Here is a 72,089-nt window from a genome sequence, read left to right as displayed (position 1 = left end):
GGCCCAATCCTCGGTGTTCCGACCCCGTTGAGAGCACGCGAGCTCAGTCGAGCCCGCGTCTCGCAGAGTGGAACCCTCTATGAGTCGACTCAATTCACCTATGGACGCGGGATGCCAAATCCCGTCTAATCGAGCCGAGGCAGTCCGAAACCCGTTTTGGCCTGACCAGCCAGACGTTGAGCCTATCAGAGCTTGCGAACTAACCCTGCTCGAGGTCCGGTACAACCATGACGAAATTGCTTTGTAACATCGGACCGTGAGAAGGGTCGCGTCAGATGTCGATCTATGGTCGCTTCAACAAGGGGGCTAAGAGTAGCTGAGGACCTTCATGACTAGATTCAAAGGTATCATGTCGAAAATCAGTGGCGTTAGTGGCGCGGGAGCAATTGCGGCCTTGAAGAATGCGCTTTGGCACGAATCGCGGTTCTGCGGGGAACTAATCGTGAACCAACCCGCCATAATAGAGGATGCTATGCATGTTGTCAATGGTGCCCACAAGAAGAGTTGTAGTCTTTATTTTGTACATTTGATGTAATAAAGTCTCACGAAGACTCTTGCCGGTAATTGCTTATTCATTAATAAAAATTTGAAACGTTCATTCATTCTTCCTCGTCTGTTTGAAGCTTTATTATAAAACATTAGTCTTTAGTCCATAAACAAACTTAACAACTTACGAAGAGACAAATTTAGATTTGCATGAACAAACTCTTCGTAGTTTGCTTAAAACGATATATTCGCAATCTAAGGGTCAAAGGACTATTGACCTCAGTACGATTATTAGGAGAATCTATGATGTCTGGTTATGGGGCATTGAGAGTTGGAGACTCTATAGTTCTTCTAAGTATCTTCCGAAGGTACTGAATTGACCAGTGCACTTCTAGAGACAAAATAAGAACAAACCATTTAACCTCTTATGTCTCGAAGTCACTACGTTTGAATTGCATCATGCTTACCTTAATCCTGAAATGAGACATGCCATTTCACAGCTTACGTATTCTCATTTGAGAAAGTCAGAGTTCGGACTCACTATGTGATTCCGAACAGGACCTATTGGTGAAGTACTAAGTTGTGAAGATGTCATGAGTAACTTTGTGAAGTTCTCATAGATACGGAATTCATGTACAAGATTGCTGAAATGCAATGTATATCACCTCATGCTTTGTTCCTTGGAGTGTGAATAAATGAGCTGGCCAGTGTCCAAATTGAGTCTTGACTCTTTTGGATGAAACAATGTGACTTGTTAGCTCCTCCTCAATACATTGTTTCTAACTTATTCACAAGCGACAAAGGAGTTGAGGAAATAACAACTACAAAGGAAAAATAGTAATTTCGTAAATCCCGACTAGCTGATGATATTAATGAAGGGTAAACATAGATAATATTCAGTGGATTCGCTCATCATAATTTGGTTGAATTCTTGAGTAGAAAATAAATTCATTTGAACCGAGAGATTTTCAGTGTCAGCTCTTTAGTGGAGTCATTTGACATTAAGCTAAACTTGGAAAAGGTTTGTGAACTTTTGAGCCTAAGTGTTTAGCTCAAGCTTTGTTCATTTGGGTCCATGAGGTCACTGTCACGAATCACATCGAGTAGGAATAGTTAGACTAGAAGCTAAGTGAAAACAAGAACGAGACAAGTTTTACGAAAGTTGTCAAAAGGGTATTTTTTGTCTTTTGAGACATAGGATGAAATGAAGGTCAATAAATTTTTTGATATGGTCATTTGATGACATGTATCACTCGGCCAAAATTAGATTTATTGGGCCTTGTTGATTAATTTCATTTCATAAGAATTTTATTGAAAATTCTTAATGGGCCTTTTACATATTGTCATGAACAAATGGAAAAGCTTCTAGAAGCCTTTTCTAGATGGTTTAGGCGCCCACTACCCAAGAGAAAGAGAGAATATTTTGTGCATAAATGTATCAAGATACTTGCCAAAAGAAAAAGAGGAAACAAATTTCCTATGCATGGCATAAGGGAAATTCGGCCATAAGGGTAAAGGGAGAAGCAAATAAAAGAGGAAACAAATCCAAGGACTTGCTTGGCAAGTCTTGGCCGTGTGACTCTATGAAGGAAAAGGGAAATTGGCTCGTGAATATGTGATATTCTATAGAAGAGGAAACTACCTTATTGAAGGTTAGACCTCTCCTATAAATATGAACCTCATTCCACACATTTCATTCATCCAAGTTTTAGAGATTTGAGAGCTTCTCTCTCTAGACTTGGCCGACTCCTCTCTCTCTCTCTCTTTCTATTCAATTTCGTTTTTGGTTTTGGCACCTAGGTCCTCATTTGACCTAGTGTTTAGCTCTTCGACTTCAAGACTCGTTCTTAAGTCGTAGTGTTTAAAAGTGCCCACACACTAATTCATTTTTCTCTCGAGTGATTTAGTGATAGAAACTTTCGTGGTTGCTCGAGTTGCCGAGGAAGGAAGAGAGACGTGCTGCAAAGGGAGACGAACGTTGCAACCTTTTCGAAAAGCTTCTCAACGTTCAAGCTTCTAAAAAGGTTAGTAATATTTAATGCTCATAATAGTTTTATTTACATGTGCTTGCTCTTTGTCTAGGTTAGTAAAAACGTTTTACTAGTTAAAAGAAAATTTTTAAAATTCCGCCGCTTACCGAAGCGTTAAACTTTTTCTTAAACCCTAGATCAATTCCAACAAATGGTATCAGAGCTATGGTCAAAGATATGCATGTACATGTTTTTAAAATTATGAGCTTGAAAATCGTTTTCAAAAGTTTACTAATTTTGTGACAAGTTAGAATTGTTTTCTTAGATTTTTTTTAATTTATTGCTCATGCCTTTAAATTAAAAATCATGTTGATTTTCTATGAGTTTGGGATGTTATTAAAACACATTAGAATCAGTTCTAAAATTTTTTATATTAAAAAACGTGTTTTTAAGTTTGAGAAAATTTCGAGTAAATTTTGTGACTAGTTATATTGTCTTGCTACTTTCTTTTATTTACTTGAATCGTTTTATGCTTATTGTTATTTATTTTATACCATGTTATTACCTTGCTAATAAAACACAAATAAAAGCTTTAACAACTTCCTAAAACGTTCCGTTGCACTCGATTCTTTTTCGCACCTAAAAAGATCGAACTTTAATTATTTCTTTTTCTTCGAGCTGGAGTAAAATCCGCAGTAAAAGTGGCATAACTCTCTGCTCAGAAATCTAAATTTAATGATTCTCAAATAAAATTAAAGGTCTGTCTGTCCTCTTTCCAATGCCACCGGTTTTGGGTCAAAAGGACATCGGAACCGCCAGTTATGGCGATTTTACTCCGAGGTGCGCGGCTGTTCCGAAAGTCCAGTTTTTAGAAATCCGGATTTTCAGCCCCACTACCATGAGTTATAGAACTCTAATGAGAAAATTTTCTTGAGAAAAAATGTTTTTTATAAGATTATAAACATGATGTGAAAGATTAAAATGTTTTGATTTTTGAGAATTTAATTGAAATTGAATTTTACAAAACTAGTTTGAATCTTGAATTCAAATCAAATAAGTTTTCAAAATGTTTTCAAAACTATATCTATATCACATATGTTCAAAATCTATATGCTCTTGAAAATTTGAGTGGGAGGTGTCCTTGTAGACAAGCCGAAAAATAAAAAAGATGTGTAATCCCAAACTTTCAAGTGTTCGAGTGAGTTGAAGTTCACACTTCCCTCATGCACTTTCCCGAAATAGAAAATAGGAAAAGATCCGAGTATGTCCCTTGTGCCTTTATGCACTAACACTGCTCTGAACATGAAGATCTAGGATTCTTTTCTAGTTGTCCGCTCTATCGCTCTATAACTAGGAAAACTGTTTCCGAACTTATAAGAGTCGATGTACCAACTCCAAAAACTAAGTGGGAGGGTTATACTTGTTGTTTGTAACCCACGATCCCCAACACTAATGAAAGAAGCAATTAACGTGAGACTAAGAGCCGCTCTTGCGACCCTCTCTTAAATGGGAGTACTCTAAGGCGTTTTTGCTTCGATCATTGCTCAATGAGCTACGTCCGAGAGTGAAACGATGATGACAAGGCCTCCCCTTGGGGGATTGTTTTTTAAAGTTGACCTTTGGACTAAGTGGTTGGTTGCACACTTAGGCTCAATCCCTAGTAATCCTCCCTTGAGGCTCTGCGAAAGGATGTGAGTGATCAAACCAATTTAAAAGGTGGCTAGTCAAAATTGGTGTATTGACATTTTGGCTAAGCATTAATGACGTGTCATTTACTTATAAATGGAGATTTTTTGCGGCCTTCTCTTGAGGGAGTAAATTATCGTTTGGTTTATAACACCTTTGGATTTTATCAAGTCTTAAACAAACTTAAATCCTAAACCAAAGACTAATCATAAACTTGTTTAAACTTTTATAGGCAAAATGTCTCTCAACCCTCTCTCAACAATTCTTTCCTCGAATAAACTCGAAGGCGACAATTATGTCAACTGGAAACGTAACCTCGACATAGTCCTTACTGTCGACAAGCACAAATGGGTTCTCACCACCCCCTTTCCTCAAACGAATGAAGATTCGACACAAGAGGAAAAAGACGCTCTGGCGGCCTAGCTCCGATCCGATGAGATTGCGAGGTGCTATATTTTGGCATCTATGAACAATGTGTTGCAACAACAACATCGTGACTACGAGACTGCCACCGATATGCTCTACAATCTCCATGAGATGTTTGGAGGGCAAGGACGTCAAGCTAGGCAACAAGCGGTCCGACAGTTTATGAACTGTTGCATGAAGGCTGGGACTCCCGTTAGAGATCATATGATGCTGATCATTAGCTATCTAAACGAAATGGAGATCCTTGGATCTGAGATTGATGGGGAGACTAAAATAGACATGATCTTGGAAACTCTCCCCGAGTCTTTTGATACCTTCAAGCTGAATTACTCCATGAACAAGCTAGTGTACACGTTACCGAGCTTATGAAGGCTGAGGGACTCACTATGAAAAAGAGGGCTCAAGGAGAGGTACATGCTACTGCCTCCACCTCTGGATCTAAGAAGAGACCTCGCAAGGCCGATAAGAAGAACCAACCTAAGGTTCAAATGAAGAAGAAGGCGCCAAAGGCTCCGAAGGTGGACAAGTCTAACGACAAGTGCCACCACTGCAATGAGCCTGGTCACTGACGTAGGAACTGTCCTGCCTACCTCAAAACCAAAGTAAAAGGTATTGTACTTATTACTGAAGCTTGTTTAGTGGCTGATAATGTATCATCGTGGATTATTGACTCCGCTGCTACTAACCATATTTGCTGCTCCTTAACTGGTTTTAGGAAAAGAAAAAGCTTAGAGGATGGGGACTTCTGCTTCAAGTGGGGTGATGGGAGCGTGGTGTCTGCGAAGGCTGTGGGATCCATGACGCTATCTTTTGAAGATCGCACTTTAAATTTGAATAATGTTTATTATGTTCCTTCCTTTGGGAAAAACTTAATATCTGTTGCTCAACTTTTAGAGCAAGATTATTATTTAAAGTTTATAAAGAATGGAATTCGTATTTCTTTTTCAAATTCTTTTGTCACTGATGCATGTATGAAGAATGGTCTTTTTTACATTTATCCCACGCAACCTTCTCTTTTAGACACCGAAAAAGATAACGATCTAATTAGGGAGCCAAAGAGGATCAAACTTTCTGAATCCTCCGATCTAACAAAATCAACATACCTCTGGCACTTGAGACTTGGTCATATCAGTCTAGATAGGATTAAGAGACTTGTGAGGGACGGTCCACTCCAAGCCTCTGCAATAGGTTCACTACCTACTTGTGAATCCTGCATAGAAGGAAAAATGACTAAGCGACCTTTCTCCGATAAGGGTCGAAGAGCCACTGAGTTTCTGGAACTAGTACATTCTGATGTATATGGTCCGCTCAGCCAACAAGCACGTGGAGGATACGAATACTTCGTTACCTTCACCGATGATTACTCGCGATATGGTTTTGTCTATTTGCTCAAACACAAATCCGAGACCTTTAACGTATTTAAGGTCTTTAGGGCTTTAGTGGAAAAGCAAACTGGCAAAGTGATCAAAACCCTTCGATCGGATCGAGGTGGTGAGTATATGTCTGGAGAGTTCGATGACTTTCTTAAAGAAGAAGGTATCGCTTCTCAGCTTACCGCACCTGGCACACCTCAACAAAACGGAGTGTCAGAGAGAAGAAACCGAACTCTTATGGAGATGGTTAGATCAATGATGAGTTACTCATCACTCCCTCTTTCCTTTTGGGGATTTGCCCTTGAAACAGCCGCTTATATTCTGAACCAAGTTCCGTCCAAGACGGTTCCTGGTACTCTTTATGAACGATGGACTGGCCGTAAAGTGAATCTTGGCCACATAAAAATTTGGGGTTGCCCTGCACACTTGCTGAGGCAAAAGACTAGCAAGTTGGCTAGTAGGTCAGAATTGTGTCTGTTCGTTGGATATCCAAAGGAAACCAATGGTTTTACTTTCTATAGTCCCGAGGACGATAAGACTTTTGTTAGCACGAATGCTCGTTTCCTCGAGGAGGACTTTATGAAGGATGCAAAACCTAGAAGCAAAATTGTGCTTGAAGAAAAGTTGGGTGAGGAAGCTTCTACCTCAACTGTAAGAACTGTTCTTACCCCAACCGAAACACAACCTAACTCTTAAGAATCTCGTCAAGTAGTACTTCGACGTAGTGGGAGGGCTACTCAAAAGCCTGACAGGTGCATGTCCTATGGAGACTCTCTCGTAGCTATCTCTGACATGGATGATCATGTTTCCTATAGCCAAGCAATGGCTTGTTCTGAATCAAACCTTTGGCTTGACGCCATGAAAGTTGAAATGCACTCGATGTATGTCAACAAAGTCTGGAAACTTGTAGACCTTCCTGAAGGGATTAAACCCGTAGGGTGTAAGTGGATATACATGAAGAAAAAGGGTCCGGATGGGAACGTCGAGACGTTCAAAGCACGACTTGTGGCTAAGGGTTATACCCAACAAGAAGGGATTGACTATGAAGAAACCTTCTCGCCAGTCGCAATGCTTAAATCCATCCGCATACTCCTATCCATAGCTGCAGCTCTCGACTATGAAATCTGGCAAATGGATGTCAAGACAGCCTTCCTGAATGGCAATCTTGACGAGCGCATTTACATGGCTCAACCAGACGGTTTCGTGGAAAAAAGTCAAGAGACCAAGGTTTGTGAGTTACTAAAGTCCATTTATGGACTCAAGCAAGCATCTAGGTCATGGAATATTAGATTCGATGAAACTGTGAAAAGCTTCGGCTTTGAACAGTCAATAGATGAGCCTTGTGTTTACAAGTTAATACACGAAGGCAAAGTTGTGTTTCTGGTACTATATGTCGATGATATATTACTCATAGGTAACGATGTGGGTAAATTATCTGAGGTTAAGGTCTGGCTAGCAAAGCAATTCGACATGAAGGATCTAGGAGAAGTTGCGTACATTCTGGGGATCCAAATCTTTCGAGATAGGAAAAACCGGACACTGTCGCTCTCTCAAGCGTCTTATATTGATAAGGTGATGGATCGCTTCTCGATGCAAGACTCCAAGAAGGGCCAAACACCCTTTAGGCATGGAGTTTCACTCTCTAAGGACCAGTCTCCCAAGACTGCACAAGAGATTGAAGATATGAGGAAAATTCCTTACGCCTCTGCCGTAGGAAGCCTCATGTATGCTATGCTCTGCACTAGACCTGATATATGTTTCGCTGTTGGCGTAGTTAGCCGTTTCCAATCCAACCCTGGACCTGAGCACTTGATTGCTGTTAAGCATGTTCTTAAGTATCTTCGAAGAACTAGGAACTTGATGCTTACATACTCAGGTACTGACCTGACTATGACGGGATATATCGACTCCGATTTTCAAGCGGATAAGGATTCCAGGAAATCCACTTCGGGATCTGTGTTCATCCTTAATGGGGGAGCTGTTGTATGGAGGAGTATTAAGCAATCTTGCATTGCTGACTCCACAATGGAAGCAGAATATGTGGCTGCTTGTGAAGCATCCAAAGAGGCTGTATGGCTTAGAAAATTCCTTAAGTATTTGGAAGTTGTTCCAAACGTCGACGAGCCCATGACCCTTTATTGTGATAATAGTGGGGCTGTCGCTAACTCAAAGGAACCTCGAAGCCATAAGCGCTCTAAACATATTGAGAGGAAATACCATTTGATTCGAGAGATCGTGCAGCGCAGAGACGTGGAAGTGAAGAAGATCTCAACGGTGGACAACCTAGCAGATCCATTCACCAAGGCCCTAGCGAACAAGGTCTTCAACCAACATCGAGAGGGATTAGGCATGACGGACTACACACATCTTCTTTGAGTCAAGTGGGAGTTTGTTGTCAATGGTGCCCACAAGAAGAGTTGTAGTCTTTATTTTGTACATTTGATGTAATAAAGTCTCACGAAGACTCTTGCTTGTAATTGCTTATTCATTAATAAAAAGTTGAAACGTTCATTCATTCTTTCTCGTCTGTTTGAAGCTTTATGATAAAACATTAGTCTTTAGTCCATAAACAAACTTAACAACTTACGAAGAGACAAATTTAGATTTGCATGAACAAACTCTTCGTAGTTTGCTTAAAACGATATATTCGCAATCTAAGGGTCAAAGGACTATTGACCTCAGTACGATTGTTAGGAGAATCTATGATGTCTGGTTATGGGGCATTGAGAGTTGGAGACTCTATAGTTCTTCTAAGTATCTTCCGAAGGTACTGAATTGACCAGTGCACTTCTAGAGACAAAATAAGAACAAACCATTTAACCTCTTATGTCTCGAAGTCACTACGTATGAATTGCACCATGCTTACCTTAATCCTGAAATGAGACATGCCATTTCACAGCTTACGCATTCTCATTTGAGAAAGTCAGAGTTCGGACTCACTATGTGATTCCAAACAAGACCTATTGGTGAAGTACTAAGTTGTGAAGATGTCATGAGTAACTTTGTGAAGTTCTCATAGATATGGAATTCATGTACAAGATTGCTGAAATGCAATGTATATCACCTCATGCTTTGTTCCTTGGAGTGTGAATAAATGAACTGGCTAGTGTCCAAATTGAGTCTTGACTCTTTTGGATGAAACAATGTGACTTGTTAGCTCCTCGTCAATACATTGTTTCTAACTTATTCACAAGCGACAAAGGAGTTGAGGAAATAACAACTAGAAGGGTAAAATGGTAATTTCGTAAATCCCGACTAGCTGATGATATTCATGAAGGTAAACATAGATAATATTCAGTGGATTCTCTCATCATAATTTGGTTGAATTCTTGAGTAGAAAATAAATTCATTTTAACCGAGATATTTTCAGTGTCAGCTCTTTAGTGGAGTCAGTTGACATTAAGCTAAACTTGGAAAAGGTTTGTGAAGTTTTGAGTCTAAGTGTTTAGCTCAAGCTTTGTTTATTTGGGTCAATCAGGTCACTGTCACGAATCACATCGAGTAGGAGTAGTTAGACTAGAAACTAAGTCAAAACAAGAACGAGACAAGTTTTACGAAAATTGTTAAAAGGGTATTTTTGTCTTTTGAGACATAGGATGAAATGAAGGTCAATAAATTTTTTGACATGGTCATTTGATGACATGTATCACTCGGCCAAAATTAGATTTATTGGGCCTTGTAGATTAATTTTATTTCATAAGAATTTTATTGAAAATTCTTAATGGGCCTTTTTCATGGTCATGAACAAATGGAAAAGCTTCTAGAAGCCTTTTCTAGATGGTTTAGGCGCCCACTACCCAAGAGAAAGAGAGAATATTTTGTGCATAAATGTATCAAGATACTTGCCAAAAGAAAAAGAGGAAACAAATTTCCTATGCATGGCATAAGGGAAATTCGGCCATAAGGGTCAAGGGAGAAGCAAATAAAAGAGGAAACAAATCCAAGGACTTGCTTGGCAAGTCTTGGCCGTGTGACTTTATGAAGGAAAAGGGAAATTGGCTCATGAATATGTGATATTCTATAGAAGAGGAAACTACCTTATTGAAGGTGAGACCACTCCTATAAATAGGAGCCTAATTCCACACATTTCATTCATCCAAGTTTTAGAGATTTGAGAGCTTCTCTCTCTAGACTTGGTCAACTCCTCTCTCTCTCTTTCTATTCAATTTCGTTTTTGGTTTTGGCACCTAGGTCATAATTTGACCTAGTGTTTAGCTCTTCAACTTCAAGACTCGTTCTTAAGTCGTAGTGTTTAAAAGTGCCCACACACTAATTCCTTTTTTCTCTCGAGTGATTTAGTGATAGAAACTTTCGTGGTTGCTCGAGTTGCCGAGGAAGGAAGAGAGACGTGCTGCGAGGGGAGACAAACGTTGCAACCTTTTCCAAAAGCTTCTCAACGTTCAAGCTTCTAAAAAGGTTAGTAATCTTTAATGCTAATAATAGTTTTATTTACATGTGCTTGCTCTTTGTCTAGGTTAGTAAAAACGTTTTAATAGTTAAAAGAAAATTTTTAAAATTCCGCCGCTTACCGAAGCGTTAAACTTTTTCTTAAACCCTAGATCAATTCCAACAATGCATTGGGAAAAAAAGTAGGCCATTGCCGAGGAGGAAAAGGTGGCCCTGGCAAGAAAGTTCACAGTCACGAAATCGACCCCGCACACAGCAAATCCTCCAAGCCAGAACCCCTGCCCATTGCGCCTAAAAAGCGTCACGATGGACCGGGACAACCACAAAGGGAACCACCCCAATAGCCAAGGGGGGAGGCCGAGGTTCCCTCAATAGTTCGCGTTTGCTATTGCTGGGGGAAAAAAAGGACCAGAATTCACCTCGAGGACCAACACATGGACATGAGATATGTCCGCCTACTGAAACCACCACAAGAATTTGGGGCACAAGACGGAAGATTGCAGAGCTGTACGACACTACCTCGCCGCCAAGTTCGCTCGCGGCGAGTTAGGAAACGTAAGCTTGCACCGAGGAAGGATCATCTCCTCCGGCAGAAGCCCCAAAGAAAAGAGTCGATTATATAATAGGACGATCCCAGTTCTGCAAAGAGTCAGTGAATTCCATAAAGGCTCACCAATGTCGGGCCATCGAAGGGACTACCGCCAAGTGTCCCATGAACAGGCCCGAAAATCTGATAGAGTTCAGGGAGAGCGAATCGTGGTCGTTAAACGGCCCTCACGACGCGCTCGTCCTGACCTTGGATGTGTCGAACTGCACAGTCTCTCGGATTCTCGTCGATAATGGAAGTTCCATCGACATCATCTATCTAAGCACCCTCCAAAAAATGGATATAAACGAATCCAAAGTCGAAAAAGGTTCGGTGGAACTTACCAGATTCCATGGGAAGTCAACTTCCACAATCGGGTCCATAAAGTTAGTCGTCTATGCGGGCGGCGAAAATAAGCTCGTGGAATTCATCGTGTTGAACTGCCCTTCCGCATTAAGTATGATATCGTGAAGGCCATGGATTCACTCCATGAGAGCCGTCACGTCGACGTACCACCAATGCATTCATTTCCAACTCCAAAAGGGATAAGGGAAATCAAAGGAAATCAATCGGCAGCGCGATCATGGCTACCTAAGCGAGTACAAATTAGGACATCGGCCCGATCAATAGAAATTAATGGATGTCAGCTAAACCAGCGCGCCGATCGAGCAACAAGATGAATGGGATGATGAGCCCAAAACTCAAGATCACTTACGTCTTGAGCTTGCTACTTTAATTCAAGTCGACGGGTCTGACCCAGAATGAGTAGTGGGGATAGGCTTGGAACTGAAGGGCGAAATAAGGCGTCAGCTCATTTGTTTCCATAAAGCAAATAAGTCGACCTTCGACTGGACCACCGAAGACATGGCAGAGACAGATGTCAGCATCACGTCTCACCAATTGAATGTCGATCCGAGTTTCAAACCGGTGAAACAGAAGAGACGCAAGCTTGATCTAAATAGGGCCAAAGCAGTCTACGATGAAGTAGAACAGCTCATGAAGGCAGGATCAATTCAGGAAATCAAATACCCGGATTGGTTAGCCACATAGTCGTTGTAAAGAAAAAGAACGGGAAGTGGATGGTGTGCGTAGATTTCACATATCTCAATAAAGCATGGCCAAAGGATAACTTTCCCCTTCCGCACATCGATCGGTTGGTCGATGCAACCGCTGGGCACAAGATGTTGTCATTCATGGACGTATTTTTCGGGTATAATCAGATCTTGATGCATCCCGAGGATCAAGATAAAACTGCCTTCATCACCAATAGAGGAATCTATTACTACAAAGTGATGCCATGTGGTCTGAAAAACGCGGGGACTGTGGGAGTGGATATCTCTCCCTTCCACCAGGTGAATTGGACCGATTAAGCCCAAGGAAAGTTCGGCCCAAAGGGGGACACGATAATCATTAGTTCGGCCCGAAGCCCAGTTCGGTCTAATAATCCTAGGCGTAACCAAGATCGGCCCCAGACAGTAACAAGGAATACTTCAACAAAGGTCGGATCCAAACTCGACCCGGGCCCACAAATGTTCCTGGACGATCCCGCCACTTATTCCGAATGATTGGTCTCCTAAGAAACGGTCAAATCGCCTAAAGATGAGGATGTACGCGAGAATAAAGGGTGAAAGACCGGTTCTGCTCATACACGTGTGCCGATCTGAAGAAACAGGAGGATCGGCGAGGTGGCTATAAAAGCTCAATCCATTTTCATTTTACCCCACTGATTTTTCTGGGGAAATTGTGATATATTCTTCTTTTCTCGAGTTTTCTGGCTTATTCTAAAATAATTTCCTATTCTTGTAAGGTCTACATTCGATAATCAATAAAAGGAATTTCTTTTCGTTCTTTTTGCATTCTAAATTATACTACCTAATAATTTCTTTCAGATTTCGGTTCAATCTTCATAATCGGATTCTGAGACCTTTAGTTCATATAAATAGATATACGGGATAATTCGAATAATCTGGTATAGATTGTTGGGACGAGAAATCGGCTCAACAATTTGGCGCCGTCTGTGGGAACGTTATCAGAAACCTAACACCGAAGAACGCAGATCGGATCTGAAAGAATGTCTTCTAACAGCGAGCACGAAATTCCGGTTTCTGGAGCCGATCCGGAAACACGGGCTCTTCTGCTGAAACTCGTTGAAACCACTGCTGAATTCCAGAGATCAACCCGATCCCAGCTCGATAGCTTGACAGCTGCGCAGTCTTCGCTTCAGGAGCAGCTCGACGTAGAGCGGGCTATTCTGCTGAGTTTGACTGGTCCGCCTACCGCAAACGGACGAAGGTTCGCCCCACCAAGGAGGCGGCTAAGCTTCCCCGGAATCCGCATGTCACCCGACACGGCCGGCCCTAGCAATACGGCCGGAATTGGCCAGTTCGATGGACAGGTCGAGGCCAGCGTCTGGCGAGCTCGACCGACTCAGGGCGACCTACCGCCCCCGCCTCCGGGAGGCCCTCCTCCTGGATATGTTCCTCAGGTCATCAATCTCCCCCGCGAGGAAGGAGTTCCTGAGGAACCGAGCTATTTCGATCCGATAGTTCGACCAGAAAGAAACCCTCAGAGAGGAGAAATCCGAACTGGGGAAGAACAGTTCGTCGTAGAAATCCCGAGGGATGATCACCCCGCGTTCAATGCCTTCCGTCAGATGGTGGAGGATAAGTTTCGGGCTGTAGACTCCCGAATGCACTACGCCACGAGCTCGGCCCCCGAGATCGACCGGCTGGTGGCTGATACTGGGCGAACCCCTTTTGCTCCATGTATTACCCAAGTTAAAGTTGGGGATACCGGGAAAATCAGGTTACCCAAGTACTCAGGTACTTCCAACCCGAAAACGTACGTAACGGCCTTTCGCATCGCGATGGGGCAAGCATGTCTACGAGATAACGAGCGAGAAGCAGGGTTTTGCCAGTTATTCGCCGAAAATCTGTCAGGAAACGCCTTAGATTGGTTTTCACGTCTCGAGGAAGGGTCGATAAGCTCTTTTCAATAGCTGTCGGCCGCGTTCCTCAAACACTACTCAATGCTAGTAGAAGATGAAGCGACCATGGCGGACCTATGGAATACCCAACAAACCCGAGACGAAACTCTGAAAAGCTTCATGACGAGGTTTAAAACTGTCATGTCAAAAATCCCTTATGTGGAGGGAGAATCGGCTCTGAACGCTCTAAAAAATGGACTGTGGCACGAGTCCAGATTTCGAGAGGAAATGACTGTAAATAGACCACCCACCATCGAGGATGCAATTCATCGCGCCTCGAACTACGCAAAAGCCGAATAGGAAAGGGCCCTCCTGTCAAAGAAACATAATCCAAGAAAAACCCCTTCCATGACGCCTGTTCCGGCCATGGCCAGGACACCCGGAGTGAGACCTTACCGAAACAATGAATGGAGGAAACCTTCGAATATCCCGGAACATGCCTTTAATGTAAACGATGAGGGAGTTTCCGAAGGGGGCACCCCGAAATGGCCGCGTGACAAGAAAAAGTACTGCGATTTCCACAAAAATTACGGACACGACACCCTGGATTGTATCGTAGCCTGAAAAGTACTTCTTGAAAAGTATAAAAATGGAGAGCTGAAGAATGTCGACCTGGGACCACCGCCCCAGAAAAGGAATTTAACAACAGAACCCGAGGAAATCCCTCCCCGAAAAGGGGAAGGGCAAAAGAGGACGATAACGACGTCCCCCAAGCAAAACCCCGAATCGACTATATCATGGGAGGTTCAAAATTTTGCAGGGATAGCGTAAATTCCATTAAAGCGCACCAGTGTCAACTCAAAGGTACACCGAGGTCAACTGGGTGCCGAATGGCAGAAGATGCCACAATCTCATTCAATGAGGACGATACCAAAAGGCTATACGGGTCCCATGACGACGCTTTGATCATCGAACTCGAAGTGGGTAACTGCGTAGTAGCCAGAATCTTGGTAGACGGAGGAAGCTCCGTAGATGTTATATTCAAAACCACTTTGGATAGAATGAACATCGAGGAGGCTGAAATCGAGCACAAACCCAACCAGCTATCTGGGTTCAATGAGGAAGTAACACCCTCTCTAGGAATTATTGAACTCCCTGTGCGGGCTGGAGACATAAACTGGATGGTCGAATTTACCGTTCTCGACTGCCCGTCTCCGTTCAACGCTATCCTAGGGAGACCTTGGATACATGGGATGAGGGCGGTACCGTCAACCTACCACCTGTGCGTACGATTTTCGACTCCCAGCGGGATACAAGAAATCAGGAGGAGCCAAGAGGCATCCCGAATTTGTTATATGAATAATCATAAAAAAATCATTGAAAAACACCAGCCAAAAGAAAACATTTCAGAGGACCCATCTAGCGAAGAAACCAGCGAAGGCCAATAGCAATTAATGGCCATCGGAAACGAGATCGTCCGTCCGCCTCCGATGGAAAGTTCAGAGGAAAAAGATGAGCCCGGCACGGAATCGATAACACAGATTCAGATAGACGGAACTGACCCCGAGAGATACGTAGGCATCGGGGCCAAGTTGAAAGGAAGCGTACGCCGGGAATTGATAATGTTCCTGAAGAAAAACAAAAAGACGTTTGCTTGGACAACAGAGGTCATGCCAGGCATAGACCTCGAGATCGCCGCGCACCAACTCAACGTCGATCCCAGTTACAAGCCCGTAAAACAAAAGCGTAGGAAACTCGGTCTAGAGAGGGCTAAAGTGGTCAACAAAGAAGTAGATCGCCTCTTACAATCCGGTTTAATACGCGAAGTAAAATACCCTGATTGGCTCGCCAATACCGTCGTCGTCAAGAAAAAGAACGGTAAGTGGCGCGTATGCGTCAACTATACCGATCTTAATAAAGCGTGTCCTAAAGACAGCTTTCCCCTACCACACATAGAGCGCTTGGTGGAAGCCACCGCCGGTCACAAAATCCTGTCATTCATGGATGCATTCTCAGGATACAATCAAATCATGATGCATCCCAATGATCAGGAAAAAACCGCTTTCACAACCGACATGGGTATCTATTGCTATAAGGTGATGCCCTTCAGGCTCAAAAACGCAGGAGCCACATATCAACGCCTAGTGAACATCGACGAGATACCCAGCAATGGAAAAATTAGCTCTGGCCGTCATCACAGCAGCCCGAAAGCTACGACCGTACTTCCAATCATACTCAATAGTAGTAATGACCACGCAACCTTTGCGTTCTTTCCTCCACAGCCCCAACCAATCGGGGAGATTAACCAAATGGGCCGTCGAATTAAGCGAATATGATATCGAATATCGTATTAGAACATGCGCAAAGTCACAAGTTCTAGCCGATTTCCTTATCGAGACATCCGTAAATGAAAGCGAGACCACAACAAGTGCTGGAAATTGGACCCTCAAAGTCGATGGTTCCTCCACAAAGCAAGGGGCCGGGATCGGGATACATCTGGTATCGCCACATAGAGAAGTTGAACAATCCTTCCGCCTGGATTTCACCGCCTCAAACAATGAAGCCGAGTACGAGGCACTAATCGCAGGATTACGCCTGGCAAAAGCTGTGGGAGCAAAATCCATATCCGCCTTTTGTGATTCGCAGCTCGTCGCAAATCAAATCAGCGGAGAATTCGAAACAAGAGACGAGCATATGGAGGCATACGCGCAATTAGTAAAAGAAATGACAAATCAATTCGAAAAATTCGAGTTAACCCGCATCCCTAGAGGAGAAAACACCACCGCTGACGCCGTCGCCGCCTTAGCTTCAACGTCAGATCCGACGATAAGCTGAATCATACCGGTCGAGGCAATCAAACAATCTTCTATCACAACCAAAAGCGCAAGCATAATGGTAATAATAGAAGAGGGGGACTGGAGAAGGAATATAATCAGATATATCTCTGAAGGCCATACCCAGACAGATAAGCAATTGCGTCGAAAGCTAATTAGCCAAAGCGCAAGATTCTCCATAATAGACGGAGTGCTTTTCAAAAGAAGTTTCTCCGGAATATACTTACGATGTATAGGAAAAAAGAATCCAAACGCATCCTTTCCGTAATACACGAAGGAGAATATGAGAACCACGCGGCCGGAAGAGCCCTAGCGGTTAAAATAAAAAATCAAGGGTATTTTTGGCCAACCATGTTCGCCGACTGTGAACAACACTCACGGAAATGTGACCAATGCCAAAAGCACGCCCCGAATATCAAGCAACCAGCCGAGGAACTATCTTCCATATATGCCCCATATCCCTTCCTGAAATGGTCCATGGATATCGTAGGCCCCCTAGCCAAAGCACCAGGAGGGCTGAAATTCCTCCTTATCACAACAGATTATTTTTCCAAATGGGTTGAAGCCGAAGCGTTCGTCGCAATAAGGGACGTGGACGTAAAAAATTTATTTGGAAAAATATAATCTGTCGACATGGAGCGCCACAAGAGATAATCACTGATAACGGCGCACAATTCATATCGAAAGAGTTCCGATGATTCTGTGCAGCAGAAGGAATCACTTTACGATTCTCGACGCCTCGATACCCACAAGGGAACGGACACGCTGAGGCTACCAACAAAACAATCGTTAGTAACCTGAAAAAGAAACTCCTAACCAAAAAAGGGCGATGGGCCGACGAACTCCCCGGAGTACTGTGGGCCTACCGCTCGAGTCCACGAAGGCCTACCGGGGAAACCCCATATTCTCTGGTCTACGGGGTCGAAGCAGTATTGCCCATTGAACACGAAATTCAAATAATTCGCACTATGTACGCGAACGATCACGAAGAAACTAACAATAAAATGCTATGCGACTCCCTCGACTTGACGGACGAAAGAAGAAACCAAGCCTTGACGCGCATGAATTTATACCAACGATCAATCGCCCGATACTACAATAAAGGAGTCAGCTTCCGAGAATTTAACACTGAAGATCTCGTGTTGAGAAAAGTGTATCAGAACAGGGCTGAAGAAAACACCGGAAAATTAGGAGCAAACTGGGAAGGACCATACCGAGTCTCGGGAATCCCACGAACAGGCGTCTACAAGCTTGAAACGCTCGACGGTATCCCAGTGCTCAGATATTGGAATATCATGAACCTAAAAAAATATTACTGTTAAAAGTAATGTCATAACAATCGAACTACGCAACGGCTTGATCCCAAACATGGGTACGTAGGCAGCCTTAAAGCAAGGTTCAGCCCCCACCTCACATAAACAAGAAAAATTTGGAACGAGCAAGTTCGATCCGATCAATTTGCCAAACACGGCGGATTCGACTTACACCCGCAATTGAACATGCCCAAGGCTTCGTTCATGCGTAGTATACGATAAATCACTATAAACCTAACTCAAGAGCAAAGAAAGACTCAGAGTTTTGGTTCAGAAAAACAAATCACGTATAAGGCATAACCTGGTGGCATGCTGTATACATAATCCTGACACGACTAGGGGTTCGACTGACGATGGCCGACACACATCATGCAAATAAGTTGTCAACAAATAAACGCCATAGTAAATCAGTGCGTTCGTTCAAATACAAGGTATCGATAAAAGATAATTATGCGTTGTCTATCGAGGCCATTATTGGAATAAAAACGCAAGCAAAATACGAAATAAACACCAATGACATTTAACAAAATTCATGAAATATGTTCGACACAAATAAAAATGAAAGAAAATACTGATAATGAAGTGAAAGGAGTTCGACAAACTTGCCCAAATGTCGGGCCCAAAATGAATAGGCCCACGCAGGGGCCAAAAAACAAATTGATTATTTAAAAGAGAACTTAGAAAAGAAAATGGGGGAGGCTAGGCGAGTCTAGGCCGACTTGTCCTTGGCGAGCTTAGCTTCCTTTGAGTTCTCCCCAGCCTCGTCGATCGACGCAAGCACGGCGTCCGAGCTGTCGAGCATTGAGCCGAACTGCTCTGCGACCTCAGAAGTTCCGGGCGCCGGCACGTCAGGGGGCGAGCGATTGTCATAAGGAGTGAACTCGAGATCTTCGGCCCCAGCAAGAGAAGGCAAGGGCACGTTGTCGAGCTCAGCTTGAAGCTTCACCAGCTCATCTTTGGCCTCTTGCAGCTCAGCAGGGGCGTCATCGATCTCCTTGTTGACGACCTCCTGGAAGATCGACGACGCCGCCTTGGCCTGGTCGAGATTCCGCATGATGGTCGCCTCTTCCTCCCGGCCGTGATGAACTGGCGGTAGGCCACCAGCGCCCCTTTGTACTTCGCCCCAGCGGCCTTCCTGCCCGAACGAATACCGTCGTCCTTAGCCGAACGGTAAGCTCGGTACAAGGAGCGATTTCCCGCCTTCTCCTTCGCCAGCTCGGCCTTCACCCGGTCCAGTTCGGACCCAAGGTTACGATGGGAGGCTTCGGCCAGGTCAAGCTCCTTCTTCAGATCGACCCGCGTCCTCTCAGAGTCTTGAAGGCGATCTTCAAGGTCCTTCACACGACGAGCATATCTCTCCGCCTCGGCGATGAGGTGGTCCATTTGACCGAGGGAACCTTGACATTTCGCGAGCTCGTCCTCAGAGGCCTTCAACTTAGCTCCCAACTCTTGGTGTGCGAGGGAGAGGCAGTCGTACATCACCTCGTAACCGAGGAAGCCCTTGTTTAGCTCGGCCATGAACTGCAAAAATTAAGAGTTAGCCTTGGGAAATAATGTGGAAGCCGAAACAAGGAAATCAAAACTTACCCGAGAACCCGCCGCGCTGACGGAACGATAGTAGCTCGCCTCGTGCATCCTCGAGACCATCGGAAGCCGATACTCGGGGAAGTTGAACTGGCGAATAAGATACGCTGCAGCCGCAGGGTCATCACAGACCGGCTTGTCGAGGTTCCAGTTGAACGCCAACTTGCAGGAGCCTGGCGGAGACCCCTGCGGTTGACAGGACCCCTTCACGTCCTTCCCGCGGTCATCGGCTCGTGCTTTCTTCGGGTTGCTCTCCTGAGCGCCTTCTACCTCCTTCCTCTTGCCCTGAGAGGACGGAGTCGAGGTGGACTTAACCGCGGCAGCCGAAGCCTTCGCGACCTCGGCGGTCGAAGCTTTGATGCCTTGGCAGAAGGGGTCTTGGCGGTCTTAGCGGTCTTGGCGATCTCAGGCTCGCCGTCGAGCTCGATGATCAGCGTGGCCGAAGGAACCACAACTGAGAGCTCCTGAAAGCCGGAAGTAAGGACCGGCACCGTCGGAGCAGAAGGGTTGGCCTTCTCGGCCGATCCGGACGAGGCCCCGGCCTCACTGGCCACCCTAAGGGCCTTCTTCTTGGCCCGCCAATCTACATCCTCATTGTTCATCTCGGACGAGGAAGAGAGGTCGTCTGAAGAGTCGTCTAAGGAAAGATAAAAAGAATTTTATGAGTAATAACGCAAAATAGGAGAAAAATATGAATCCGGAATGAAAGACCGACCTGAAGAAGCAACGGGCCAAAGACCGGCCGCCACAAATCGAGCTTCGGAAAAGGATTTCCAAGAAACCTCACAGGCGCGCAGCTTCTGAACTTTAAGATCGAACGTCTCCGACGGGAAAACAACGATCTTCTCTGCAAAAACAAAACGACAAAACATCAGTTTGCTCCAGGCATGCACTAGTCAATTCGCAGATCGCCAGAAAACCCCCTCCCTAATTACCACATTCCGTCTTCCACGGGACGGACAAACAATTCTTCACCACCTCGACCGTCTTTTCACTGACCTCGAAATAGAAGTATTTCGAGCCCCAGTTCTTGTCCTTGCCTGGAAGGTCGGTAACTATACCTTGACGAGGTCGGTTCGCCAAGTAATAGCACACCGGATGGTGCTTCGAGTTACGCTTCGCGACCAATAGACGGCCGAGATCATTAATGTCTAAAGAGACTCCAGCCTCTTTAGACAATAGCAATAGCGCCATCACTTGGCGTACGAAGTTCGGACACACTTGGGCGAACTGTAAGCCCAGACGGTCACAAAACTCGATGAGCAGTCGGGGAATAGGGAAGCGCAGCCCGCACTCTTCGAAAAATACCTGGTATGCACATACATACCCAGGGATGATTCGATCGGCGGACTGGCCTCCTATTTTCACCCTCACCCCATCAGGGAAGTTGTATCGCTCCCCCATATCGGCGAGGTCGCGCTTCGTCAGTGACGACGGCGACGAAAATTCGTTGTTGGGATCATCACTCTTCTTGTCGGACGACGACATTTCTTTTCACAGGGACTGGTTCCAAAGAAGGAAAGGCAAGAACCTGGGGTCAAATAAACCTAGAAAGCCCAATACCCGCTAATATAACAGAAGGGAGAAGAATCTCGAAAGTTTTCACAGTCGAAAATGGCGAAAGCAAAGAAATTCAAGAAACGCAGAAGAAGAAGAAGAAGAGGAAGAGAAAGTTGCGATTTTTTACCTCTGGGATGTGAATGAATTGATATTAATGAGAAGAATGGAAGGATCACAGCTTTATTTAAACGTCAAATCGACGGTTGAGAATCCCGAGAAGATTGCTATAATTAAAAAAATCTTTTGAGTTATCGAGGCACGGGCGTAGCGACACGTGTCTATGACGCATGCGCAAAAGTAACCGAGAGGTAGAAATACCCGAATATTTCGTCAAATTTCAACCAGATTCTGAAAAATCTCGGTTCGACAAAGTATATTATATATTATCTTATAATATAGAAGATACTGGGGGACTGATTGTGGGAGTGGATATCTCTCCCTTCCACCAGGCGAATTGGACCGATTAAGCCCAAGGAAAGTTCGGCCCAAAGGGGGACAAGATAATCATTAGTTTGGCCCGAAGCCCAGTTCGGTCTAATAATCCTAGGCGTAGACGAGATCGGCCCAAGACAGTAACAAGGAATACTTCAACAAAGGTCGGATCCAAACTCGACCCAGGCCCACAAATGTTCCTGGACGATCCCGCCACTTATTCCGAATGATTGGTCCCCTAAGAAACGGTCAAATCGCCTAAAGATGAGGATGTACGCGAGAATAAAGGGTGAAAGACCGGTTCTGCTCATACACGTGTGCCGATCTGAAGAAACTGGAGGATCGGCGAGGTGGCTATAAAAGCTCAATCCATTTTCATTTTACGCCACTGATTTTTCTGGGAAAATTGTGATATATTCTTCTTTTCTCGAGTTTTCTGGCTTATTCTAAAATAATTTCCTATTCTTGTAAGGTCTACATTCGATAATCAATAAAAGGAATTTCCTTTCGTTCTTTTTGCATTCTAACTTATATTACCTAATAATTTCTTTCGGATTTCGGTTCAATCTTCATAATCGGATTCTGAGACCCTTAGTTCATATAAATAGATATACGGGATAATTCGAATAATCTGGTATAGATTGTTGGGACGAGAAATCGGCTCAACAGGGACCACTTACCAAAGACTTGTAAACAAGATGTTCGAAGGGAAACTGGGTAAGACCATGTAGGTCTACATCGATTACATGTTGGTGAAGTCCATCCATGACACCGACCATGTAGCACACCTCGAGGAATGTTTCAAAGTACTGAACCAATACCAGATGAAACTCAACCCCACGAAGTATTCATTCGGGGTATCGCCAGGGAAATTCCAAGACTACCTGGTAACCCAACGAGTCAACGAGGCGAACCCCGACCAGATCTTGGCATTAACAGGAATGCCCCCGCCTAGGAATAAGCGAGAAGTACAATGATTAACCGAAAGAGTGGCAACACTAAACCGGTTCATCTCGAAATCAACGAACCAGTGTCTCCAATTCTTTAAGTGCATCAAGAAAAAAACTGGTAAAGATATTAAATGGGATGACGCTTGTGAAAAGGCCATTAAGCAAGTTAAAGAATATCCGGCTTCTCCCCCCATGCTAGCTAAGCCTGTGGAGGGAGAACCCTTATACCTTTAAGTTGCTGTATCGCCCGCCGCCGTTAGTGGCGTATGTTGGAATTGATCTAGGGTTAAGAAAAGATTTAACGCTTCGAGCAAGCGGCGAAATTTAAAAAATTTCTTTAAAACGAGTAAAATGATTTTACTAACCTAGACAAAGAGCAAGTACATATAAATTAAAACTATAAATGAGCATTATATGTTTACTAACCGTTGAGAAGCTTGAACGTTGAGAAGCCTTAGGAAGGTTGAAACGTTCGTTTTCCCTCGCGGTACGTCTCTCTTCTTTCCTCGGGAACTCGAGCAACCACGAAAGTTTCTATCACAATAATCACTCGAGAAAGAAAGGAATTAGTGTGTGGGCACTTTTAAACACGACGACTCAAGAACAAGTCTCAAAGTCGAAGAGCTAAAATACTAGGTCAAATGTGGACCTAGGTGCCAAAACAAAAACGAAAGAAAACTTAGAGAGAGAGAGAGAGGAGATGGGCGGCCAAGCTAGAGAGAGAAACTCTCAATCTCTAAAACTTTGGAATTAATAAAATGAGAGGAATGAGGGCTCTATTTATAGGAGAGAGTTTACCTTCAATAAGGTAGTTTCCTCTTTTATAGAATATCACATATTCATGAGCAAATATTTCCCTTTTTCTATCCAAGTCACACGGCCAACAAGGGCCTTCATGACTCCTTGGATTTCTTTCCTCTTTTATTCTTTGCTCTCTCTTGCCTCTAATTGCCGCCCACCTCTCTTTCCTTCTAGAGGAAATTTGTTTCCTCTTTTTCTTTTGGCAAGTATCTTCATACATTAATGCACAAAATTGGTCTCTTTCTTGCCATGTTGGACGTGCAAGCCTTCTAGTAGGTGTTCTAGATTTTTCTTTATTTGTTCATGACAACATAAGAAAAATGCCCATTAGGAATTTTCAAGTAAAATTCCGTGAAATGAAATTAATCCTCAAGGCCCAAAAATCTTAATATGGTCAAGTGGAATAAGTCATCATATGACAATGTCAAAAAATTTATTGACATTCATTTCATCCCATGTCCAAAAAGACAAATATCCTTTAGACAATTTTCAAAAAACTTGTCTCGTTCTTGTTTTGACTTAGCTTCTAGGTTAACTATTCCTACTCGATATGATTTGTGACAGTGATCTCATGGATCCAAATGAACAAAGCTTGAGCTAAAATACTTGGACTCAAAAGTTCACAAACCTTTTCCAAGTTTAGCTTAATGTCAACTGACTCCACTAAAGAGTTGACACTGAGAATCTCTCGGTTCAAATGAATTTATTTTCTACTCAAGAATTCAACTAAATTGTGATGAGTGGATCCACTGAATATTATCTATGTTTACCCTTCATGAATATCATCAGCTAGTCGGGATTTACAAAATTACCATTTTACCCATCTAGATGTTATTTCCTCAACTCCTTTGTCGCTTGTGAATAAGTTAGAAACAATGTATTGATGAGGAGCTAACAAGTCACATTGATTCATCCAAAAGAGTCATGACTCAATTTGGACACTGGCCAGTTCATTTATTCACATTCCAAGGAACAAAGCATGAGGTGATATACATTGCATTTCAGCAATCTTGTACATGAATTCCATATCTATGAGATCTTCACAAAGTTACTCATGACATCTTCATAACTTAGTACTTCACTAATAGATCCTGTTAAGAATCACATAGTGAATCCGAACTTTGACTTTCTCAAATGAGAATATGTAAATTATGAAATGACATGTCTCATTTCAGGATTGAGGTAAGCATGATGCAATTCATACGTAGTGACCTCGAGACATAAGAGGTTAAATGGTTTGTTCTTATCTTGTCTCTAGAAGTGCACTGGTCAATTCAGTACCTTCGGAAGATACCTAGAAGAACGATAGAGTCTCCAACTCTCAATGTCCCATAACCAGACATCATAGATTCTCCTAACAATCGTACTGAGATCAATAGTCCTTTGATCCTTAGATTGCGAATATATTGTTTTAAGCAAACCATGAAGAGTTTGTTCATGCAAATCTACATTTGTCTCTTCATGTGTTGTTAGGTTTGTTTATGGACTAAAGACTAAAGTTTTATCATAAAGCTTCAGACAAGGAAGAATGAATGAACGTTTCAAATTTTATTAATAAATAAGAAATTACAAGCAAGAGTCTTCGTGAGACTTTATTACATCAAATGTACATAAGTAAATACTACAACTCTTCTTGTGGGCACCATTGACAACAACGTACTGGTAAGTGAGGAAGTTAGGAAGCCAAAAACCCATCTTCTACTTCAGTAAAACATTCGAAGACACGGAGATCCGATACCCCGCCATTGAAAAATTGGCATTGGCCATAATGGTATCAGCAAGGAAGTTACGACCGTACTTCTAATCGCACATCATAGTAGTGATGACCACACAGCCTTTGCGGACTGTCCTCCACAATCCAAACCAGTCCGGGAGGTTGACCAAATGGGCGATCGAGCTCTCAGAATACGACATAGAATATCAGATGTGGACTAGCGTGAAATCGCAAGTTCTCATCGACTTTCTTGTCGAGCTCCCGACCGACCAAGAGGAAGATCCAAGGCCAAACGGGTTTTTGACGCTTAACGTGGATGGGGCATCCTCGAAACAAGGTGTTGGAATCGGGATCCAACTTGTTTCGCCCACAAAAGAAGTTTTGGAATAATCCTTTGAACTAGGATTCGCCGCCTCAAACAACGAAGCCCTAATCGCCGAATTACGCCTTGCAAAAGGCATCAGAGTAAGGAATATAAAAGCACTGTATGAATCCCAGCTCGTAGATAACCAGTTCATCAGAGAGTTCGACACGCACAAAGAACGCATGAAGAACTACGTGATCATCGTCTGGGACCTAGCTGACTAGTTCGATAAGTTTGAACTCATCAGAATTTCCAGAGGAGACAACACGGCCGCTGACGCCTTGGCCGCACTCGCCTCCACATCAGACCCTGGCGTAAAAAAGGTCATCCTCGTGGAAGCGATAGAATTACACCGCATACCCATGGAAGTTAATTTCATAGCGCTGGAAGAAAAAGATTGGCGGACGCCAATCACAAAGGTACATCCAACATGGAGAGCTACAACTTGATAAACAAGAGGCTCGTAAGCTGAAGTCCATCAGCGCGAGATATTGCCTCATAGATAGAAAGCTCTATAAAATGAGTACCTCCGGACCATACATGAGGTGCCTAGGGCGAGATGAAGCAGACTGGGTCCTTGGTGAAATCCACGACGATGAATGTGGAAATCACACGGGAGGTCGTTCCCTCGCCCTCAAAGCCAAAAGGCAAGGGTATTTTTGGTCCACAATTTTAGCCAACAACTCGCAATGGGCTATGAAGTGCGATAAATGCAAAAGGCATGCACCCATAGTCCGATAACCCGCGGAAGAATTATCTTTCGTATCCGTGCCTTATATCTTTATGAAAGAGTCTATGGATATAGTGGACCGATGCCCCTAGCCCTAGGTGGAAGAGATTCCTACTCATTATCACCGACTATTTCTCCAAGTGGACCGAAGTTGAAGCTTTCCCTAATGTGAAAGACGTTCACGTAGAAGACTTCATTTGGAAAAACATTATTTCACGCCATGGAGCCCCAAGGGAGATAGTGGCAGACAATGGATCCCGGTTTATCTCAGCCTGCTTCGAAGGGTTCTGCAAAAGATGGGGAATAAGGTCGAGCAAGTCCACCATGCGTTACCCGCAGGGGAACAAACATGTAGAGGCCGTAAACAAAACCATCATTAGCAATATCAAGAAGCGGCTCAAAGAGAAAAAAGCACGCTGGGCAGACGAGCTCCACGGAGCACTATGGGCATATAGAACAAGTCTCCGCCAAGCCATCGGCGAATCTCCATTCTCCCTGTTATATGGCATGGAGGTCGTGATACCATACGAAATAGAAGTGCCAAGCCTAAGAAGAGAATTTTCTTGGCAAAACGAACTAACAAATGATGAAATGCTTCGAGACGAACTGGAGTTCATCGAAGAAAGGCGCGAACTGACATTAATTCGCATCAAAGGGTACCAGCGAGAACTCGTCCTTAGGCGCGTATTCCAAAACACGGACAAACCTAACTCCGGTAAACTCAACACGAATTGGGAAATGCCATATAGGGTAACTTATGGTCAGACTCGGAGTTTACGAACTAGAAACAACAAATGGCACCCTGGTGTTGCACTCTTGGAACGCTCAACATTTAAGGAAGTACTTCTGCTAATTAACAGCCTATCAAACTACGTCATGACTTGATCCCACCAAGTGGGTACGTAGGCAGCCCACATAGGCACAGTCGCCCTTTTATCAACCCGCCTCAGTCTTGTCAAAACTCGCATAAGTCCATCTCACTTTGTCTTCTCGAGGCTCCAATTAATTTTCAAAAGACCTCTACGCGCGAAAGCCGGGCTCATATGCCCGTACTCTTGTAAGCCGAGCTCCACAGTTCGCATCATCAGACAATGGGACTTAGAGCATCTTTAAGCCGAATCCATGCGTTCGCATACATCGAAACCGGGTCTCACCCCGCACAGAGTTTTGATCGAAATGAGAAATTACACACAAACGAGCTCGGCATCACAAATAACAAGAACATATACCAAGGAAATGAAAATTTTTACTAACACCGCGCTGCCCCACCCAGGAAAAATAGCACGATGTACCGCCGCCAACGGTCTAGTTCAAAAAGAGTAAAGAAAAAGCAATTAAAAGCTTGGAAACCATACTGGCCCACCTGGGCAAAAAAGTATACCGAAATAGTCTGGAAGGCATGAAAAATTTACTGAATAAAAAAAAGAAAAATATAATAAGCTTAATCATGGTTGAAGATCGACTTGGTTGTTTTGGCTCGAGGTCCCAGCTCGCTCCCCGGTAGCAATCCCAGCTGCAGAAGTCCCGACATCAAGAAAAGTCCCCGCTACGAGGCCAACACTGGATCCGAATTCGTCCATGCCCTCGGGAATCACCTATCCAACGTCTGACGCACCCACCTCCGAGTACGGAGTGAAGATCACGTCGGACAGGTTAAAAGGGGGAATGGCGTCCATGCTCTCGGTAAAGGCCGTCTCAACCAAGGATTAAAATCCCGTGGGAACCGGACGAATCCCGGCCGAAACTCGGGTTCAGAGGAGCAACCGGCACGGTTCTTTACAAAACCAGTGAATTCCCTGAGAACCGCTGGGAACCGGACGAGTCCCGGTTCACTTCCCGGTTCGCCAAAACCGGCTTGGTTCATGTTGTTTTTTTTAAACCAGGGTATTTAAACAAGATTTCATCTGAGAAGTCTCATTTGGTCCGAGATTTAGGGTTCCAGAATCCGGCGCGAGCTCTCCCAAAACTCACGTCATTCCGCCGATTCCCGCCGCCTGCGTCAGCTTTTCGGCAGCTCGTAGTTGTTTTCTTCCTCGATTCCGGCGGCAAGCGTGGGTAAGCCCTCAAAATCCGGCAGATTTGTAATGTTCATGAAATATGGTTGTTTTGATGATTTTTGTTCAAATTTGTTATGGATTTTTGTGGTGAAGATAGTGTTCTTAGTTATTATGATGTATATTAACTCAAAATTTATAGATTATTAAACCGAAATTATGATTTTTAATTTGTTTTGTTGAGTTAGTGGAAATTTCTTATAGATTTGTTATGATCAAGTCATGATTATGTGCAACTTGATTACGTGTATGTGTATGTGTAGATAATTTAATGATTATGTGTATGTGTACATGATTATGTGATATGTATTTTTGAAATTTCATATAAATTTTTAATATGTGATATTGATTTATGTTTTGTTGAAACTTGAAATTAAAATTAGGATGTGTATGTTGATGTGAAATGGATTTTTGAAATTTCATATGAATTTTTAAATGTGATATTGATTGTTGAAATTAAATTAGAATATGTGTATGTTTATGTGATATGGAATTTTGTAATGTCATATGAATTTTGAATATTTGATATGGATTGTTGAAATATAATTTTGAATATGTGATATGTATTGTTGAATTAAATTTAGAATATGTGTTATGTGAATTTGTTAAATTTTTTATGGATTATTTTAAATCTTATTAATATTTATGTTTGTGAGTTGTTTGTATAGTAGACTTGAAGATGGCGCCACCCGACCCAGCAAGGAAATATTGCACGCCCATTCCGGGAGAAGCAAGTGCGAACACGTGCAACTTTTGCGGTCATGTAATGGGAGGAGGGGGGATCACGAGAGTAAAAAATCATCTTGCACATTTGGACTCACAGAAGAACGTTAAAATGTGCGATAAAGTTCCTCCTGAGGTGTTGGAGGAGATGCAAGCTTTAATCCTCGGTAATGTTGAGAAGAAGAAACATAAACACCTATTGGAGGAAACCATTCGAAAGATAGTCCACAAACCATATCACACTGACGCTGATGAAGAGGGTCCTACTCCCGATTATGAAGCAGACCTCCGAGCAGCGATAAAGAGGTCGCGTCAGGATGCAGCTCGGGCAGAGTGGGAAGCTCGGTTCCAATCGGGTCTCGGGGGGGGGGGGGGGGGGGCTCGACTGCAAAATCTCCACCTCTCGCTCCGTCGTTATATAAGTCTCCCAGTGCGAGGCAACCTAGAGTGGACGAGATGGTGGAACCAAAGAAGAATTCATGGCTCGGAAGAGCTATTACCAAATTCATCGTTCACCAGCACGTGCCCGCGAGCAAGGGCAACAGTCATGAATTCAAAAACATGATTGTGACGGCTCAAGATCTCAGTAATTCTCACACTTGTTGTACTTGTATTAAGATATTTATGTTTGGAATATGATGTTCATGTGTATTGCAGGTCCTAAGATTCCTCTCCCATCGGCGTACGAAGTTTACAACAAGTACCTCGAGATGGAGGTCGTAGATGCCGAGAACTTCGTGGAAGAGCAGAAGAAGCGTTGGAAGATGTATGGATGCACGATACTGGCTGATGGTTGGACAGGGCCGACCAAATTGAGTATCATCAACATAATGGTCTATTGCGCTGGTGCGACTGTGTTCTTGAAGTCCATAGACGCATCGAAGAATGTCAAGAGTGCAGACTACATCTACTCAATACTGAAGGATGTGCTGAAAGAGGTCGGGAGACATAATGTCGTCCAAGTAGTCACCGACAACGGCGCGAACTACAAGAGTGCTCGGCAGAAATTGTCTCGGCGTCAAAATGTGTACTGGACACCTTGTGCCGCACATTGCTTGGATATAATGTTTGAAGACATCGAAAAGAGAGACTCAATAAAGGGGATAATCAGAGCTACGAGGGACGCGACAAAGTTTATCTACAACCACGGCGCGGTGTTGGCCAAGCTACGAGAAGTGACCCCAGGTGAAATCATACGTCCAGGGGCAACACGATTTGCTACGAACTACCTCGCCCTACGAAGTCTCTGGGAGAAAAGAGCCGCGTTGAGGTCTTTGTTCACTAGTCAGTGGTGGGACGATGACAGATTGAGCCCAACGCCTACCGGGAAATCCATTACCGAGACCGTTTTGAACCCGTGGTTTTGGCAATCCGTCGATGAGTTGTGTGCAATTTTTGAGCCTATGTACACCACTCTTCGATTGGTTGATACCGAAGTGCATCCGACGATGGGTCTACTGTACTACGTGTTCCACGAGATGAAGAAGAAGTTGTCGGCGCTCAACAGCAAGAAATGGGTTCTCGACATCATGGAGCGTAGATGGACTAGTAAGATGTGTCATCCATTACATATTGTAGGTGAATTAACCTTTTTCCTTTTCATTTTCTTTTTCCTTTTTATAACACGTGCTTCTATTGCAGCTTTCTTTCTCAATCCAAAGTTGCAATATAACCCAGAAGTAGTAATGGATAACACGCATATGGCGGCTGTCACGAAGGTGTTTGATAAGCTGCATTCGGAGTTAGATGGTGCTTCACTAGGTAGAGAGGTATAATCTTGAACCTATATTATTCAATGAGTTGTAGAACCTGTACTCACATAGATGTTACCTACAATAGTTGATCGCATTCCGAGAAGCTAGAGGGGACTTCGCACAAAGAAGTGCTATCTCGGCACGAGGGACGTTGTGTGCAAGTAAATGTTACGTATACTCTTCTATGAAGATTGTGCCATGGAGTCTAATGAGATGAAGTTATATGACTTATTGTGACATGATTACAGCTGAATAGTGGGAATGTTATGGGAATTGGACGCCGACATTGCAAGCGTTGGCCATTCAAATTTTGTCTCAGACGGCATCACCATCTGCTTGCGAGAGATATTGGAGAAATTTCGCCTTGATCCACACCAAACAGAGGAAGCGCCTAGCATATAAGAGGCTAGAGAAGCTTGTCTTCTGTTCGTACAACATGAAGCTGCAAATCAGAGAACTGACCCGGATCCACGACAACTCGACAAACCTGATGGATCCTTTGGATATCATTGAAAGAGCTTTTGAGCGTTCGGGTCATGATAATGAAGGAGACAATGAAATTCGTCGGTGGATTGACTTGGTTTCACTGGATGACGTCAACCAGAACCCGGATCCGACGGTAGCTCAGACGGCCCGAGAGGTTGGACTTGATCCGGAGCGCGTGTTAGAGTCAGAAGTTCTTCCTCAACGTGAATCTAGCCACAGTTCTGATTCGGATGACGGTGACGGCGGTGATGGTGGAGGGGGTGATGGAGGTGGAGGGGGTGGTGACAATCGAGGTACCTACGGTGGTGGTGGTGGTGGTGACTACGGCTCTAGTGGTGCTGGTGGTAGTGGGGATGGACGTTGAGGCTCCTACAGTGTCGGTGGTGGTGGCGGTGGATACGTACCAAGTGAGGAAGACTATAACTGTTTTCACCTGACTTTTTTTTACACAGGTTATGGGGGCGGCCACGGTGGAGGAATGAATGATGCCATGTCATTTACGTCTAGCAATGACGTTGATGATTTATCGACCAACTTCGGATCGGTGGCAATTACTCCTCAAGACACAGGGTATCAGTATTATAAAGGGTGTTCCTCTTACCGCAACAACGACTATTCTCCACCACCACAAATCATCATGACCCCAGTTCGACCGCAAGAAGGTTATCCCGCATACTCTTTCTCTACAGGTATGACGCAATGGGAATATGACTATCATTTGGAGACATACCAATCTGCATATGCTCATTTTTTGACTTGGTATGATTATTGTATGACCGTTACTCGAGGGATATTACCGGAGTAGTCATTTTTAGCCTATGGTATGTAATAAAGATATTGTAAACTATTTTCGTTTTTAGAATATGGTATGTAATAACAATATTGTAAACTATTTTTTTTTAGCCTATGGTATGTAATATATATGACATTATATAAATTTGTTGTTCACTAAATACCCCCTCGGTAAGTCCGGTATTTGCCTGTAAACCACACCGGTAACGGTAAGTTAACCGGCACGGTTTACCCTAGGTGTCACTGGATACCCCGGTAAGTCAATGGCTTCTCCCGGGAACCCATCAAAATCGGAGTCCCGGTACGGCATCGGTAACGGTATTCGATTCCTTGGTCTCAACATCCTTCATGTCTGCATCATCATCCCTCAACTCATCCTTGACCATCGATGCACCTCCAGCAAGCGACTCAAGAAGTGAGACATTGGCGCAACATTCCGTCATGTTCAGCTCGGCCGCCTTCGTCTCTTCCTTACCCGTATAGTGGGCCTTCATGGCGCTGATGAGACACTGATACTTGATGGAGGTCGACCTTATCCCCTCGCGGACATGCTTCTCAACCTTGTCGCCGAAGGACTGCTTAAACTCGTTGTGGAGCAACTCCAACCGATCGTGCTCACCTTGCAGCATGGTGAGCTCTTCGACGTCAGCATCCAGTTGCTCCCAAGCCCGAAAGTAGTCAAGTTTCGCTGCCTTGACCTTCTCCCGCTCGCCCGTGGGTTTGAGCTTGAGCTTCTCTTCTCTCTCGGTGCGAGCACTGACTTCCTTCTTGAGCTCATCGATCTTCGCCTCCAATTGAGCCAGCTGCGTGGTGGGGATCTCATCCTTATCAAGCAGATCCTAAACGAACCCGTCCCTCTCTATATGTTTCAGCTCATGCTTCTGCTAGATAAGGTTCAGCTCGGCCACCGCCGAATAAAATAAAAGAAGGTATTACTTAAACTCATTCATAAGATATCATAAGTTTTGTTATCACCTACTTTAGCAATCGCTGCATGGGTCCGGCAGTACTGCTCAAACTCGACCAATTCTCTGATCGGGGCCAGCCTGACCCTGGGCCTATTGATGTGCCTAAAGAGAGCAGTCGAACCCATCGAGTAGTCGTGCAGAGTGCTGGGACCCCTGAAGTCGAACTTGATCTGCAATGGAGGGGACCTAGGCTTGGACGGCTGGACCACGTCCTTCCTAGAGCACGGTTTCTTCTGTGAGCTCCTGCCTTGAGGATCATTTGAAGACGTCTTCTTGTCGTCACCACTGCGAGCATCAGAACCCGAAGATCAAGCTTCCTTCTCTGAGTTTCCTTTCCCCTTTTCTCCCTTAGGGGTCACAATGGTGACCTTCTTAGGGACGGGCTGAGAAGCCCCTTTAACCTTAGAAGGGATTCCCCCTTCTGCTTCTTCCTCTTCCTCCTCATCATCTTCCCCGATCTTCTTCTTTGCCTTGCGATCCCACTCAGGAAGAGAAGGCTCGGCCAATTTAGACTCAGGTTGGGAAACCACGTGAGTGATCACCATGTATGAGTCATCAGAGCCCGCCTGAGACGCGGGCTGATTAGCTGAATGAGCAGCCATCACTATTTCCTTCCCTTTTCTCAGAAGCCTCCATCTGACTCACTCTCGATCCGTCAGCTTGCACCATCATCTCTTCCTCGCTGATACCCATTTTTCTCGGATCTTGGTCTTCCCTCGCTTCTCCGGGACCTCCTTGTCTTGGATCTTGGTCTTCCCTCATTTCTCTGGGACCTCCTTGTCCTCGATCTTCGTCTTGGCGTCTGGGTCTCGGGCCTCCTTGTCTTTAATCTTGGTTTTGATGCTCAGCCCGAGACGACATGTCATCCACAACTACATCCAACACCAAAAAAAATTATAAAGCTCAGCATCCCAGCTCGGCACAACGAGGAACGACGAACACTACCAGAAATTTGGCCTCTAACTACTGCCGAACGCCGTAGTCATTTTAAGTCGACTACAGTTTACAGACTGTCATCTATTGCACTGGAGTCTTATCTCTTTGATTATGACTCCAGTTTTTGGCCGTAGTGTATCTGTTTTATAAGACTGTAGTTAAAATATATAACTACATTTTATAGATGTAGTCTTACTAGTCTCATCTATAAATACTACAGCGTTATGATGTAGTTACATATAACTCAATTACATAAGAAAAAAACACTACAGTTTTAACAAGTAGTCTTAATTGATTTAATTAGATAGACTACGGCGTTTTTGTGTCATCTATTGCACTGGAGTCTTATCTCTTTGCCTACGACTCCAGTTTTTTTCTGTTGAAGACTACATCTTTAAAATGTAGTTGTTGAAGTTAAGAGTGCATAAACACTACAACTTTAGAAAGTAGTTTTAATTAATTGAATTTGATTGACTACTGTGTTTTTGTGTCATCTATTGCACTGAAGTCTATTATATTTGGCTATGACTCCAGTCTTTTCTCTTGAAGACTACATTTTTTAATCAAAAAATTGGCCACGTAAGCCACCTAAACTATATGAATTGTAAATTAGCCAACCTTTGGTAAATAATTTGTAAATAGCCAACTTGCATACGTGGCAGCCAATTAACTACCTAAAATATATGTTTGGTTGTGTTAAATAAGGCTTTTATTAATTTGTTAATAAGTTTACTTGGTTATTTACAAGAAATTAACCAAAGGTGGGCTATATCTCAATCCACTATATCCGTGTGGCTATATAACTTAATAACCCTTTTTTAATTGTAGTTTATATTCATGAAATTATATTTTAACAATATAGACTACATCTTATTTATGTAGAGCAATTTTTTAAAATAAATATAAAATTAAATACATAAATGAATATCTAAAAGAACACATGATATCCAAATAAATCTCATATTCCATTAAATCATCAATCAATATCATTATAGTCTCATACAAATAAAATTCATGTCTAATTTATTGCATACTTGACCAAACAAGCTATTAAGCATGTTTTGATATCAGTTCATTAGCACGCAAAATTAATATACCCATTCACATGAAAAAAATAATTAAACAAAACGCAATAAAGTTTCACCGGGGAGAGTGGCTGGACCGGACGACATAAAGTCTAATTCCCTCTGTGAGCTTTTTATCTTGGTCGCCAACCTTGAGAGCAGAGAATCAGAGAAACCATATCAAAAACAAGTTATGACATAAAAGCTTAAAATAAACATTTATTTTTTTAAAAAAAAGAATACCAGATTGACCAAGTACTTCCTCACCAACTTCTTGATCTAAGTGGGAAAAGTGTTAGTGAAAACTGAACCAATATGTACAGAGTCACACACTCATACACACAAACCAAATGAGTAAAGCTTACCCCAAATTTCGAGAAACGTCACAACACTGTAAATCTTCCCTAGAACGTTGCTCGTCGATCTCAGCCAAGTCATTTCTTCATATCTTCCTCGAGAGCCTGCATTGCTGCCTATTTTCCTCCAAGGACAGCAATCAATTTCCAGAATTATTTCTTACAAACTTAATCACAGAAAATATACTCAACTATTGTTCAGATACTAAGAGTGATAAAGCTGTCTTTGTTGCCTATTAATCATGGTCACAGAGTATGCCCACCAAAAACGTTTGATAGCATTATTAGAATCTAGTTAGAAAAAAAAAATCCTCGTTTAAACATAAAAATTATGAACTTTCTACCAGCCATCTCATATAGATCTGTTCTTTTTTCATACTTTTCAACACTCAAAACCATTAAAGCTTTTAAATTTCTCAAGTGCGTACTCAGTCTTTACCACAAAACCAAACAAAGTATCATAAAAAGAACACACAACATTTGGTAACATTCTAAGAGATCGAATATAGAGAGACTTGAAACAAAAAGACGAATTTATGAAAATACCTTGTCGAGGCCAACGGGACCGAGAGACGATTTGACGATGTTTGCAACGGATTGACAAGCCATAACTGTACGCATACATGGAATAAACTCAGCCCATTTCTTCAACATAATAACACAAATACATCATTAAATATCCATGTATACATATATACATACATATATATAGAGTGTGAGAGAGAGAGAGAGAGAGAGAGAGAGAGGTTTGTACCGTTTGGTGAGTTTGGGCCAGCAAACACCTCTCGAACCCCACAGCCAAGCAAATTAGAGTTGAAATATAAAGGGACTGTGGATAGAATATATAAGGGGACTTGACAAAGACTCGTAAAGATGACTGGCAGAAAAACAAGTTTAAGATACACAGAACTTGCGACTACAAAAAAGAGGCGCTATTTAGTCGACTAAACCCAATTTAACTTCTTACCCTCCAAGACTTGCAAGAGTTTTAACTTTTAAAGCAAAAGCACACAGTAAAAGAACATCAACAGTAAAATAAATTTTAAAAAAGCGTTGAACTGGACTGGCTAAGGTTGAGGCTTTTGCAGTTTTGCTCAATTTGTGTAAAGAAGACGAAAAGAAAAATAGAATATAAGATCATTACACGATAAGTTTCCAACTCTGTTTTGAATATCCACAGACAGACTAAACCCAATTTAACTTGTTACCTTCAGAGACTCATTCAAAAGCCTTGTCAAAAGCCTTGTCAAAACTTGATGGAAATGAAACCTCAAAAGGGGTTTATCACAAACTCATTCAAAACTAAGGGACAAAAAGAAAGAATGACAGAAACAAATGAGAATTCATCATGTTATTAAAAAAGCAATATAGCACTAGCTCAAGGAAAATGGCAGTTTAGCTGAGCTTGCATGCATATCTATATCCATCTATCTATTTACACAGTGTATTGATGCACTAAACAGTCTGACTAGTTAAGGCTAAAGGTCGAACATAAGCATCTCCTTTCGGCAGATCAGAAATCAAAACATGAAAACTAATTTACCCTCCATTTGTTTTTTTAAGACCTTTATAACATTTAGGTGTTGGTGGCCCTGGTGTATATCTGCTGACTCGCATGAGCTGCGACCATTCTAATCAAACCCTTTGCCATCAGATCCTTGATAGCTCTGCGTGCCAGTGATCCACTAATCTGAAAGAAAAAATATAATCAACACACTGTAAGACTAGAAGCAGAATTTAAAGGAAAATTCAAATTTGTTGCTCAAAAATTCTGCAAAACAAGAATTTCCTTTCTCCAATAACACTTGGGGGCCAATGTCAAACTGCCCCAAATTCATAATTAAAAAAAAAAACAGATCATCATTCCATCATAATGCAATTCAAGATCTTAGGGTATGTTTGGTTGAAAAAGAAAAGTGGAATATGAATGAGAATGTGAATGAGAATGGTAATAGAATGAGAATGAAAAGCTAGTCTGGTGTTTGGTAATTATTTTTAATCAATTAAAAATAAGAATGGAATGAGATGGTAATTGACAAAAATAACCCGACTTTATCGTCCCCAAAGTTCAAAGGCCCTCTGCTTCGAATGTCTGCAAGCCACAAAACCCCTCGCCGGACAATTCACTGCCGCCACAGCCCATGCCGACTCCTCGCCGTGACAGCGAACCCCTCCGGCAGTCTGACACGACCTGCCCATCCCCAACCCTCTTCTCACCAAAATTCTCGGTATCGCCGCACGAACTTCTCCGCGAAGCCTCTGCACGATGAGCTGGAAGGCCGTAGCAGACGCAACACGAACACGCCGTTGGCCTTCGCCCACTCCACGAAACATACAGAGCTCGGATATTTCAGGATTTGTATGACGTGTAACAATTGAGAACACATACCCTCAATCTGTCAGAATGAATCGAGGGAGTGACGAGCTTGAACTTGGGAACCTCGACGAGAAGCTTGTCATAGGTCGCCTGGTCAAAGAGAACCATGTTGTTCACCTTTTCCTTTTGCTTTCCCTTGCTCCACTTCTGCAAACCCAAACCCACACAGTTAACAAGTGACCCAAAATTAATATCTTACCTCTATTCCACCGAGTTCTTTGATTTTTAACCTAGCTCTAAAGAAAACAAGAGAGTTTTCAAGCTAGAGAGAATTCAGGAACCCTAAGTCAAAGAATTTCAGATCAAGAACAACAACAAACCGAGCCCAATCTAACCCATATACCACGAAAAATCACAGAACAAGCAAGAGAAATCTAAAACCCCTAATTTCTAAACCTAAATCGAACTAAAAGAAAGAAGAAATTTTCAAATTGAAACTCCTACCTCTTATTAATGAACGAACCACGGACTCTTTGTCTCTCCTTAACCAGAAATCCGCGCTCAAGACCTTGTAAAGAAATGAAACGGAGCCATAGACTAAGATTAGACGCGATTCAACTAAAGAAACGAAGATGAACGAAGGAAAAAGAAAGACGAAGAACAGAGGAAGGACGAGATCTCACCAACACAAGTCCGGCGACGCTCAACCCTCACTTACTCGCTCGTTCTCTCTAGCTCTCACTCTCGGTATCTCTCTGGCTCGCTCCCTCTAGCTCTCTTTCTTTTTCTTTTTTTTCTTTTTGATTTTTTTACGGTGAAGTAAAGAAAATAAAGAAAATATTCAATTTGTCTAAGTGAATATAGTGTTGTTTCTATACTTAGTCAAATTTGAAGATTTCATACATTGTCTTAAACAAAATTATTAGTGGGAAATTTCCCTCCACACTTAAATAGTAAAATTTTGTTAATTTTTTTATATTTTAAGTATTACAACTCCATCTTTACCTTTGACTGTAGTGTAAATGTGCCAAAATTTTGTGGGAAATTTCCCTCCATTTTAAAATGGTGAAATTTTGATCATTTTTAATTTTTTTAGTAGAGAAAAGTAGACCATTATCTACAGTTTTATATAAGCTGTAGAGAAAAGTAAACCATTATCTACAGTTTTATATTCGACTAGAGTCTAATATAGGCCAAAAAAAAGGTGACCGTAGTCTGTATTCAAAGCCTCCATTAAAAGGCTAAACTGAAGTTAAAAAAAAAAAAAAAAAAAACTGTAGTTGTATCCCATATTTCTGGTAGTGGAAGATAGTCAAGAGCACCTACCAGGAGTTTGTATGCCAAGAAAAGCACGGTTGAACCGCCCTTATGTGAAATCTTCCCACTCCACAAATCCACTCCTTAGCGTTGCAACGAGCTCCTCAAATCGGGCGTCGGAAGCGATGGTCTTCAGAGAAACTTCACAACAGACCATGGAAATTCTTTTAGAAAAGACCTGAAGGCACAAGACGAACAAAAAAAATACACAAACAGCCTAACCCGATCCCTTAGACCAAGCATAACGGATGTAGGGAGAATAGCCACCCACAGTAAGCGTGGAAACCCGGACAAAGAAATACCTCTCCACCCACCTATCGTCCCAGGTAGGAATCCTCTAAATGATGGTCATCGCAGGTTTCCATGAAAAATAGAAAGTCCCGGGGTGACGGGCATTCCTTTTCGTCGTGACCAGGCGGATCAGGTCGTTCAGGAGAATCCTGACCCCTAATTCTTCGGCCAGGTAAAGCAGCCCATACATGATCCTCAAAGAGGACGGAGTGAGCTGAGGGAGAGTCACCTTCACCTGAGCCATATACGCCAGAAGGAGCCCAGGGATAGTAAACCTAAGCCCACACTTATCTAGAACGATTTCATGGACACACATAAAGCCCTCTTTTACGGTCTCGACCGTATCACTGGGACCAGGTAACAAGAGTTCCACATCGGTAGGAATATGGAACATTCGCCTAATGCGGTGTAGATCGGCCCTATCAAGCGAAGAAGGAGGGCATTCATTAAGAAATTCCCCACGGGGATATTCGGGTCGCCTAGGCTTGGATCTTTTAGATGGACTGTAGGTGGATGCCATCAGCAAAGCTCTAAACTAAGGTTTTCCTAGAAAAAGGTTGCTTCTTTATCAGAACCCAGAAACACGAAACCCTAGCTGAGAGAAAGCAAGAAAGTGAAAAGAAAAGTTGTGAACTTTGGAACATACCTCTTTTCAAACACGAGACGAGATAAATAAATAGGGAAGACCGACAGAAATTTCCCCTCAATATATAGCCGCAGAAGCTCAACAGACTAGCACTTAATGCGCCATCAAATCACGCCAAATCGTATCTCACTAAATCAAATATTTTATGTATATCTGCGGAAGAAACCCCTTGATCTTCCCGAGAGAAAATCATTACAGTTTAAAAAATATTATATACTCGTTTGCTTGATGCAGAAATATCAGAACACGTGGAAGTCCAGGTAGTCTAATACTGACTAGAAATATTAGCCCGGTTGAGAGAACTGGCCCATACTGTGTTTATTTATAGTTTATCCATCATTATATACATATACTGAATAAACAGGGGACTGATTGTTGATGTTGGACTTTGTCCTCAAGATAACAAGACAGGGATTCGACCCAACACAAGGAAGTTGGGTCCAAGCCCATGAATTTGTGATAACAGGTCCAAGAAAAAGCGCCAGCCCGATAGAAGACTTAAATATCATTTCGAGATAACCGGTCACCGAAGATTGGCATGTATAGGGCCAGTCAGCCCGAATAATCCGTAACCTCTCCCCATACGAATAAATCTTTGAACGAAAGGTGTCACGGAACATAGTAGTGAATTTCAACTGACACACGATGCGTCACCAGTCAACCTGGAGCTCGCAACCTTAACTCTAGTACTATAAATATGACAATTAAGCCTATGTCAAGCACGCTACTTTTGATTTCTTCTCCTCGACTCTGTGATCTCCCAATTTAAATCGTTGTATTATTTTCAGTGATTATAATAAGGGCACTGTAGTTTAATAGCCAACAAAATATTCATGTTTTGTAAATAGCCAACGTTTACAAACGTTTGGAAAAACAACCAAATAGCCTAGGTGGCATAAATGATAGCCAATAAAAATTACTTTTATGACCTTAGCTTTTTAAATTCGTCATTTTCTCTCTCCTGGTTTTTAATTTATCACTTTATCTCTCCTATTTTCTTTCCTACATTTTTTTTATTTATAAAAACTTAAAAAATCCATATCTATTTCATATGAACTCGAAATTGAGTGATTCCAAATCCTACAGATTCGTGGTGCCGATATCTTCAAAAATAGATCCATTGTTTTTTTTTATGAAAAATCATGTTTAATCCGTCATTTTTACGTGTATTTGTAATGACTTTTTCAGAAATATTGAATAAATTTCCATTTATTTTCAGATGATTTCCGAAAATTTTTAGATATTTCCATATCTAAGGCAATAACGTGATTTTTCTACATCTATAGAATAAAAAATTATTTTTCATTCAACACAATGGTTTTATTTTTGAAGATCTCTCGGCCACGAATCCGTAGGATTTGGAATCACTCAATTTAGAGTTCATATGAGATATATAAGGATTTTTGAAGTTTTGATGAAAAAAATGTTTAAAAAAAAAGTAGGAGAGAGAAAATAACGAATTCAAAACCAAAAGAGAGAGAAAGTGACGAATTTAAACAATTAAGGTCATAAAAGTAATTTTTATTAATTATCACTTATGTCACCTATGCTGTTAGGCTAGTTTTTTAAAATTATGCAAACGTTGGCTATATCTCAAATGTGTTGTTTGTAATAATCTAGTTAGTTACAAAATTCTTATAATAAACAGCCCTGAGCTTACTTTGCTTTTAGTCCTTTCTTTTAGTTAATTTTACCATACATAAAATTCGCCCATTTTTTTATTGTGTCTTGCAACAGAGATTTGAGGCCTAGTTCTAAATCTAAATTGACCCATCTACTTGTTTAAGTTGTCGTGGCTGCTTTTGTGTGATTACCGATGTTTTAATATATTTTAAAATTGACATAATAAATACTTAATATTTTTGGGTTTATATACTTATATGTTAGGAATTCTTTCCCACGAGAGATTTTAACATTATAAGTGATTACTAAATAGAATACTGGTTTACTTTATTAGCATTATATGATTAGTGAGTTGAGCTCTGAATATTAGAATCAATAGCAAATATAATCCGTAGCCTCCGTATTAAACTGAGTCACGTGTTGGGCACCTGAGTTCAGGCGGTGAGCTAAAACATGGTCGATGACTGATACATGCATGTATAACTGTATCTAAAGTCATATATGCGGAACACTAGTGAAGGTTGATCACGACGTGCGAGCATTCTGCACTTGTGGTAAGTGCACGATCCAGACAGACTTTGGTTGTAGATGTGTCGTTTAAGTATCGTTACGACACACTAGCCGGGGTCCCTATGATGGTCACAAATAGACTTGATCTAAATCCTGAAGTGATCATGGACACTGGATCATTTTATCGCGCTCTTTGACTCATTCGCTAAAAGGCTACTATCATGCTAATCACAGCTTATGTCTTGGGAGTTTCGGAGCATGATTCGAGTGTGAAGTGGTTAACAGATATGGAATCCAGCCTTCCTGAAAGAAGGTCAATGTTCACTCACCTAAGGATTGATTCCAGAACCGATAGATTGTCGGCACTTCCGAAGTATATACGTTTAGAAGAATCTTTCGCTAGGGAAGCAAAAGTGCTTAGGGTATATATATATCAAGAAAGGTATAACAGATTAATTGACCTTTCTCGATACGGGTTGAACGTAGAGGATCTTGATCACGTACTGACTAGATCAGTGGACACTCGTCACGATGAGTAAATATAATTCTAGTATAAAGGAGAGTTCAGTCTTGGAGTACCTAGGTGGAGTCTGACCAATATTAGACAAATCGATGTGGAAAAGAGAAATGACTTTTTCGTCTTTTCATAGAATTTGTTAAGCTTCTATTACTAGGTCCATAGTCTCCGATTTGGCTTCGATAAGACGAATAAAGAACCTCTAATAATAATGTGTTTCATTATTATAATCTCACGAGCTATAATTGTGATTGACAACATCAATTCTGAGATATGGGTATTTGCAGAATTAAATAATTATTAATGGTAATATTAATTATTTATTGTTTGATCAAGTAAATAATTAATCAATTACTTATTTGTTTTTGTTCGTGAGCCCAATCCGTAAGTTCTCTATGAACCTTGTTCTTTATTCTTATTGGTTGCTTGACATGTTTGAATGCTTTCATTATTTAATTAATAAAGTAAATTTAGATCTTGTTAGATAACCATACTTTTAATTAGCTCTTGTTAGTGTAATTAATTTATTCCGCAACTTATGTGGTTATCAATGTGAGCATATAAATACAACAAGTGGTATTGGAGCGATTGTTCGTATCCGATACCGCTCGTGTTTCTCCAGCAAGTGGTATCAAAGCAATTGTTCGTGTCTGATATCCTACGTGCTTCACCGACGAGTTGTGTCGAAGCAATCGTTTAAGTCCGAACCCCCCCCCCCTCGTTTCCCTACAGTATATACATTTTTTTGGCGGCATAAACACCTAATTAATAATAATAAGAAGAAGATATTCTTAGTTATATATATATATATATATATATATATATATATATATATATTAATATGGATGTCTATAAATTATAAAAAATAAATTATAAATTTTGGTGACATCAAAAAAGTTGTTTGATAAAAGTATATAAAGATAACTAGAATTAAATGTTAATGTATGAGAATAAAAAATTTAGTAGAGAGAAAGTATAATTCAAGAACAAAATTACGTACAAAAAAGCTTTAAGATATTGCTTTTAGTTTTTTTTAGTTAAAATATTAAAAAACACTTTTCAATTTAATTTTTTTTATCAAACACTTAAATATAAAAAGAACTAAAAATACTTAATAAGCAACACCAAACATTATCATTTTTTTCCATTATAATATATATATATATATATATATATATATATATATATATATATATATATATATGGTGATATGGCTTCTCCTAGGACTCTCATCTTATTAGGCGGCCACTTAATCACCACCACAAAGCTTCTTTGGCTTCTTGCCAACAGGGTTTCAGATACCACCCTCACCCTCATGTTGTGTCTATAATTTATATTAGTGTGTGTATATATATTATATATATACATACATATATATATATATATATTATTATGATATATTTTAGGTTAATATATAATATAAAAAATAGGTAATTAGTCGATTTAGGTGTTTGGAATTGTTATATAGTTAACGTTTGATAAATAATCACAAAACTGACGTGACATTTCTGATTTACCCTTTCATTGAAATAAAAAAAAAGTGGGGTATTTACGTCACTTTAAGCGTGTAAATACGTAGATGTGACTTTTTACTAAATATTTACCAAACGTTGGCTAAATAACAATCTCAAAGTGTGTGTGGCTATATACCTAATGAACCCTATATAATATTAGTGTTGAGAATAACTAATAGGTATCACACAAACCTATATATAAAAAAACCAAGATATGATACAAGATGTTAAAGTAGAGTGTAAAAGTGGAGAAAATATAGAGAGAATAATAAAAGATAGATATCAAAAGTTTTCTTCCATAGTATTGTATAACATTTGGGAAGCAATGAATCCCTTGTATAGCCATCAATGGCATAGGTAACGTTTGAAAAATGACTTCAGCACGATTTGATGATGTGCTAACGATTTTTTTCGAGAACGCCATGATATCTCAGTCCCACATGTAAATATGTACCCAGTTTGGGATCTACCTTTGTGTGGATCTGGCATGTAACCAGTATCTGTATAGCCAATCAAAATTGGTTTCATATTATTAGGATAAAATGCACATAAATCAATAGTTCCTTAAAGGTAACGATAGCTTGATTCCATTCCAGTGCCTCTTTGTAGGCGATCTGCTGAATCTTGTGAAACAATTAATGCGTGTGTGATCGCTATGTAAGGTGCGGAGCTTGAAAGGTGTGCTCGACAGAGGAAAAAGTGCGCGGAGAAGTCCTCGGCGATGTTTCAGACTCTAGAATCGAGTAACCCAAGAGAGAATGCATGTTTTCTCTTGGAGGTGAAGGAGATTCTCAATCGAGAATTCTTGGTGCAAATGTGTGCGGGAGATTATATGCTCGATTAGAAAAACTGTGTACAGAAAGTGTTAGGAATACTGCCCAATGAAGATACTAAATAAAAATGCATGATTACATAATTGGATAAGAAGTTTACAAATTTTACTTTATTAGCATCATATGATTAGTGTGTTGTTTTCTAAATCAGAATCCATAACAACTAGGAGAATCCGGATTAAACTGAATCACATTATGGGCATCTGAGTTCGGTTGGTGAGCTAAATAGTTGCTAGATTTATGGAAAATAAATCAGGTAACTAATTAAATAAGAGAGAGCATAATAATGGTTGAGATATTCTCTCACAATTAAATAAGGAAATAAGATATTATCATTTATTCTCTCTCATAATTAATTTTCTAATATCTAGGAGAATAATAATGGTAGAGATATTCTCTCAATTATACGAGGAAATAAGATATTGTCATCATAATTCTCAAATATCTAGATTCTTTAAATATAGGAGAAAAATAAGGAACTATAATATCCTAGATTCTGATCTGATGAATGAGAGAAAAAGTAGTATTTGTAGTCAAGATCCAACGGTTCATGCTTAACTACAAAATAGAAAAGAATAAAGGAGAATATAATATCTCTAGGAGCTTTCTTGAATATTTCATTTCTACCATTATAAATAGGGGTCAAGGAGAACACAATAGACACAACATAAGTAGCAGAGATTCGCCCAACATCATAGAGGTGGACGAATTTTCTTCTCTCTCCCTCTCCCTTGAAATTTTGTGATTCTATTCTTAGAAAATAAGAGTAGATCTGAAACTCCATAATCAGATCTTGTGAGATTAATAGAGTGCCCACACTGTATTCTTGTTCATCCGAAGATTACGTTTTGAAAGACTACGGTGTCATCCAAGGAGATCCAAGAGATTCAGAGATATCTCGGAGATCAGATCGGTGCTCAAAGATTGGAGAGGAAGACGAGAAGAAGAATGTGAACCTGTTTCAGAAACTGAAGGAGAAACTCGTAAGTTTTCTGATAACTCGTATATTTATTTCGGTTTCTTGATATTTGCTATCATGGTTTGATATATATTAAATAAATCTAGATCTTATTTAATAACCTTAATTAATTAGCTAAGTAGCGTAATTAAGTTATTCCACATGGATATGATAAGGTGAATAATCACCAACAGAAAGTCTCTGGCAACATTTTACAACTCTTAGAGCAAGTAATCTTGAGGAATAATGAATGTGTCCTTGAACCTCTTTGTGAAGGGATATTTATAGTTGATTTGGAGGCCTAGCACAACCACTGGACGCACCTCATGGAGTGCGAATCAGATTTGGAGCGCGCATAGAGCGCACGCGCAGCTGCGCATTGGAGCGCCGCGTCATGTTTTGTGCGCGTCGTGCGCGCCTGTTTTTCAAGGCACGTGCGGTGCTCCTCTTGTGGAGAATGGTGGCGCGGCGCGCCGGGCCCCTCGCACGCCGTGTGCTTGTCACGCGGTGTGCTCGTGAGCACTGCTTCGTGTGTGAGCTTGAGCTTGAACTTTTGGGCCATTTTGCATGGGCCTTGGCCTTCGTGGGCCTTGATGGGCTTTATTGGAGCTTTGATGTAGAATTCCTCGTAAGTCACAAAAAATTTAATAATTTTCGAAAACCACCAATAACAATATTAAACCTCTTTATTTCCTTTTCTCTGTAAATTAATTTATGTACAAATATTCCACTTAAGATGTGTTCAATCTGTAAAACAAGACAATATTTTTTCTACCCCAAGTCTTTCACTTCAAATTCCCTTTTTAAGTGAGAGATCACTTTTAGGATTTCTTCATTAGTTCCAATGATGTTCAAATCATCAACATAGTTATCAATAATCACACAGTCATATAATAATTTCTTAATGAATATGCAAGGGCAAATATGATTATTGACATAGCCCTTTTGTAATAAATACTCTCTTAAGCAGTTGCACAACATGCGTCCGGATTGCTTTAAGCCATACAAAGATCTTTCAAATTTGATGGAATATCTTTCTCGAGGCTTCCAATTTGATGCTACATGCATTTTGAATCCTTTAGGGATTTTCATATAAATTAAGTATCAAGCGATCTGTACAAGCTGTGACAACATCTATGAGATGGATATCTAATTTCTCCTATACAACTAGGTGGATCAAGTATCTGAATGTAATTTCATCCATTACAAGAGAATATGTTTCTTCAAAATCAATCACATGCCTTTGAGAAAAACTTTATGCAACAAGTCGAGCTTTGTATCTCACAATCTCATTTCTCTCATTTCTCTTTCGTACACATACTTGTTTGTATTCAACAGGTCTCTTATTTGCAAGTGTGAGTACTGTAGGCCCAAAAACATTTCGCTTATTAAGCGAGTCTAATCAGATTGAATTGCATTTTTCCATTTAGCCCAATCGTTTTACATTCGGTTACAGATTTTGGTTCAGGATCCCTATTATTTTCATCTATAACATTGCATGCCAAACTATAAGAGAATGCATCATCGATGTCATGGATTCGGTTCCACAATATTTATGTATTTGCGTAATTAATCGAGATTTCTCGATTTTCTTCGGTGTGTGTTTCGAATGGACACTTTCCCCATTACTCGTTTATTGGGGACACTACTACAAAACTAGGATTCTACAACGCTTAAAAACAGTTGTAGAATGATTTTACAACGCTTCTCAAGCGTTGTAGAATCCTGCGTTGTAGAAGCTTCTACAACGCTTAAAAATCCGTTGTAGAATCCAACAACTTTCTACAACGCTTAATTATCCGTTGTGGAAACTAAGATTCTACAACGGATATTTAAGCGTTGTAGAAGCTTCTACAACGTTTTGAATCCATTGTGTAATTTTTAAATATTTTCAAACATCACGCCGCGGCGAAGTATATTTCTCGCCGCGGCGAGATATTCTACAACGGATCTTCAATCCGTTGTAGAATCATTTCGCCGCGGCGGACATTATACTTCGCCGCGGCGAGTTGTTTGCCGCGGCGAAGTACGTTCCGTGCCGCGGCGACAACATTCAACAACGGATTGTCAAACCGTTGTAGAATCATGTAGCCGCGGCGGGAATTATACTTAGCCGCGGCGAGATTCTCGCCGCGGCGACGTAGGTTTTGCGCCGCGGCGAGGGGATTCTACAACGGATAAAAATCCGTTGTAGAAGCGTTCTGATTATTTTTTTAAAAACACGCAACGGCGACGTTGTAGCTTAGCCGCGGCGTGGTGTATATCGCCGCGGCGAAACCAAAACATCGCTGCGGCGAGGTGTTGATGTATGAATAATGTGCTCTCGGTATCTTTTTTGCCGCGGCGACTCTTATTTTTCGCCGCGGCAAACGTTATTCGCCGCGGCGAAATGTCTAAGTCTCCGCGGCGAAGGCTTCATTTTGAAGCCGAAATCATTTTTTACACCTACTAAAACCCGGTGTAAAAAATATGGCACCTGAAAATAACCTTCAATCCAAAAAATAATATCTACATCTTCAAAACATTCAAAAGAAATATTTACATCCAAAATTGAATACAAAAACTAACTAATCATCACAATGAATAAATGTTTGTACATAAGTTACCCATTCTTCCCTAACTCTCTCTAAATCCTCTTTTGTATAGTTTTTCTTACTTTCTAATTTTCCTACACCTCCTACGACTATATCGCGCATATACGAAATAACAAAATACCCGCATTCCGTGTTTCCGGTTTGTCTCGGAGCGTTCCAAGCATTGATGTACGTTGACTGTCCGTTATTATGGGCGTTTTGATGCTCGAGCTTGAAATCCACAAACACCCTATAACACGGAAATCATAAGAGAAAAAACCTCTACAATGATTTATAATAAAAAATAGTTTAAAAAATCAAAATATTACCTTTTTATCAATCGAGTTAAATCGATTGGAATTTTATTTCTTAACGGGTCGAAGAACATAGCACTATCTCTCCAAGGGTCGAGGACAACGAGCATCCAATGCGCACCTTTATTGTACGGCATCAAAGCTAGTTCACCAAATTTGCATTTTCGTACAATGTTTCCAACGTCCTTGACTCGTTTTGACAAATAAGCGTCCTCGTCATTGTTTTCGATGTACGAACTTAAGCCCGGATTTATAAAACAATAGTCTCGACTCTTCTTCGCCTTTTCTAGCCTCGAGCGTAGATAGCTATGACAAACAAGTATTTGATTGATCAAAACACTAAATATTGAATATTTATATTAAAAACACATATAAAGAAAACACTTACTCCATATAGACCGTTATGCTCCCCGCGCCAATTTCCAAGTATTGCAAAAAGTCGGAAACATCTTCAAATGACACCGGAATCGGGATAGCCGCGAGACTTGGACTAACATTGACCATAATCACATCCGCTTCCGGTAACATTACTTTGTTGGCATGTTGAGCGAGCAATCGAAACTTTGGATTAATCATCTTGTACGGAATCTTCTTAGCATCATCGATGCTAGGTTCACTCTCAAAACCGAGCTTTAAGAGTTGTTTGACAACCGGACCGCGACTCTCTATTCCCGTGTCCATTTCGATCAATCTCTTCGGCCACGAGACAAATCCTCCTATGGCATCTTCAATGGTTTGAGCTTCTTCGGTGGGAATTGGCAATTTTGCTTTTTTTAATCAAAACCCCCAAAACGGTCACACGTACATTCCCTTCCTTCAAAGGTAAAGAGTGAACTACGCTCCCATTTAAGTATGCTCGCCCATTTGCAACATGAATCATGCCTCCTTTCACAACATCATCTATGAAAAGAAGATACTCAACGCTTTCATCCGAAGTCGGTGTCACCGGGGTGGTTGGATTCAATGAGCAACTAGCACGAACACTATTGGGTTTTTCCACAACAATAGGATCGATCTTCGGATGATCATCAACAATGATAGGATCGATCTTCGGACGATCATCAACATCGTCGTGTTCTAAGCAAATCAAGAATATTATCAATAACTTAATACCAAAACATTTATCTTTATTAATAAATAGATAAAAAAAATTAAACATACCTAAAAAGACCGCTTCATTGACGTGTTCTTCAACATTTGCCATCTCTTTATCATCAACAACCTTCGCGTTGAGATTCTCTTCCACTTGCTCGACACTAGGCGACTCGACATTAATGCTACCATTTCCACCGAAGGCCTTCATCACCAAAGACTTTAACTCGCTCATTTCCCGACGCATCTTCATTACTTCTTCGTTGGGCGTTGGAGGAACAAAGTACTTAGAACGCGACGTGTGTTTGGATTGACCGCAAACTCGCGACGTTCCCAAAGCTTCTTGCAAAACACTCTTTCCCGATTCCGGCAACCATGTCCCTTGCGATGCTTGTTGTGATAACGTTTTCTACACATAAAATTATTTGAAAATAAAATTACAAGGTTAATTGTTATAACAAAGGTAAAGAACTTACGATTTTTTCTCCCATCAATTTGTCTTTCTCATCCTTGTAGTTATCTACGTCTTTCATTCGCGAGTCAATCCAACGTTCCTCTTTCGTAGGCCATTCCCCCGTTTCGTCATGCTAGTAAGAAGTAATTATATAATAAATTAAAAAATAATTGCAACATTTGGAATAACTAAAAGAAAAAAATGAATCTAACCTTTTCTTGATCAAGCTTTCGATATCCATTTCGGCCCGTTCGAGATTTGTACACACTTTTTCCGATATTTGATTTCCCATGTTCCGATGTTTGTTTGAACATTTCGGTTCGTCTATACTCAACAAATGCTATCCAATCTTCTTCGGTGATACTTGTATAGAATTTCAAAATACAAGCCGGTCTCTTTAAGGCGATTGGTTCGTTGATTATGTCTTTGAGTAGATCGTTGTATATCTCATGACGAAATAACCTTGCCGCTTCTCCGACTCTCATAAGGCAATCGTGTTTTTATTCGATAGGAATCGTAAATCCTTCTTGCATTTCGTTCCAAATCCGTTCTTTAATTTGGGCGTTGTCTTTACATCTCCAATCACGCATCGAAAGTGGAACGTGTTCTCTTTCTAACACGCCAAAGAAACTCGACAACTCATCACCCTCTTTACCGATTGGTTGCCCTTTATCATCAAATTGTACCGGGATTTTTTTACCAAGTGTTTTAGCCTTATTAACCCGAACCATAAGAGTGTTTCTTCGTTTTCCTTGTTCATCGGAGTTAAGCGCTAGTTATCTTCTAATTTTTCTTTTACCACTACCGCTAGAAGTAGTAGTAGTGGACGACATGGAATCTAATATACAAAATTCAAAACATAATCTCAATTTCTAACTCAAATCCAATCCGATTCCAACTTAAATACAATCAATATCAAACTCAAATACAACGAATTCAAATCCAATATACTAAAATCCAATACAAATTCTTCCTAACTTCAAATAAATACCAAATTCTAACTAAATAATACATAAATCAAATTAAATTCAAAACAAGTTGGAAAATAACATACCCGGTGAAGGCGAGGACGTGGCGAGCGAGAGGCGAGGTGGAGGCGGGGCTGGGCGAGGTGGAGGCCGGGCTGGGCGATGTGGAGGCGGGGCAGGGGGCGAGGTGGAGCGGGGCTGGGCGAGGTGGAGGCGGGGCTGGGCGAGGTGGAGGCCGGGCTGGGCGATGTGGAGGCGGGGCAGGGGCGAGGTGGAGGCTGGGCGGGGTCAAGGCGGAGGCAAAGAGTAAGGGTGAGGACCGGAGAGAGAGGGGCGGGGAAAAGAGAGTATGAGGGCCGGAGAGAGAGGGGCGGCGAGAAGAGAGGGTGCTAGCCGGAGAGAGAGCGACGGCGAGAAGAGAGAGGGGCGGAGAGAGAGCGACGGCGAGAAGAGAGAGGGGCCGAGAGAGAGAGAGTGGTGGCGAGAGAGGGGCGGGGCGGCAAGAGAGTGGCGGAGAGAGAGAGGGACGAGAGAGATTAGTAGTGGAGAGAGAGATGAGAAGAAATGAAGTAGAATAAGGAATGAGAATGAGGGAAAACTGAAAAAAAAACGCTAAGTATAGAATATGAAATGGGCGGGTAGTTAAAAAAATTTGAAATTTTCAGATTTTAAAATGCTCCTACAACGCTTATTCTAAGCATTGTAGGAGCTCGCCGCGGCGATGTATATTTCTCGTCGCGGCGAACTGCTTCTACAACGCTTAAAATAAGCGTTGTAGGAGCCTCGCCGCGGTGAAACCAAATTCTCGCTGCAGCGAGAGTTACCCAGAAAATTCTCGCCTCGGCGAAAATGTGTCATCGCCGCAGCGAGGTAACCCTAGATGTCCTCGCCGCGGCAGTATACAATTTTCGCCGCGGCAACCCCTTTCTACAACGCTTAAACAAGCGTTGTAGAATCCTCGCCGCGGCGAGGTATACATTCGCCGCGGCGTAAAATGTATGATGCCGCGGCGAGACTATATGTCTGGAACATGGTGCTCTCGGTAAGATTTTCGCCGCGGCGACGACGTGTTCCCGCCGCGGCGCAGAACTCCTGCCGCGGCAAGATTTGTACCTCGCCGCGGCGTGATGTTGTCGCCGCGGCGAATGCATATTTTTGCCGCGGCGAGGACATTCTACAACGCTTATGGAAGCGTTGTAGAATGTTCTCGCCGCGGCGAAGTAGAAATGTCGCCGCGGCGAGTGACACGAGACTGGTGATATAAATTCTCATTTCTGGTCTTTTTCACTTTGAGCTCTCTCATAACCTCACTCGAAAAAATATTTCCAGTACCTTTCCTACTCATTCTAGAGCGTCCTCGTTTACTAGTCTCATCTACACATTCAAATCTTGTAAGTTCTTCTTTAACTTGTTCTAATTGTTGTTCTCTTGATAGTTTACTAATTAGAATGGGCAATTTTTTGTATAATTAGGGTTTTTCTATGAAGATGAGAAAGTGGATGTGGGAGAATAGATTGAATGAGATATATCGGAAAGGTGTAGATGAGTTTTGTGATTTTGCTAGAGAGAACATGGTAGATGTGAAATCTATTCGTTGTCCTTGTATTAAATGTGGAAATCATAGACATTTTTCGATTGATGTCGTTCGGACCATTTGTTTGCATATGGAATAATGACCTCGTATCAAAGATGGTTCTACCATGGTGAGGTTTTTCGTTCTACGGCAAATGAGGATGATGTTGAAGATGATATTGATGATATGTGCGGAATGATGAATGATTTGGAGGACGATTTTGTTGAGCGACCGAAATTGTTTGAGTCCATGATGAATGATGCGGAGACACCATTATATGAAGGGTGTACAAGCTATTCGAAGTTGTCATTTTTAGTTACATTATTTCATTTGAAGGCGTCGGGGGGTTGGACAAACACTAGTTTTACTCTATTGTTGGAAACACTGAAAGAAGCATTTCCGAAAGACAATAAAGTACCTTTAAGTATGTATGAAGCAAAGAAGACTTTGGGTACATTAGGCATGAAGTACGAGAAATTCCATGCGTGCCCAAATGATTGTATTTTATATAGACACGAGTATGAAGATCTAGATGAATGTCCGACGTGCAAAGAGTCACGGTGGAAGAAGGGTAAAATTCCATGTAACGGGGTTAAAGGAGTTCCAGTTAAGGTACGTACATTTTCATCACTTGATTAGGAAATACATGTAGCTCATATTCATTATTTATTACTGATTTTCGTTAAATATATTTCAGTCGTTATGGTACATTCCTCCAATGCCGCGCTTTCGTCGAATGTTTAATAGTGTCAAACACGCGAAGAACATGGTTTGGCACTCCGAAAAGCGTATCGATGATGGTATGTTGAGACATCCTGCTGATGTTGCACAGTGGAAATCATTCGATTTAGAGTATAAGGATTTCAGTGTTGATACTCGAAATTTGCGCCTTGGTCTAGCTTCTGATGGAATGAACCCGTTCAGCATGATGAGCAGTAAATATAGTGTTTGGCCGGTTATACTTGTGAACTACAATCTCCCTCCAAAGCTATGTATGAAGAGAAAGTTCTTGATGTTAACGCTTTTGATTTCAGGACCGAATCAACCAGGAAATGATATTGATGTCTATTTGGCACCGTTGGTCGATAATTTGAAGATGTTATGGGAGAAAGGGATGGAAGTTAAAGACGCTTACCGTGGAGATTCGTTCAACTTAAGGGCAATGTTAATGTGGACTATTAACGATTTTCTGGCCTATGGAAACTTGTCAGGATACTCTGTGAAATGCTCGATTGGTTGTCCGATTTGCATGAAAGACACATCTTCCATCCGTTTGAAGCATGGTAAGAAAACTGTTTTTCTGGATCATAGAAGATTCTTACCAAGAGATCACTCGTATAGAAGATTGAAACAAGCATTTGATGGAAATTTAGAAGAACGACCCCCTCCTAGAATTTTGTCTGGTGAAGATGTCTATGAGATGGTTAAAAACGTCAATGAAGTGCTTGGGAAAAGAAAGCGGAGTGCTAGTACTAAAGAATCGTTCAAAGAGAATCCTTGGAAGAAGAAATCGATTTTCTACGACCTTCCTTATTGGAAGACACACTACGTCCGGCATTGTCTGGATGTTATGCACATCGAGAAAAATGTTTGTGAATCGCTTATTGGTACACTTCTTGATGATCCAAATAAATCGAAAGACGGAATAAAATCTCGATTGGATCTCAAAGAGATGAATATAAGAAGCATTTTGCATCCCGAGGAGGGGGGTGGGAAAAAAACAAAATTACCACCGGCAAAGTACACTCTAGATCGAAATGAGAAAAATAAATTGTGTAACTGGTTTGCTTCTATTAAAGTCCCCGAAGGTCATTCGTCAAACTATAAGAGGTTCGTGTCTTTGAAAGATTTGAGACTTATTGGAATAAAGACGCACGACTATCATGTGCTGCTACAACAAATGTTGCCTCTTGCTTTGCGAGGAATTGTGCCAAAAGATGTGAGGTTTGCAATATCAAAGATATGTGTATTCTTTAACTCGATTTGCTCGAAGGTCATCGATCCAACTCGATTGGATTTAATGCAGTCAGAATTGGTGAAAACTCTGTGCTTGCTCGAAAAGATCTTTCCACCTTCGTTTTTCGACATAATGATCCACTTAACCGTCCACTTGGTACGTGAAGTGAAATTAGGAGGGCCCGTGTTTTTACGGTGGATGTATCCAATCGAACGTTATATGAAAGTGTTGAAAAGCTACGTGAAGAACTACAATAGGCCGGAAGGAAGCATAGTTGAAAATTACATAGCTGAAGAGTCGGTTGAGTTTTGTTCTGAGTATTTAGCTAAAACAGACGAAATTGGGTTACCCAAGAATACCAATTTTGATTCAAAAGCTCTATCTACAGGTATTTTTTAACACTTTATTTGTTTATTTAAATTATATATGAACATTATTTTTAAGTATTTGTTTCATTATAGGTACTTATTCGATCGTCAACCGAAAAGAATGGGAGCAAGCAAGTCTCCATGTGCTACACAACGTTTCCGAGGTCACGCCATTTGTGGATATTCATTTGAATGAGTTGAGAGTGAATAATCCAAAGAAGGGTAGAAATGAAAAATTGTTGCAAGAAGAGCACAACCGTTTGTTTCAAAACTGGCTTGGAAAACGCTTATTTAAAGAGGCAGGACATTCATCTACGTTGAGTAAACTATCTGGCGGGCCTTCCTCAATGGTTACAAGGTACACTGCTTGGTCTGTTAATGGTTTTACATTTTACACAAGAGAACGAGACAACAAGTATCCCGTACAAAATAGTGGTGTTACATTGTTTGCCGAAGCTTTACATGTTTCGTCGGCAAAAGATAAGAATTCAAAACATGCTTTTATGAAGTATTACGGATACATTGAAGATATTTGGGAACTTGATTATTGCGGGTTGCGAGTCGCATTATTCAAGTGCAAATGGGCAGACAATAATCACGTTAAAGTTGATAATGAAGGAGTTACAATTGTCGACTTTAGACGGATTGGCTACGAGAATGATTCATTTATTTTGGCTTCGCAAGCAAGTCAAGTGTTTTATGTTTCGGATCCATCAAATCCTGAGTTATCGTTAGTGGTTCATATGAAAGCGAGAAACGGTAACGAAGAAGAAGACGAAGACATGTCTAGCATTCCTCCGTTCACATCAGGATTACCGCCAATTGATCAAGAGATGAATGATTTTGATGATGACGATGTTTCACATCTACTTCGTAAGGATATAGATCCTATTTTTGTTTGATATTGAACATTTAGATAATGTATTTTCATTTTGGATTTTATGTTATTCTCCTGTGGACAACGTTATTTTTCATTCAAAATTTCTCTATACAATGTCATTTACATTAAAATTACATTTCTCCGACTTCGCCGCGGCTGAGTACAACTCTCGCCGCGGCAGGATAATCTCGCCTCGGCAGTATACAAATCCTGCCGCGGCGAGAACCTTTCTACAACGCTTAAAAAAGCGTTGTAGAAACCTCGCCACGGCAACGTATATTCCATGCCGCGGCGAGAACCTTTCTACAACGCTTAAACAAGCGTTGTAGAAACCTCGCCGCGGCAACGTATTTTCCATGCCTCGGCGAGGTTACTTCGCCGCGGCGGGAATATCACCTCGCCGCGGCGAGATATCTTCTTAAAAACCCAAGACTCTCGGTATAAAAAAAAAAACAAAATCTCGCCGCGGCAGTATACAAATTCTGCCGCGGCGAGAACCTTTCTACAACACTTAATTAAGCGTTGTAGAAACCCCGCCGCGGCAACGTATATTCCATGCCGCGGCGAGGGTAGTTCGCCGCGGCGGGAATATCACCTCGCCGCGGCGATTCAATTTCTTAAAAAACACAGACTCTCGGTATTAAAAAAATCAAAATCTCGCCGCGGTGAAGTAATATTTTAGCCGCGGTGTAGATCACTCGCCGCGGCGGGGACTATACGGTGCCGCGGCGAGAATAGTCACGCCGCAGCGAGAAAGGTACCTAGCCGCGGCGAAGAAGCACTCTACCACCTAATCATTCACTTTTTTTCCAATATTTAACCTGTTCTCCAACTAAAAATGATCATTCAATTAAGATTTCTACAATCAATAAAACAAACCAAACTAGTCTTAAACATATAACATCAAGTTTCAAACATATATGAAATAAAACACACCAAACGAGTCTTAAACAAAGACTGAAGTCTTAAATTTAAAAAGAGTTTGAAATTTATATGGAAGAATTGGTGTTGTTGGTTCTTGAAATTTACTCGTCATTCGGTGGTGGTGGTGGTGGGTTCGCCGGATATTGAGGAGGTGCCATATGCGGTGGCCACTATGGTGGTGCGTACGGATAGTCGGAGTACTGAGGATATGGAGGAAATAACACCTGATTCTCTTGGTTGATGTCCCACCGAGAGTAGAGATCGTTCAATTGATTGATGTGAGAGGCGCCATACTCGCTTGTTGGTGCATGTACTGTTGCGTGTGTTGGAACCCCCCGACGAGATAGTTGGAGCAATGAGCAATGTAGTCGATGGTGGCGGGGTCGATTACCGGAGGTGCTTGTAAGCGCAATAGGGGCTTCGCTTCCCCCTCTTCCCCCTCTTCCTCCGCTTCCTCCGCTTGTGGATCCTCCCTAATCTTGTACCGCTCGATAATGGAATTCGTAATAGGCCCCATTGGACTGTTGATCGTATCCCTTTTCGAGCGTGGTACCCCCGCATTTGTACAAAGGCCGGTAATGATCGACGGATATGGCAAACCGTGTCGTTCATTAGTATAGTCGAGTTTCTTCATCCAAGTATAGATGAATCGACCGACGTTAATGGAAAGGCCTTTAACAATGCATAACAACACCTGGATACGATCCTCGTCGAGAGTGGTGAAGTGCTTGATCGGATAGAGACGAGCGCAAACAAAGTAAATCCACGCTTTAGCGATCCTGGTGAGTTGGTCACGCTTGAGTACCCTTTTTCCTTTTTCAGTGACCCAATCCTCTCCCGGAATGCACAACACCTGCGACATCTCCTGATGGCTGCAACTTCTTAGCCATTCTCGATAGCCCTCGTTCTCGAAAGGCACATCTGGGGTCCCCAGAAGATCCTTGATAGCTTCGACACTCATATCGACCCGTTTCCCACGGACCGTCACAACATCACCTTGGGAGTCCGGCAAGTTTGCGTAGAATTCGTACACGAAGTTGACGTTCGAATCGAACTCGGGTACAGCACAGTACCTCCCTCAATCATGACCAACTATGCTGTTGCGGATTTGCTTTCCTATATCCGACTTATTGCTTACATTGAATCCTCTCTCATGGATAATGTTACGCGGCAAGATTTTGTCGTAGCGTTCCTCCACGACCTTGCTAGTAAAGATACTCGAGTTGTATTCCTCTTCGGGAGACTGTTGACGAGGTCGCTTGCTTTTTCCTTTACTCTGACCTCTGGAAGAGCTCGGAGCCTTGGAGCCCGCCGTGATTTTAGTTCGACGCATTTTCAAGCTCCTACAAAACATAATCATAAACAATTCAATCTCAACATTAATATACATAACCATTTTAACCACTAACCTATGTAACAATATGTCAAACACAATCCGGACATTTAAATTTAACTCAAATTCTCATTCAAATTCATTCATATCAACAAAACCCTAATTTCACTAAATTTACTCATTCAAATTCCACTAACCTAAATTCACTCATTCAAATTCCACTAACCTAAACCCTAATTTCTTGTTCTAAAAAGAGAAAATCAAACAAAACCCTAAATTTGTGAATTAAAAAAATCAAACTATATGCAATTCGGGTAAACAACAAGATATCCATATCAACAACACGAAATTAAATCAATAACTACCTTAAAAAACTTTAAAAATCATACCTTACAATGAGGTGGCAAGAGAGAGAGAGAGAGGTGCGAGAGGAAGCACGGCGAGGACTCGACGAGAGAAAAATGGCGGCGAGGACAAGACGAGAGAGAGTTGGCGGCGAGGACAAGGCGACGGCGAGATTTTGGGGCGGCGAGGACGTGGCGAGGGATTTTGAAAGAAAAAACGGGAGAGATGCGGCCAAAAATGGTTGTCTCGTGTGTGGGTATTAGAAAAAATGAGAAAAAAAACTGAAAACGGCTTTTTACAGTGAAAACCTAAAAAACCTAAAACTGTTGTCAATGGTGCCCACAAGAAGAGTAGTAATGTCTATTTATGTACATTTGATGTCATATAGTCTTACGAAGACTCTTGCTTGTAATTGCTTATTCATTAATAAAAAGTTGAAACGTTCATTCAATCTTCTTTGTTTGAAGCTTTATGATAAAACCTTAGTCTTTTAGTCCATAAACAAACCTAACAACTTACGAAGAGACAAATGTAGATTTGCATGAACAAACTCTTCGTAGTTTGCTTAAAACGATATATTCGCAATCTTAGGGTCAAAGGACTATTGACCTCAGTATGATTGTTAGAAGAATCTATGATGTCTGGTTATGAGGCATTGAGAGTTGGAGACTCTATAGTTCTTCTAGGTATCTTCCGAAGGTACTGAATTGACCAGTGCACTTCTAGAGACAATATAAGAACAAACCATTTAACCTCTTATGTCTCGAAGTCACTATGTATGAATTGCATCATGCTTACCTTAATCCTGAAATGAGACATGCCATTTCACACCTTAGTATTCTCATTTGAGAAAGTCAAAGTTCGGACTCACTATGTGATTCCGCACAAGGCCTATTGGTGAAGTACTAAGTTGTGAGTCTGTCATGAGTAACTTTGTGAAGTTCTCATAGATATGGAATTCATGTACAAGATTGATGAAATGCAATGTATGTCACCTCATGCTTTGTTCCTTGGAGTGTGAATAAATGAACTGGCCAGTGTCCAAATTGAGTCCTGACTCTTTTGGATGAAACAATGTGACTTGTTAGCTCCTCGTCAATACATTGTTTCTAACTTATACACAAGCGACAAAGGAGTTGAGGAAATAACAGCTAGAAGGGTAAAATGGTAATTTAGTAAATCCCGACTAGCTGATGACATTCATGAAGGGTAAACATAGATAATATTCAGTGGATCCGCTCATCATAATTAGGTCGAATTCTTGAGTAGAAAAACAAATTCATTTGAACCGAGAGATTTTCAGTGTCAGCTCTTTAGTGGAGTCAGTTGGCATTAAGCTAAACTTGGAAAAGGTTTGTGAACTTTTGAGTCCAAGTTTTTAGCTCAAGCTTTGTTCATTTGGGTCCATGAGGTCACTGTCACGAATCACATCGATAGGAATAGTTAAACTGGAAGCTAAGTCAAAACAAGAACGAAAATAGTCAAAAGGGTATTTTTGTCTTTTGAGACATATGATGAAATGAATGTCAATAAATTTTTTGACAAGTTCATTTGATGACTTAATGTCACTCGGCCATAACTTGATTATTGGGCCTTGTGAATTAATTTCGTTTCATAAGAATTTTATTGAAAATTCTTAATGGGCTTTTCTCATGTTGTCATGAACAAATGAAGAAGCTTCTTGAAGCTCCTTCTAGATGAGAATAGGCGCCCATAATACCCAAGGAAAGAGAGTTTATTTTGTGCATAAATGTATTTAGATACTTGCCAAAAGAAAAAGAGGAAACAAATTTGCATGTAGATGCACAAGGGTAATCGGCCAAGAGAGAGACAAGGCAAGGCAAGGAACAAAAATGGAAACAAATCCAAGCCTTCTAGAAGGCATCCTTGGCCGAGCATCTCAAGTGGGAAAAGAGGTAATTGGCTCATGAATATGTGATATTCTATAGAAGAGGAAACTACCTTATAGAATGTGAGACCTCTCCTATAAATAGGAGCCCCTTTTCCTCACAATTGATTCATCCAAGTTTAAGAGATTTGAGAGACTCTCTCTCTAGAACTTGTGGCCGAAAATCCTCTCTCTCTCTCTCTAGTTTATTTTCGATTTTTTCTTGTCTTGGCACCTAGGTCCTCACTCGACCTAGTGTTTAGCTCTGCGACTTCGAGACTCGTTCTTAAGTCGTAGTGTTTAAAAGTGCCCACTCACTGATTCCTTCTTTTCGAGTGATTTAGTGATAGAAACTTTCGTGGTTGCTCGAGGTGCCGAGGAAAGAAAGAGAGACGTGCTGCGAGGGGAGACGAGCGTTGCAAACTTTCCACAAGCTTCTTCAAAGTTCAAGCTTCAAGAAAGGTTAGTAAACTTCTAGCTCATATTGGTTTTTAATTACATGTACTTGCACTTGTCTAGGTTAGTAAAAACTGTTTTACTTGTAAAAGAAAATTTTTAAAATTCCGCCGCTTACCGAAGCGTTAATTATTTTCTCAAACCCTAGATCGATTCCAACAAATGGTATCAGAGCTATGGTCAAAGATTAGCATGTACATGTTTTTAAAATTATGAGCTTGAAAATCGTTTTCGAAAGTTTACTAATTTTGTGACAAATTAGAATTGTAATCTTAGATTTTTTTTAATTTATTGCTCTTGCCTTTAAATTAAAAAGCATGTTGATTTTCTATGAGTTTGGGATGTTTTTAAAACACATAAGAATCAGCTCTAAAAGTTTTTAATTTTTTATATTGAAAAACGTGTTTTAAAGGTTTGAGAATTTTCGAGTAAAATTTTGTGACTAGTTTTGTTATCTTGCTAGTTTCTCTTTTTTGCTTGAATCGTTTTATGCTTATTGTTATTTCTTTTATACCTTGTTATTACCTTGCTAATAAAACCCAAATAAAAGCTTTAACAAACTTCATAAAACGTTCCGTTACACTCGATTCTTTTTCGCACCTAAAAAGGACCAAGCTTTAATTTATTTCTTTTTCTTCGAGCTGGAGTAAACCCGCATTAAAAGTGGCATAACTCTCTGCTCAAAAATTGAAATTTAATGATTCTTGAATAAAATTAAAGCTCTGTCTGTCCTCTGTCCAATGCCACCGGTTTCGGCTCAAAAGGACATCGGAGCCGCCAGATATGGCGATTTTACTCCGAGGTGCGCGGCTGTCTGAAACTCCAGTTTTTTTAGAAATCCGGATTTTCAAACCCCACTACCATGAGTTATAGAACTCTAATGAGAAAATTTTCTTGAGAAAAAATGTTTTTCATATGATTATAAACATGATGTGTAAGATTAAAATGTTTTGATTTTTGAAAGTTTAATTGAAATTGAATTTTTACAAAACTAGTTTAAATTTTGAAAAACCGTTTTCACTTTCAAACTTGAAAATATTTTGTCATCCAAATCAAATAAATTTTCAAAATGTTTTCAAAACTATATCTATATCACATATGTTCAAAATCTATATGCTCTTGAAAATTTGAGTGGGAGGTCTCCTTGTAGACAAGCCGAAAAATAAAAAGATGTGTAATCTCAAACTTTCAAGTGTTCGAGTGAGTTGAAGTTCACACTTCCCTCACGCACTTTCCCGAAATAGAAAATAGGAAAAGATCGAGTATGTACCTTGTGCCTTTATGCACTAATACTGCTCTGAACATGTCGATCTAGGATTCTCTTCTAGTTGTCCGCTCTGTCGCTCTCTAACTAGGAAATTTGTTTCCGAACTTATAAGAGTCGATGAACCATCTCCAAAAACTAAGTGGGAGGGTTATATTCGTTGTTTGTAACCCACGATCCCCAACACTAATGAAAGATGCAATAACGTGGGACTAAGAGCCGCTCTTGCGACCCTCACTTAAATGTGAGTACTCCAAGGCGTTATTGCTTCGATCATTACTCAAAGAGCTACGTCCGAGAGTGATGCAATGATGGCAAGGCCTCCCCTTGGGGGATTGTTTTTCAAAGTTGACCTTTTGGACTAAGTGGTTGGTTGCACACTTAGACTCAATCCCTAGTAATCCTCCCTCGAGGCCCTGCGAAAGGATGTGAGTGATCAAACCAATTTAAAAGGTGGCTAGTCAAAATTGATGTATTGACATCTTGGCTTAGCATTAATGATGTGTCATTTACTTATAAAAGGAGATTTTTTGCGGCCTTCTCTTGAGGGAGTAAATTATCGTTTGGTTTATAACACCTTTGAATTTTATAAAAGTCTTAATAAAACTTAAATCCTAAACCAAAGACTAATCATAAACTTGTATCAACTTATATGGGCAATATGTCTCTCAACCATCTCTCAATCTTTCTTTTCTCGATCAAACTCGAAAACGAAAACTACGTAGATTCGAAACGTAACCTCGACATAATACCTACCGTTAACAAGCACAAATGGGTACTCACCACCCCGTGTCCTCCTCTGACGAATGATGATTCAACTCAAGAGGACAATGACGCCTTAGCGGCCTGGCTTCGATCCGATGAGATTGTGAGGTGCTATATCTTGGCATCTATGAACAATATGCTGAAAGAGCAACATCGTGACATCGAGACTGCCGCTGACGTGCTCTACAATCTCCTTGAGATGTTTGGAGGACAAAGGCGTCAAACAAGGCTACAAGCAGTCCGACAGTTTATGAACTGTCATATGCAGGCTAGGACTCCTGTTGGAGACTTCATGATACTGATCATTAGTTTTCTGAATAAAATGGAAATCCTAGAATCTGAGATTGATGGGAAGAATATCATAGATATGATCTTAGAAACTCTCCCCGCATCTCTTGATACCTCCAAAATGAACTACTCAATTAACAAGCTAAAGTACAATGTTACCAAGCTTATGGAGGAACTTCACACTGCTGTAGGTCTCACTAAGAGAAAGAGGAATCAAGGAGAGGCACATGCTACTGAGCAAAAAGCCTCCGCCTCTGGAACTAAGAACAGACCTTACAAAGCCGATAAAAAGAATTGCCGTGCCTATCTCAAAGCAAAGGAACATAGTATTGTACTAGTTACCGAAGCATGCTTAGTAGCTGATAATGTATCAACGAGGATTCTTGACTCCGCTGCTACTAACCATATTTGCTGTTCCTTGAATGGTTTCAAGAAAACCAAAAGCTTAGAGGAAGGCGAGTTCTGTTTCAAATGGGGTGATGGGAGCCTGGTGTCCGCGAAGGCTGTGGGATCCGTGACGCTGTCTTTTGAAGACCGCACTTTAAACTTGAATAATGTTTATTTTGTTCCTACCTTTGGGAAGAACTTAATATCCGTTGCTCATCTTCTTGAGCAAGATTATTGTTTAAAGTTCATTAAGAATGGAATTCGTATTTCGTTTCCTGATAATTCTTTTGTCACTGATGCATGTATGAAGAATGCTCTTTTCTACATCTATCTCACTCAACCTTCTCTTTTAGACACCGAAATAGATAATGATCTAATTAGGGAGCCAAAGAGGATCAAACTTTCTGAATCCTCCGATCTAACAAAATCAACATACCTCTGGCACTTAAGACTTGGTCATATCAGTCTAGATAGGATTAAGAGACTTGTGAGGGATGGTCCACTCCAAGCCTCTGCAATAGGTTCACTACCTACTTGTGAATCCTGTATAGAAGGAAAAATGACTAAGCGACCTTTCTCCGATAAGGGTCGAAGAGCCACTGAGTTGCTGGAACTAATACATTCTGATGTATGTGGTCCGCTCAACCAACAGGCACGTGGAGGATACGAATACTTCGTTACCTTCACTGATGATTACTCAAGATATGGGTTTGTCTATTTGCTCAAACACAAATCCGAGACCTTTAACGTATTTAAGGTCTTTAGGGCTTTAGTGGAAAAGCAAACTGGCAAAGTGATCAAAACCCTTCGATCCGATCGAGGTGGTGAGTATATGTCTGGAGAGTTCGATGACTTTCTTAAAGAAGAAGGTATCGCTTCTCAGCTTACCGCACCTGGCACACCTCAACAAAACGGAGTGTCAGAGAGAAGAAACCGAACTCTTATGGAGATGGTTAGATCAATGATGAGTTACTCATCACTCCCGCTTTCCTTTTGGGGATATGCCCTCGAAACAGCCGCTTATATTCTGAACCAAGTTCCGTCTAAAACGGTTCCTGGTACTCCTTATGAAAGATGGACTGGCCGTAAAGTAAGTTTGGGCCACATCCGAATTTGGGGTTGCCCTGCACATGTGCTAAGGCAAAAGACTAGCAAGTTGGCTAGTAGGTCAGAATTGTGCCTGTTTGTGGGATATCCAAAGGAAACCAAAGGTTTCATTTTCTATAGTCCCGAGGAGATACGACTTTCGTTAGCACGAATGCTCGTTTCCTTGAGGAGGACTTCATGAAGGATGCGAAACCTAGAAGCAAAATTGTGCTTGAAGAAAAGTTGGGTGAGGTAGCTTCTACCTCATCTGTAAGAACTGTTCTTACCCCAACTGAAACACAACCTAACTCATCAGAATCTCGTCAAGTAGTACTTCGACGTAGTGGGAGGGCTACTCAAAAGCCTGACAGGTACACGTCTTATGGAGACTCTCTTGTAGCCGTCTCCGACATGGATGACCCTGTTTCCTATAGCCAAGCGATGGCTTGTTCTGAATCAAACCTTTGGCTTGACGCCATGAAAGTTGAAATGCACTCAATGTATGTCAACAAAGTCTGGAAACTTGTAGACCTTCCTGAAGGGATTAAACCCGTAGGGTGTAAGTGGATATACAAGAAGAAAAGGGGTCCTGATGGGAACGTCGAGACGTTCAAAGCACGACTTATGGCGAAGGGTTATACCCAACAAGAAGGGATTGACTATGAAGAAACCTTCTCGCCAGTCGCGATGCTTAAATCCATCCGCATACTCCTATCCATAGCTGCAGCTCTCGACTATGAGATCTGGCAAATGGATGTCAAGACAGCCTTTCTGAATGGCAATCTTGACGAGCGCATTTATACATGGCTCAACCAGACGGTTTCGTGGATAAAGGTCAAGAGACCAAGGTTTGTGAGTTGCTTAAATCCATTTATGGACTAAAGCAAGCATCTAGGTCATGGAATATTAGATTCAATGAAACTGTAAAGAGCTTTGGCTTTGAACAGTCAATAGATGAGCCTTGTGTTTACAAGTTAATACACGAAGGCAAAGTTGTGTTTCTGGTACTATATGTCGATGATATACTACTCATTGGTAATCACGTGGGTAAGTTATCTGAGGTTAAGGCCTGGCTGGCAAAGCAATTCGATATGAAGGATCTAGGAGAAGCCGCATACATTCTGGGAATCCAAATCTTTCGAGATAGGAAAAATCGGACCCTGTCGCTCTCTCAAGCATCTTATATTGATAAGGTGATGGATCGCTTCTCGATGCAAGACTGCAAGAGGGGTCAAACACCCTTTAGGCATGGAGTTTCACTCTCTAAGGACCAGTCTCCCAAGACTGCACAAGAGATTGAAGACATGAGGAAGATTCCTTACGCCTCTGCCGTAGGAAGCCTCATGTATGCTATGTTTTGCACTAGACCTGACATCTGTTTCGCCGTTGGCGTAGTAAGTCATTTCCAATCCAACCCTGGACCCGAGCACTGGATTGCTGTTAAGCATGTTCTTAAGTATCTTCGAAGAACTAGGAACTTGATGCTTACATACTCAGGTACTGACCTGACTATGACGGGATATACCGACTCCGATTTTCAAGCGGATAAGGATTCCAGGAAATCCACTTCGGGATCTGTGTTCATCCTTAATGGTGGAGCTGTTGTGTGGAGAAGTATTAAGCAATCTTGCATTGCTGACTCCACAATGGAAGCAGAATATGTGGCTGCTTGTGAAGCATCCAAAGAGGCTGTATGGCTTAGAAAGTTCCTTAAGTATTTGGAAGTTGTTCCAAACGTCGACGAGCCCATGACCCTTTATTGTGATAATAGTGGGGCTGTCGCTAACTCAAAGGAACCTAGAAGCCATAAGCGCTCTAAACATATTGAGAGGAAATACCATTTTATTCGAGAGATCGCGCAACGCGGAGACGTGGAGGTGAAGTAGATCTCTGGAAGATCCATTCACCAAGGCCTTAGCGAACATGGTCTTCGACCAACTTCGAGAGGGATTAGGCATGTAGGACTACTCACATCTTCTTTGAGTCAAGTGGGAGTTTGTTGTCAATGGTGCCCACAAGAAGAGTAGTAATGTCTATTTATGTACATTTGATGTCATATAGTCTTACGAAGACTCTTGCTTGTAATTGCTTATTCATTAATAAAAAGTTGAAACGTTCATTCAATCTTCTTTGTTTGAAGCTTTATGATAAAACCTTAGTCTTTTAGTCCATAAACAAACCTAACAACTTACGAAGAGACAAATGTAGATTTGCATGAACAAACTCTTCGTAGTTTGCTTAAAACGATATATTCGCAATCTTAGGGTCAAAGGACTATTGACCTCAGTATGATTGTTAGAAAAATCTATGATGTCTGGTTATGAGGCATTGAGAGTTGGAGACTCTATAGTTCTTCTAGGTATCTTCCGAAGGTACTGAATTGACCAGTGCACTTCTAGAGACAATATAAGAACAAACCATTTAACCTCTTATGTCTCGAAGTCACTATGTATGAATTGCATCATGCTTACCTTAATCCTGAAATGAGACATGCCATTTCACACCTTAGTATTCTCATTTGAGAAAGTCAAAGTTCGGACTCACTATGTGATTCCGCACAAGGCCTATTGGTGAAGTACTAAGTTGTGAGTCTGTCATGAGTAACTTTGTGAAGTTCTCATAGATATGGAATTCATGTACAAGATTGCTGAAATGCAATGTATGACACCTCATGCTTTGTTCCTTGGAGTGTGAATAAATGAACTGGCCAGTGTCCAAATTGAGTCCTGACTCTTTTGGATGAAACAATGTGACTTGTTAGCTCCTCGTCAATACATTGTTTCTAACTTATTCACAAGCGACAAAGGAGTTGAGGAAATAACAGCTAGAAGGGTAAAATGGTAATTTAGTAAATCCCGACTAGCTGATGACATTCATGAAGGGTAAACATAGATAATATTCAGTGGATCCGCTCATCATAATTAGGTCGAATTCTTGATTAGAAAAACAAATTCATTTGAACCGAGAGATTTTCAGTGTCAGCTCTTTAGTGGAGTCAGTTGGCATTAAGCTAAACTTGGAAAAGGTTTGTGAACTTTTGAGTCCAAGTTTTTAGCTCAAGCTTTGTTCATTTGGGTCCATGAGGTCACTGTCACGAATCACATCGATAGGAATAGTTAAACTGGAAGCTAAGTCAAAACAAGAACGAAAATAGTCAAAAGGGTATTTTTGTCTTTTGAGACATATGATGAAATGAATGTCAATAAATTTTTTGACAAGTTCATTTGATGACTTAATGTCACTCGGCCATAACTTGATTATTGGGCCTTGTGAATTAATTTCGTTTCATAAGAATTTTATTGAAAATTCTTAATGGGTTTTTCTCATGTTGTCATGAACAAATGAAGAAGCTTCTAGAAGCTCCTTCTAGATGAGAATAGGCGCCCATAATACCCAAGGAAAGAGAGTTTATTTTGTGCATAAATGTATTTAGATACTTGCCAAAAGAGAAAGAGGAAACAAATTTGCATGTAGATGCACAAGGGTAATCGGCCAAGAGAGAGACAAGGCAAGGCAAGGAACAAAAATGGAAACAAATCCAAGCCTTCTAGAAGGCATCCTTGGCCGAGCATCTCAAGTGGGAAAAGAGGTAATTGGCTCATGAATATGTGATATTCTATAGAAGAGGAAACTACCTTATAGAATGTGAGACCTCTCCTATAAATAGGAGCCCCTTTTCCTCACAATTGATTCATCCAAGTTTAAGAGATTTGAGAGACTCTCTCTCTAGAACTTGTGGCCGAAAATCCTCTCTCTCTCTCTCTAGTTTATTTTCGATTTTTTCTTGTCTTGGCACCTAGGTCCTCACTCGACCTAGTGTTTAGCTCTGCGACTTCGAGACTCGTTCTTAAGTCGTAGTGTTTAAAAGTGCCCACTCACTGATTCCTTCTTTTCGAGTGATTTAGTGATAGAAACTTTCGTGGTTGCTCGAGGTGCCGAGGAAAGAAAGAGAGACGTGCTGCGAGGGGAGACGAGCGTTGCAAACTTTCCACAAGCTTCTTCAAAGTTCAAGCTTCAAGAAAGGTTAGTAAACTTCTAGCTCATATTGGTTTTTAATTACATGTACTTGCACTTGTCTAGGTTAGTAAAAACTGTTTTACTTGTAAAAGAAAATTTTTAAAATTCCGCCGCTTACCGAAGCGTTAATTATTTTCTCAAACCCTAGATCGATTCCAACAAAAACACCTCGCCGCGGCGAAAATATGTCGTCGCCGCGGCGAGGAGTTCCTACAACGGGTATTATAACCGTTGTAGGAACGTCTCGCCGCGGCGAGACAGGGTTGAGGTGGAGGCGGGGCTTGGCGATGTGGAGGCGGGGCAGGGGGCGAGGTGGAGGCGGGGCTGGGCGAGGTGGAGGCCGGGCTGGGCGACCGGGCTGGGCGAGGTGGAGGCGGGGCTGGGCGATGTGGAGGCGGGGCTGGGCGAGGACATGGCGAGCGAGAGGCGAGGACGTGGCCAGCGAGAGGCGAGGTGGAGGCGGGGCAGGGGCGAGGTGGAGGCCGGGCTGGGCGAGGTGGAGGCCGGGCTGGGCGATGTGGAGGCGGGGCAGGGGCGAGGTGGAGGCGAGGACGTGCCGAGCGAGAGGCGAGGACGTGCCGAGCGAGAGGCGAGGACGTGGCGAGCGAGAGGCGAGGTGGAGGCGGGGTTGGGCGAGGTGGAGGCCGGGCTGGACGATGTGGAGGCGGGGTTGGGCGAGGTGGAGGCCGGCTGGGCGAGGTGGAGGCGGGGCTGGGCGATGTGGAGGCAGGGCTGGGCGAGGTGGAGGCGGGGCTGGGCGAGGTGGAGGCCGGGCTGGGCGAGGACGTGGCGAGCGAGAGGCGAGGTGGAGGCGAGGACGTGGCGAGCGAGAGGCGAGGTGGAGGCGGGGCTGGGCGAGGTGGAGGCCGGGCTGGGCGATGTGGAGGCGGGGCAGGGGGCGAGGTGGAGGCGGGGCTGGGCGAGGTGGAGGCGGGGGCTGGGCGATGTGGAGGCGGGGCTGGGCGAGGACGTGGCGAGGGAGAGGCGAGGTGGAGGCGGGGCTGGGCGATGTGGAGGCGAGGCAGGGGGCGAGGTGGAGGCGGGGCTGGGCGAGGTGGAGGCGGGGCAGGGGCGAGATGTTCCTACAACGGATATTATAACCGTCGCGGCGAGATTCCTAACTCGCCGCGGCGAGACAGTTTCTTAAAAAACTGCTTGGCCACGGTATCCACCTCGCCGCGGCGGCGAATATTTCTAGCCGCGGCGAGATATATTCGCCGCGGCGAGATATATATCTCGCCGCGGCGACGAGTTTCTACAACGCTTTTGTTTAGTGTTGTAGAAACCACCCGTCGCGGCGAGGTATGAATTTCGCCGCGGCGGATTACATTTTTCTACAACGCTTTCACTGTGCGTTGTAGTAAGTTCTCGCCGCGGCATAAAACACATTACGCCGCGGCGTGGATTCTACAACGGATTTTTAAAGCGTTGTGGGAAATCTGAAAACCATGTTTCTACAACGCTTAACTATATGCGTTGTAGAATCTACAAGTTTCTACAACGCTTATCCATATGCGTTGTAGAAACACCAAGTTTCTACAACGCTTGTCATAAGCGTTGTAGAATCACTAGTTTCTACAACGCTTGTCATAAGCGTTGTAGAAAGTGGGTTGTATAATCCAACATTTGTAGTAGTGGGAGTACAATTCCTTAGACCGGGATCATTCTGTATCTCTGTTCCCTTTCTTATCTGAGGATTTTCATCTTTGGAACCGAATGACCTTCCATGCTTCAATTGTGGTGCCACTTAATGAGTGACTTTATTTTAAAAAAAAAAACAAAAGGTCAGTAATTTGTATTAATGGTTGAATTCTAGAGTTTGATTTATGTTTATTTCATCTAAAACCTTAAATTGCTTTTAAAATATTATAATTTGGTAATTTCCGATTACCGATGTTTAAAAATTGACAGAATAAGTACTTAATATTTTTTTATTTATAAACTTATATGCACATTTTTTTACGACATAAACACCTAATTGCCAGTGAAACTAAAAGACAAGCTTAACTTTTTGAAATATATAACTAAATAAACCAATTCAAACTTTTAAATTGCTAAATATACAGCATTTCAATTATCTTAGGTATACTGTCAATTGACCTACGGGGTATTGTTTAACGTGATTTGTAATACCTATTCAAAAGCTTTCAAATGAATTAACCTAGAAAGTATATTTAAACGTTTTAAATTTCAAATTTTGCATTCAAATTTTTAGATTAATACAAAGAATATTAACTAGTTTATTTCTTTACATATTTGTAGGTGTTTTTTTTTTTTTTTGAGGGTGGGCGAGGTGCCGGGATTCGATCCCGCGTCCTCCCATTGGGAGGAGAGTGGTGTTACCACTTGGCCCAAACAAGCTTGGATATTTGTAGGTGTTAGTTATTCTCATTATTTACACCTTCCTATTATTCATTCTTTCCCAAATTTGCGTTCTCTCTCTCTCTCTCTCTCTCTCTCTCTCTCTCTCTCTCTCTCTCTCTCTCTCTCTCTCTCTCTCTCTCTCTCTCTCTCTCTCTCTCTCTCTCTCTCTCTCTTTGACTTGCAGAAAACAAAAAATATATGGGCATTGCTAAGAAAAGAGTGCAGCAACTTCTAGTTCTATGCTTCTTCTAGTGACTCTCATCTTCTTGGGTGGTCACTTATTGTCATCACATCACCACGAAGCTTCTTTGGCTTCTTACCACCCTGATGATGTTGTGTCTATAATTTATATTAGATATATATATATAATATACAGGATTGATTATGATATGTTTCAAATATATAATATACAGGATTGATTCTGATATGTTTTAGGTTAATATATAATATTATATATATATATATAATATATTATATATATGTATATAAGTTTAGGCCCTTTCTTCTCTATCGATTTTTGAGATTTTAATTTTGCTAGGTTTTGGTCTGATTATCAGATCTATGGTCGTTGTCTTTGGCTCACAGGAGATTGAGTGGCAGATGTGGTCGTGGATCATGGCGGACAGGAACCGTGCCGAGGCGAATGAGACTGGAGTTCGTCATGGCGTGGTGTGCAGCGAATATTCGCGGCGCGAGAGATGAAGAAGATAATAATAGATTAATTATTGATATTGGCACCGTTTGGCATAGCTTTGTTTTTTAAAAAAGTTTTTAGTTTCTGTTTTAAAAAAAAAAACTGTTTTTTTTTAAATCGACAGGTGTTTGGTAAACTGTTTATAAAACAGTTGTTGCTGGTAACAAAAGCTGATTTAGCGTTTGGTAAAATAAATATATTATGGTCAAAAGACTAAAATAGACATATTCTTAAAAATTAAATAGTAATTATTAATATGCTAATTTATATGCATATATATGAATTATAATTACAAACT

The 72,089-nt window shown here is 41.5% G+C and overlaps 4 protein-coding genes and 2 long non-coding RNA genes across 7 annotated transcripts; 3 read left to right on the top strand and 3 right to left on the bottom strand.

Moving 5' to 3' along the window:
• The first annotated feature begins 14,750 nt into the window (after positions 1 to 14,750).
• LOC149404487 (uncharacterized) lies at positions 14,751 to 15,308 on the top strand. The gene has a single exon (XM_089607549.1). It carries the CDS (start codon positions 14,751 to 14,753, stop codon positions 15,306 to 15,308), a length of 558 nt encoding a protein of 185 aa, XP_089463675.1.
• A 6-nt stretch (positions 15,309 to 15,314) lies between these two features.
• Positions 15,315 to 16,695, top strand: LOC149404486 (uncharacterized). Its single transcript, XM_089607548.1, has 2 exons — positions 15,315 to 16,079; positions 16,228 to 16,695. The coding sequence occupies exons 1-2, from the start codon at positions 15,315 to 15,317 to the stop codon at positions 16,693 to 16,695; spliced, it is 1,233 nt and encodes a 410-aa protein (XP_089463674.1).
• Positions 16,696 to 28,875: 12,180 nt separating this feature from the next.
• Positions 28,876 to 32,076, top strand: LOC149404485 (uncharacterized). The gene is made up of 6 exons (XM_089607546.1): positions 28,876 to 29,275; positions 29,577 to 30,467; positions 30,561 to 30,688; positions 30,930 to 31,503; positions 31,612 to 31,848; positions 32,063 to 32,076. The coding sequence occupies exons 1-6, from the start codon at positions 28,876 to 28,878 to the stop codon at positions 32,074 to 32,076; spliced, it is 2,244 nt and encodes a 747-aa protein (XP_089463672.1).
• Positions 32,077 to 34,954: 2,878 nt separating this feature from the next.
• LOC149404484 (uncharacterized) lies at positions 34,955 to 36,229 on the bottom strand. Its single transcript, XR_016302043.1, has 4 exons — positions 36,030 to 36,229; positions 35,822 to 35,886; positions 35,163 to 35,392; positions 34,955 to 35,070 (listed from the first exon to the last, which is right to left on the bottom strand). It is a non-coding gene; the product is annotated as an uncharacterized LOC149404484 (long non-coding RNA).
• A 367-nt stretch (positions 36,230 to 36,596) lies between these two features.
• Positions 36,597 to 38,389, bottom strand: LOC149404483 (uncharacterized). Of its 2 annotated transcripts, none has more exons than XR_016294414.1 (4): positions 38,276 to 38,389; positions 38,097 to 38,160; positions 37,665 to 37,799; positions 36,597 to 36,965 (listed from the first exon to the last, which is right to left on the bottom strand). It is a non-coding gene; the product is annotated as an uncharacterized LOC149404483 (long non-coding RNA). The 2 variants fall into 2 exon arrangements; XR_016294415.1 differs by having other exon boundaries at positions 38,097 to 38,152; positions 38,276 to 38,294.
• Positions 38,390 to 39,246: 857 nt separating this feature from the next.
• LOC149404482 (uncharacterized) lies at positions 39,247 to 39,720 on the bottom strand. Its single transcript, XM_089607545.1, has one exon. It carries the CDS (start codon positions 39,718 to 39,720, stop codon positions 39,247 to 39,249), a length of 474 nt encoding a protein of 157 aa, XP_089463671.1.
• Between the last annotated feature and the right edge of the window lie 32,369 nt (positions 39,721 to 72,089).

This window comes from Urtica dioica, chromosome 2 (assembly GCF_054948205.1).
Source record: "Urtica dioica subsp. dioica isolate 48M chromosome 2, U.dioica_male_clone48M_v1_H2, whole genome shotgun sequence".
In the NCBI taxonomy this organism is placed as follows: domain Eukaryota; kingdom Viridiplantae; phylum Streptophyta; class Magnoliopsida; order Rosales; family Urticaceae; genus Urtica; species Urtica dioica.
The sequence above is the reverse complement of the archived record's forward strand: the minus strand, read 5'-3'. Positions and strand labels throughout refer to the sequence as shown.

What these genes read in the sequence shown, in the direction of transcription:
- LOC149404485 (XM_089607546.1), top strand. Translation starts at nt 28,876, where the DNA reads ATGGCGCCACCCGACCCAGCAAGGAAATATTGCACGCCCATTCCGGGA. An exon ending in GGAAGCTCGGTTCCAATCGG is followed by an intron (nt 29,276 to 29,576) that starts GTCTCGGGGGGG and finishes TGTGTATTGCAG; the next exon opens with GTCCTAAGATTCCTCTCCCA. An exon ending in CGGCTCTAGTGGTGCTGGTG is followed by an intron (nt 31,504 to 31,611) that starts GTAGTGGGGATG and finishes TTTTTTACACAG; the next exon opens with GTTATGGGGGCGGCCACGGT.
- LOC149404482 (XM_089607545.1), bottom strand. Translation starts at nt 39,720, where the DNA reads ATGGCATCCACCTACAGTCCATCTAAAAGATCCAAGCCTAGGCGACCC.
- LOC149404486 (XM_089607548.1), top strand. Translation starts at nt 15,315, where the DNA reads ATGGCCATCGGAAACGAGATCGTCCGTCCGCCTCCGATGGAAAGTTCA. An exon ending in GCAGCCCGAAAGCTACGACC is followed by an intron (nt 16,080 to 16,227) that starts GTACTTCCAATC and finishes ACATGCGCAAAG; the next exon opens with TCACAAGTTCTAGCCGATTT.
- LOC149404487 (XM_089607549.1), top strand. Translation starts at nt 14,751, where the DNA reads ATGGCAGAAGATGCCACAATCTCATTCAATGAGGACGATACCAAAAGG.